Raw genomic sequence first — 72,089 nt, forward strand, 5'->3', positions numbered from 1 at the left:
GAGCTCTCTGTTTTCTGCTGTGGGCATGGGCTCCAGGTAGGTGCACCCTGTGGCTGTTGACACACAGGGAGCCGTTGATACATAGGAGCTTCCCTGTGTTGCCCGTTTCACCACATGCATAAATGTATACATCGTGAAGGTTCATCTCTCTGTATTTTTCTGGATTCATCATCCCTCTCTTCGCATGAAAATGTTCACATCGTGAAGGTGGGAAGGCATATTTCAATCTGATGCATCCAGCCAGGTCTCTCTCTCTTCCAGAAACCAGTTCAGGGTTTAATCATGGCCAGTTGCTTGCATATAATTTAACCAGTTCAGGGTTTGATCATGGCCAATTTCTTGCATGTAATTTGTAGGCTTCGCAGGTGATTTGCAAGCTTCAATCGAGGGTTTTCTCATATCTCTGGCTCGGAGGCAGAGGTCTTTATCAGATCGGTACTTCACAACATTCATAGGTATGCTCTCTCTCTCTCTCTCTCTCTCTCTCTCTCTCTCTTTGATTGCCCTGGTAATTATTAGTTATGATAAGAGCATTAGTTATAAGGAAGGTATGATATATAAAAAATAAAACAAGGCACAAGGAATTTGTAGATTGTGTAAGTCGAATGTTGAAAATGCCTTTGACATATCCATTTTGTATAGCACTTAGGGCTTTTAAGAAAATATGAACTATCTTAAAGGTTGAGGACATATTTACACACATAATGTTTTGTAACACTCGAGAAGTAGAACTTAAGATTTGATGAATACATGCCTTCTCATTGGCCGGATTTAGTATTCGTGGGCGGCCGCAGACCGGTGTGTAACGGGCCTAAGATTTGATGAATACATACCTTCAGCACTCAACCCATACTCAAACCACTAGGCTATAACCCCATTGGCTCTCTTGTCCTTGAGAACCACTAGGTTACAACCCCATTTACAATCTTAAGTGTAAAAGGGTATGGGCTTGAATGGGGTACACACTAGTTAACCATATATAAAAGGGTATACTTTAAGTGCATGTGGCTCTCGGGTTAAGAGTATCTATATGAAGTCTCGAGTGATTGTCACTCGAGTCAAGAGCCATCCTAGTATTTTGGTGGACTTGAGTTGAGCACTTTAGAGATGTTCACTTGAGCACATGGCTTGATTGTGTTGTGGCTCCTCTTATCTATGGTAGTACTCATACCCTACAAGAAAAATGTGCTCTCTTCTTGCCTTTTGCTTGATTGGTCTATGTGTGCGAAGAGGAAGAAACATTAATTTCTTTTGGATTCTATGCCATTGCACGTAATGGGTGTAATTAAACTTTAAGTTAAATTACTCGAGCAGCAAATCTGATGGTGATTGTGCAAAGGTTGTGGTTATACGGACAAGTAGTGGTTGTATGGCCTTAATTATTCTTTATTGGAAGTAGTGACTGTTATTGGGTTGAAACATGATTCACTAGGTACTTGGGCTAAATTACTTGGCCTTAATTACGTTACGATGAATCCTTTCTTAGTTCCGCTATATATGTTTGGCATCTATTACAGGTTGACAATGGCTAAAACATCTTGTCTATTTGTACATCCCATCATTTTGTTTGAATCAATGTATATGTATAATGTTTCCTTTTCTTTATTGTTCTTTAACCATATTGTTTGATATATGTTCATCGTTGCAACGAATCCTTTTTTAGTTCCGCTATATATGTTTGGCATCTATTACAGGTTGACAATGGCTGAAACATCTTGTCTATACATACATCCCATCATTTTGTTTGAATCAATGTATGTGTATAACATTTCATTTTCTTTATTGTTCTTTAACCATATTGTTTGATATATGTTCATCATTGCAATAAATCCTTTCTTAGTTCCGCTATATATGTTTGGCATCTGTTACAAGTTGACAATGGCTAAAACTTCTTGTCTATACATACATCCCATCATTTTGTTTGAGTCAGTGTATATGTATAACATTTCATTTTCTTTATTGTTCTTTAACCATATTGTTTGATATATGTTCATCATTGCAATAAATCCTTTCTTAGTTCCGCTATATATGTTTGGCATCTGTTATAGGTTGACAATGGCTAAAACTTATTGTCTATACATACATCCCATCATTTTGTTTGAGTCAGTGTATATGTATAACATTTCATTTTCTTTATTGAAATCAATTATTGAAATGTAAATTAAAAAAAATGGAGTGCATTATGTGAAGAACAATAAACTTGTCTATACCTCACAATCAATTATTGAAATGTAAATTTAAAAAATGGAGTGCATTATGTAAAGAACAATAAACTTGTTTGTCCATTCACATAGTGTAAATGATGAATCAATTTTCATGCGTAAGGTGGACGATTGGAATGGATTCTCAAGAGAGCACTCCCATGGAAGAGTATCACCAGTTTGTGTCTCAGATGAGCCAAGATGCAATATCCAATAATGACTTCATGTACTTTTCGAGCCAAAGTGTGGGTGTTCCAAACCACATGCAAAGTCACACCGCCATTGGCAATATCCCTATAAATGTGTTTCCAAACCGCCCTCCTTTGATCAATCCTCGTCCTCCTCAATTCGTACCTTTCCAACGACCAAGACAATTAGGTATAGAGAGACCCACAACAATACACAATAATGTATTTCTTCGTCCAGTTGCACATAGTCCTCAACATGGTCTCTCAGCACCATGACAACAAGAACCACAAGCAATAAGTTCTTGTGATGCCAACCAAGACTCATGTGAAGAGGTTGACTTGGTTCAGGCTCAAGAACCAATGGTTCCACCTTCCGAGAATGCCACCAAACAACGTCCACGACGAACATCATCGGAGTCTGATGCTCCTAAACCTCCTAAACCAAAGAGGGCGCGGAAAGGAAAGAATCAGAACGACGGTCTTGAGACACAAGATTATACAATAGCCACAAAAAAACCATTTGCGCAATGGAAGGATGCATGGACAGTACAACTCATTCACATCCGAGGATCCATGAGTGTGGAGTTCTCAAAGCCACCGAAGCAAGGAGTGGATATATGGTCCAAGGTTGCCACCCAGCTAGCATCGCTATTTCTAGAGTTTGACAAAGATGGTGAGGCATGCAGAAAACGTTGGGGACGCATTTATGAGTCATACAGAAAGGATAAGGCCCACAATGCCATATTAGGCAATGATCGCATAATCATTTGTCAGTGGTATGATATTGTGGATGAATATATGTGGAATCGTGCCAATGTTGTTAGCGATGCACATGCCTCATCTGTTGGTGGGTTGTCTTCGTCAGAAGACAACAATACATCAGTCTCCAATGATCAAGGTGACCACACCCAAGAAGACATTGGCTCTAATGAGCCTTCGAAGATCGTGCATGATCAAACAACCAACCAAGGAGCACGCAATAAAAAGGGTAGAAAGATAGTGGAGTCTCTCAGTGACATGGCTACCACCGCCCGATCAATATTAGCCAACCAAAAATCAAACCTTGAGGAAAAAAAAACATTTGAAGAGCGCAAGCTCGTTATCATGGACACACTTGCCTCCTCAGTATCTGGTCTATTAGATGTAATCAAAAGTCTTAAAAAGGAATGATGAATTCAACTGTAGATGAATTTTCAACTTTTAAAAAAACAAGTTTTTTATTCTGCCTTCATATCTCTCTTCAAGTGTCTCATAAGGTTTCGTCTAATCTTTTGACAGGTGAATGGACGACAAAAGTCTTTTGATAATGTGTGTCATCGGTGTTGTAGTCGCTATCATAGCAATGTTTCAACTTTTGTTGAGTAATTTGGATGACGGGGACAATGATAGCATGCTATTGCATACTTTGATGGAGTGCATGGCTCGAGGTTACGTTGCACGTCGAGCCAGGATAGGTCAGCGAAGGCACGATCGATGATCATGTTGGGCTTATCAAAGACCACAAACTTTTATGGAGCAGGGGCTTATGGGGAGTTATACAAACCGAATGTTTAAAAGCAGGTTACGAGTTAGCATGAGTACATTTGAATATCTCGTCGCGAAATTAGCACCACAAATGCGACGCAAGAATACGAACTATAGAAGGGCAGTACCTGTGGAGAAGCGGGTCTGTGTCGCTCTGCATCGCTTGGCAAGCGGCTCAAGTTTGGGACTAATAGCCAATTTATACGAAGTCTCAACTTCGTTTACACAACTGGCTGTTTTGGACTTTTGCGATGCACTGTGTGCTTCTGGGTTGCATAGTGTATATGTAAAGTGGCCTTCCCCACAACAAATGCAAAAATATGCTAGTGCATTTCAAGCCCTTCGAGGCATACCATATGTTATTGGTGCAGTAGATGGTAGTCATATACCCATAATTGCCCCAAGGGAGAACCACGAAGATTATTTTAATAGGAAGGGCTTCCACTCTATTATTCTACAGATAAGTGTGGCTGCCAATTGTGTTGTTTGGGACTATGACGTTGGCTGGGCAGGTTCTATGCACGATTGGAATGTTTTTCAACGTTCAGACCTAGGAAAACGATGCACAAACAAAGCTATGGGACAATACTGTCTACTAGGCGATTGTGCTTATCTTGCACGCTTTTGGATGCTTCGTCCTTTCAAGGGTAGTAAGGATGGGCTATCTCCGGAACGTTATTATTGGAATTACATACAATCAAGTACTCGTATGCCAGTTGAAAGGGCATTTGGCATCCTTAAGGCGCGATTTCGTATATTGTTAAAGAGATGTGACATGCTTTTACAAAATGTCCCAAAGATGGTGGCAACATGCATTCTTCTACATAATATATGCATTGTGCATGGAGATGGTTTTGATGATGCATGGATACATGAAGCGACAGCAGAACTTGATAGAGAAAGTAATGCGGCTCATCAAGACATGGACCAGCAAAATAGTTTGAGGAATGGATTAGTGGAGATTGCTATGCTAACTAACACAGGTACCACACAAGCAATACAAAGAGCTCAAGCAGCGGAGCCAACACAAGAGGCAATCCATCTTGGGGGGGCATCTCGAAGAGATAACATTGTTCGAGCCATGTATCAAGAGAGGGAGAGCGCAAATGTGAGAACAATATTTGGTGATTCTGACTCTGCGGAGGAGATGGTCGACGAAGACAATGGTGAGTAAACACAATCACATCCAAGTAAGTAATTTTCAGCCATCCTTGCATGTTTTTTTTAAGTTTTCTGTCATCCTTGCATCTGTAGTGCAGGTGGAAAGGTGGAAAGAGGGGTGGTGTGCTAAAAAAATTTCCCTCTTTCCACCTTTCCGCAGAGAGCTCAGTAGAGCCATGCCTCAACAACATGGCGAAGGGGTTCAACTCCCCTGCTCACTTGGAAGCGAGTGAGCTTCCAAAAACATGAATAGTAGTTACCATAGAAACAAATATATTGGCGCAGAAAGCAATGACGCAATAAGGTCATAATCTTGGAGTTCTTTGGTAGGAAAAACCTCAGATTCATGTTTTCAGTTTTTTTGGTGCCTTTTTTTAAAGGTTTATTAGTCGATTTAAAGTGTTTAATCAAGCATTCTAAAAATAATTATTATGAGAATGATGATCAACATTCGTAGCGTCCCTTCATTCTCACATACAATTCAGGAAGTGTCCGCTGGTAGGTGGTGGCCGGTGTGTAAACTATTGTGGACGGAAGATGGATGGACACTTATTGATAACGAAAAATGTCCACTGCCCAGTGTGTAAGCAGGTGGCGGACAGGTGACCGCCCAAGTCAAATTTTCTTGTGCCCACAACCTGGGCACAGATTGGGCGGGCAATGGCGGTGTGTAACCACCCTAAGGGCTACAACGATATCACGAATTGGGCCTTCGTCTGCAGGAACCGAAGCCTTCGGTTCAGGTGACTTGAGGCACGTCCGCTAAGAGTCTTAGAGCAGCGACGGGAAAATCCTTACAGTCCCCCCCCTCTAACAGGCACTCTATCTTGGAAGGCCGACTGCTTCACAGGCTGCGGGGTCAAAATACCTACGCAAGAAAAAGAAGAAGAAGACGACGACCCAGAGAATGGTGCGAGGAGGAGGAGGCAGGAAGAAGATGAAGCAAGAGGCGCTCAAAGCGGAGCTCTTGGAGCAGCTTGAGGCCGGCCAATCCATCGTCAGGGTCGTGTCATTGCGTGGCTCCAACCTCATCGAGGTGTGCATTCTCTCATTTCACATCTCTGCTCCTCCTCCTCGCCGTTCCGTTCCTTTCCAATCTCAGATAATCGTCTTCCATTTTGCACTTCAGGTCGAAGACGCATATGCGGTAAGAACATTATGCCTCCTTCCGGCCAAATTCAATAAGAGCCTCTGGATCAAAAGAGGTATGCACTTTTAACCGTCTTCAACTGTACTTGCTGACTGATAAACAGAGAATAAGAGAAAGTTGCATAGTTGCACATTGGAATTAGGTTTTACAATTGTAAAGGAACCACAAAACTTACTTATATTTATGGGAGATGGTCACTCCCCTCTAGCTTGAGTTTGCTTTGCAAGTGCAAAAACATTGCAAGTGCATTGTGAGTTTGAATGGCATAGCCAAGCACCCAAATATCCATGGGAGCTTGCTTCAGGCCATAGAGCCTTTCACAACCTATGGACATGATCATCCTTCTGCTTCACATGAAAACAAGGAGGCTGAACAACATAGATCTCCTCCTTGAAAATGCTGTTCAAGAAGATAGTCTTCACATCCATTTGGTAAACTGGCCATTGGCGATGGGCCGCAAGAGCCAAAGTAACCAAAATAGTAGACATACATAATGTATGTGCAAAAGTTTGAGTATTGCAAGCCTGCCCTTTGTGTAAGTCCCAGGGCAACAAGCCCAGCCTTGTGCTTGTCCAAGGTGTCATCAGCCAAGTATTTGGTCTTATAGACCTACTTCACACTTTCGCTTCCCTAGTGCAAAACCAACTCCCAAGTTTGATTTTGGTTAATATGTCAAGCCCCTCCTGCATGGCATGATGTCAAACATCTTGTGCAAGAACCTCATCAATAGTGGTAGGTTTATGATCTTGCAAGATCCGTGACATAAGAGCATAGTTCACACATAGTAAACTACCTTGCCTAGCATGTATCTTGGCTGATCTCCAGGGGCGTGATAGTGTAAGAGGAAAATGATGTTAGAGATTTATTCATTCCCTAGATAGGCATTCTTAGTTTATTGTTGTACGGTTAGCACTCTTGGGCATTGTTATACATTTCTTGGATATATGTTGGACAGTTTTCTGCAGTTGTTTGGTGATTTCCAGCATTGTTGGGCAGTTAGGCTGGCCATGCAGGTTGTGTAGATGTGCCCGGCATAGGCATTTCAGTGCAGCATTATTTTATTATTAATTGTGGCTGCAATTGTTTACTTGCAGCAGTCAGCCAGTTTAAACTGGCTGAGCTGATTATTTTTTTATTTTCTTCATGCCTATTTATGGGCTGGCCAGCCTTTGGTCTTCTCCACTTTGGCTTTTCAGGTGGGGGAGAGATCATCTCGTGGAGATACATTCGATAGCTCGTACGCTTGTGTAATTATCTGCTCTCTTCATTTAACATTCGTTCACTATAGATGTGTTCTATTGTCTCTTTTCTCTCTTGTTCATTTCCGTTCAGCCAGGCCGTATGCTTCTGAAGCATGCGCTACACTTTGACATGGTATTAGGGCAATGTCCAAGGGCTTATTTATCGTGGGCAAACCTGAACGGGAGATTTCAGCACAACAAAAGTTTGTGTTTTCAGCGTGCAAGGGTGAGTAGAAGAGCTGTGCATTGACACAAGGCTGAGACGAACAAGTGAAGCATGGGAAAGGAGCAAACTTGTTGTTGCTCTAATGGGCTGTGTTTTTGGAGTTTGAGGGGGACTTTGAGAGAGCTCGTGAGGCTCTAGACCGTTCTACAACACGTGATGCCTTTAAGTTTTGTACTAATGAGAAAGCTAAGTTGGTGAAGGTATAGGCACATTGGGACAAACTGAATGCCCACATCTACTCCTTCCTATTTTTCTCTTGCACTCCGATTGTGATAGCTCACATCGAGTATAGTTGTTGCTCAGGAGATATGGTTGGAATTAGACCAATTGTACAATCACATGACTGTGATAAAGCGGTGTCTTTGGAGTTACAAATGCGGACGTTAAACCCATGCAAGTCCACTTCTATGCGGGAGCATGTCTATAAGCTTTGGCAATTGCAGATGTAGGTTCAAAATGCAGGGATGGTATTTACCATAGAGGACATCATGATTTCTAGCATTGCCGGGCAATCAAAGGCTAGCCACATAGCCTGTGTGCCACCATGTGACATAGGTATCTCGGTGCAACATTATTTTATTATCATTTGTGGATGTGGTTGTTTATTTGTAGTAGTTTGCCGATTTAAACAGATTGACCTGATTATTTTATTATTTTTTTCATGTCTATTTACAGGTGGGCCAGCTTTGGGTCATCTCCACTTTGCTTTCACAAGTGGTAGAGAGATTGCCTCGTGGAGAAACATTTGACACCGCGTGTATATATTTGCCTTCATTTCAGCATTGATTCACTGTAGATTTTTGTGTTTTGTTGTCTCTTTTCTCTCTCCCTCTTCTCTTGTGTTCATTTTCTTTCAGTTCGATCATATGCTTCCGCATTTGTTGCACTTTGACAAATGAGTCACGCCCGCATATTGCATAAGTAGTTAACACTACTGTGGAATGGCAACGGGGCTGATCCCTTTGTGATAAGAGTTTTAGAGGCCTCTGGTACTAGTAATGCATGTGTTGTTGAGAAACCAAGTCATTGAGTATATTTTCCCTACTTCATTCCTATTTTTCCATTTACAACCAAAAAAGGCTTTATTTGGATCATTATTTAGTGTCGGGTAGCCACTTGAGAGAGTTGAGATGACACTCAAGAGACTTCAATGGGGCCACTTGAGAGAGTTGGGGCACCACTCAAGATGGTTTGTTTTTATAAATATGGCACCGACTTCCCTCGTTCTACATCCCACACATTCATTTCTTCCGATACTATCTGTCAGAAGTGGAGCAGCGGTTGTGGGGTTGGTGGCCTTGTGGTGACTAGGACATTGAACACTTTTGTACATAGACCTGTGTTATTCTACATTCACTTGGCAACTCGTGAGAGTACATGCAAGTCATATCCTTCAACCATAATGAGCAGGTGCAGCTCAAAGAGGCATCACTTATTTAAATCCCGTGGTGTTGACTTCAATGCATATCACCTACGATTGATTGTCATTGCTTGTGTGTGTTATGGCTTTGCTTTTTTGGTATTATCTATACACAATCACAAAACACATTGTTTATTTATATATATGTTTATAAATCCATGTCACTTCGTGAGGATAAAACTTTGCTGGTTGGGGCGAGCAATTTCCTTTACAGCAACCACAGTCGAGATCCTTGACTCTCGGATTGATTTAGTGATTACTCATGATAAGGCATAGCCTAATGGTCTATACCACACGACCCGTTTTCTTACCAAGCCGACAACCGAGGGCTCCGTGTTCCATAGCTTCCAGGCATTAGTCACATCTCGAGAGCCTATTAACAATGAGTGTCTTTGCATTTCATCTCCCACGAGTTTTCTGAGTTTCTACAACAACATGGCATCTCTCGCCAGCTCACCTCTACCAACTCCCCACCTTTAAAATGAAGCCGTAGAGCATAGGAACTGGACAGTCATGGAGATGGCATGCTCTATGGTGTTCACAGTAGAGTTCCCTAAGAAACTTTCGGTTGAGGCTACTAATACTGCAATGTACATCCTCAATCAGTGCCCGACTGCGGCTCTTCCTCAAAAGACCATGTAAGAGGCATTCTTTGGCTCTTAGCCTGTCATATCCCACTTCAAAGTCTTCAAGTGTCGTGCATATACACGCACGCTTGAAGATAAAATAGGAAAGCTCATTCCCCGGGTTGACCTCCTTATCTTTGTCAAATATTCCTCCGAAGTGAAAGCCTACCATTTGTTTGGTCCTCAGACAAACAAGGTGATCGTTATGAGAGACATCACCTTTGACAAGAGGGATATTGTACAGTCCTTTGCATCAGATTCCAATCCCATTCCTCCTTGCACACCATTGGAGATCGTGTCTACTGAGCCTAGTCTACTACCCATTGTAAGCGGCTGCACATAGCAACTGCACTGCTAGGCAGCCCTTCGAAAGTGAAGATAGCACAAAAACGCAAGTATCTGATGTAGGGCTGATAAAGAGGGTGTAACCTACTTTAAACAACCTGAATCTACTGCAAACGAAGCCTAATGATGACGCCAGGTGAGGAGAGCTAACACCAAATGATGTAGGCTACAAAATGCCAAGTGAAGATGGATGCAAAAGCCATAAACCGTAATGTCCTCGCAAGGTGCGAATGCTAGTGGAGAGGATGGAAAAAGGAAACAAGAATATGAAAGAGAGTGATAGTGTTAGCAGAGTATTTGTCAGCTCATGTGTGAGTCTGAGCTTGATCTGGGCTGGGCATTTTTATTAGGTATTTTAGGTATTTTCTAGTGTGGCATTTTATGCCAGTGAAGCATTTTTATGCACCAGTCGGCCAGCATTAATGCTGTCCGACCAGCATTAATGCTGTCCGACCAGCATTATTGCTCCCCACTTTTTCAGCCTATTTATACTCAGTGGCTCCTCCTGAGTCAGTCACATCATCTTCACCATCTGCAGACTCTGTGGAGAGAGGAGCCAGTGCCAGTGCCCACACAGCCAGTGACTCACTGTTGTATGCGATTGTCTCGTGTTCAGATATATGGATTCCATTTCCCGTGCATACATCTGAGTTCTCATCTGTATCGTGTTCTTTTCTTTTCTCTTTTTGTCTTGTGTTTCAGCAGTTTATTTCAGCACAGATTATGCTTCCACCGCTGCTCCACTTCTGACATGGTATCAGTTTTCAGGATTTGTGTTTCTGCTGTGTTTTCTTGCTGATTTCAGGACTGTTTTGTACCCCTGCTGATCAGACGACTGCTGTCGCAACCAGGCGACCTGTTTTGGGGCTGTTTTCAGCCTACGTTTTTTGCAGTTTTGCCATCGCCTGCTGCCTACGCACCCTCTGCTGCCTGCGTTTTTCATCAGCAGCTGCTGGCGACAGTTTTCTACCTGCTTTTCTCCAGTTTACAGCCTGCGTTTTGCTGATTCAGCGTCTCTCGTGGCTGGGTGACTGTTACTTCAGGCCGTTTTCTCTGTTTTTGGCAGTTTTTGACTGATTTTTTGACTTTCTGCAGCAGATTTTGTCTTCTATTGATCAGATTTTGGGTTATATTGCATGTGAACTCTCATTTTCTGCAGTCTGTGCTTGTGTTTTGGCTGTGTTTCCTCTCTCAATTCCATCTCTTCTCTACTTCTCTTCTTATCCTCTCCATATGGCTCCTCTGTGCACTTCCACTGATGATAAGTTACATGGACCTGATTATCTCACATGGAGTGCTGTCATGAAAGCTTGGTTTGTGCAGAAGCGGCTATGGTACATCGTCTGTGGAGCTATTGCTCGACCTCTCCGTCCTTCTCCTCTTCCTGAAGATTTTGATGAGGACAACCATGAGGAAGCGGTGCTCACATGGGACTCGGACGATGCCCGTGCTTACTCGGCGTTGTTTCGATGTATTTCTAAAGCGGTCTTACCGGCGGTTACCTCCTGTAGGACATCTCCTGAAGTATGGCAGAAGTTGCAGCAGATGTACGAGGTACCTTTCACCATGCGGGCCGTCACACTTTATGGCCAGCTCCAGCAGATGAGGTTTGAGCCGAAAGATACTATTCGGTCTTTTCTTCTTCGTGTTACGCAGGTACAGGACCAGCTTCGGCACATGCAATCTGCTCTTCCCGAGGTGCATCTTGTCAAGACGGTCCTCCACAAGCTCCCCCCGGAGTTTGATGGAGTGGCCAATGCTTTGCGGGCGCAGACATCATCGACTCCTGTCAGTTTTACACATATGACCTCGATGCTTCTTGAGCATGAGGCATTCTTGAGATTACAGGGGCGGCTTCCGGCACATTATGGAGGTGAGGCTTATGTAGCTTCAGAGAGGGGTAGCAGGCGGAAGAAGTCGAAGGCCCAGTGTTACCACTGTGGCAAGAAGGGACATTTGCGGAAGGACTGCAAGAAGTTAGCGGCTTCCAGGAAGAAGGAGCAGAAGACGAAGCGGGATGCTGACTCTACCGATGAGTCCTCTCCTTCATCAGACTCCGACTCCGATCCTCCGACCAAGGTGAAGTCCAGGGCGCGGAAGGGATCCTCTTCTTTGGATCGCGGGAAGGGCTTGGTGGCCCCTTCCTCGGCTACTTTCTAGTGGTGGTGATGAGGTCATCCCTCACGACTCTCTTGTGCCAGAGAGGGAGTGTGAGCGGGTGTTCAAATGGGGCAGCCGCGCCTCATCTATACTTTTATACAGGTGCACAGGTTCCAGAGAGGGACGTCCCTGACGCATCGACTTCAGTCTGGCGGAATCAAATCCTGGAGCTGGGATTGACATCCAGGTTCATGCTGAGTTGGTTATCTGACAGAGAGCGGGAGGCTTTCGTCTGGAGCTCACATGAGGGGACACTTTGGCGGTCTGGCCAAAGGCAGGGACTCCATGGTCACCTATGTTCAGAGGCATTTTTTACAGGCTGGTCTTGTATGCTACTGCGAGACATTGATGATGGACACAGAGACATGCTATGATCTTCTCTATTTTCAGGTGTTTGGTATGATTGACATCGACATCAGGTTCTCTCTGAGGCACCTTGGTGGTGGCTTGATCACCCACTGCTTGGGTATCCATGGTTCTACTTGGTGGTTCTATGTTGTATAGTTTCTGATCCCTTTTCATTGTACTATTGTATTGTATCAGATCACTCATGATCTAAGAGAGGGTGTTAGCAGAGTATTTGTCAGCTCATGTGTGAGTCTAAGCTTGATCTGGGCTGGGCATTTTTATTAGGTATTTTAGGTATTTTCTAGTGTGGCATTTTATGCCAGTGGAGCATTTTTATGCACCAGTCGGCCAGCATTAATGCTGTCCGACCAGCATTATTGCTCCCCACTTTTTCTGCCTATTTATACTCAGTGGCTCCTCCTGAGTCAGTCACATCATCTTCACCATCTGTAGACTCTGTGGAGAGAGGAGCCAGTGCCACTGCCCACACAGCCAGTGACTCACTGTTGTATGCGATTGTCTCGTGTTCAGATATATGGATTCCACTTTCCGTGCATACATCCGAGTTCTCATCTGTATCGTGTTCTTTTCTTCTCTTTTTGTCTTGTGTTTCAACAGTTTATTTCAGCACCGATGCTGAACAAATAACAAGTTCACCCCAAGCTGAGGGACATAGTATACATTGTCCAGTGAAGCTAGATCCAGACCCGTGTCAGTGGCAAAACTGACGCAACCTTGAGCTTGGATCTTGACCAAGGAGTTGTTTTCTACACGGACCTGCCCAACTGTAGGGGCTCGGGTACGGAAGATGTCCTCTATAGGAGATGTCTGAAAAACGTATGATATCAGGGGTATGAAATGCTATTTCAGATGTGACCAACTTTTGGGGGGGAAAAACAGGCAGGTAAAAGCAAAAAATGTGATGATTTCAGCCAAAAGGCTGTTGCCTGGCAGGGAGCACAAAAAAACATTGCGATTTCAGCCAGAAAGGTATTGCCTCACTGTCGCCTACCTTCTCTTTGCCCCAAATCGTGGAGAAACAGTTTCTTGGACTGCGCACATGGTCTGCTCAGCCTTCAGTCTTGACAGGAGTGCTTCAAAGTTAAACACTGAACAGTATGCTTTTTCCTCTTGTTTTGTCCCTCTCTCTTACTTTCACATGTGCTGTAGCCTGTAACTGCTTTTGTTTGTCTGAAATTTCAGATTGAATCTCTCTCTCTCTCTCTCTCTCTGTCTCTCTCTGAAGTCTGAGACTCGAGTGGCTGATTACTGCAGCCTGCAAATTTCTTGAGTAAAAGTCTGAAATTTCTGAAATTTCAGTCATTAAATTATTCAGGAATACTCTTTTGCCCTTTAGTATTGGTCTTTCAATCTCTGAAATGTCTTGTTCAAAGTCTGAAATATTTGAAATTTTCAGAAATTTCAGTCGTTAATAGGCTGAGACAGCTGTTGAATGCTTTTGCCCTTTAAATTGGGTTGAGAATCTTTGAAATTTCTTGTTAGAAGTCCAAAATATCAGAAATTTTAGACATTAACAAGTTGAGATAGCCATTGAACTTGTTTGCCCTTTGGTATTGGCTTAAAAATCACTGAAATTTCAGATTTTATAACTGAAATTGACATTTCAGCAAGATTTATTAGTTATTATGTTGTCATCTAATGAAGCCTCATCCCCATTCTTATGCATCAAACTGACACAAATGGGAAGAAAGAAAAAAGCGGAGTGGGAATTTGTAATAACTGTCAAGCAATGTGGAAGGAGACAATTACTTGCAAATGCAAGTGGTGTCAGCATACTTGGGATGGAGGCCTATCTTGCATAAGAGCCCACTTTCTTGGGCTTAAAGGTTTTGGTGTAGATAAATGCTCACAGCCACCTTCACATGTGAAGGAGACATGTCGACGATTGCATTTAGAAGCAGGATTTGTTGATCCTTTTGCAGCTATTGATGAGTTTGTGGCTAATTTGGGAGAGGGTTCACACTGGGAGGCAAGCATCGCATGTGCAAATGCCCCTAATGTTTCAGCTATAGGTGCAAGTGGTTCCGCTTTTTTTAGTGTTCAGCCATCAAGCTCCAAGAAGAAAAAAGTGGAAAAATCACAGGGAGCTTGGGAGAAGTCTTGGAATATGCAAGCAAGACACAATGCTGATGTTGCCCTTCACATGCTTTTTTATACTAAAGGCATTCCTCATTGGAAAGTGAGGAGTCCATATTTTTTAGACATGGTGAAAGCAGTAGGGGAAGTTTGGCCAAGCTACAAGCGTTCCTCTCACCACATGCTTCGCACAAAGGAACTTAATGATGACGTCAAATGCATTGATAGAGAGTTACTTGACATTCAAAATAAGTGGAAGAAATATGGATGCAATGTTTTATGTAATGGATGGCCTGACACTCATCGTAGACCCATTATTAATGTCATGGTATCTTTCATACTCATGGTTTTGTGTTCATGAAGGCAGTAGACACAAGTGGACAATATAAGTGAGGAGAGTACATCTATGAGATTTTAAAAGATGTAATCTTAGATGTTGGGCCGAAAAATGTAATGCAAGTGTGTATGGATAATGCAGCAAATTGTGTGGGAGCTAGACAATTGATAGAGGCACAATGGCCTAACATACTAGGTGTGCTTGTCATTGCTTGGATCTCCTTTTTGAGGATATCAGTCAATTATCTTGGGTTGCTCTTGTATTGGCTGATGCCACAAAGATTATCACTTTCATAACACGGAAACATATAGTCTTGGCTTTATATCGCAAATTCAGCACAAAGGAGCTCGTAAAGCCAGCTCAAACAAGGTTTGTTTACATGTTTATCATGTTAGTAAACTTACTAGATAAAAGATGCTACAATGACCTGCGACTTATGGTTTTGAGTGAAGATTGGACTGGGAAGAAAGCTTGCTGCATTGATAAAGCAATGCAAGTGGCTAATATCATTTTAGGGTTCACTTTTTGGCAGGATGTAAGGATTATTTTAAAGATATGTGCACCTATATTAAAGGTTCTTCGCCTTGCAGATAGGGAAGGTGCAACAATGGAGCTTGTGTATGAGTTGATAGATTGTATGATTGAGAAGATATAGGTCATTGAGGGTGTGGATGCTGGTAAATTGCAACAGGTTAAGGATCTTTGTGTTGATAGATGGGATATGTTGCACTCACATTTACATGCAACTGCTTATGTTTTGCATCCAATATGGAGATTAAAGAATCTAGGTGGTGATAGTGAAGTCCATGAAGGTTGGATGAATGTGATTGAGAGGTACACTCATGATGTAGCAAAGTAAGCCCTGCATTAGCTTGACAATAGCGAAGGCAAGGAGATGTTGATACTAGTATACTTGACTTTCAAGTCATCCTAGTTAGAGATTTTGAATTTTTGAAGCTCATGGTCAAGATTTATTTGACGGGTTCTATCCCGAGCCGCATAGCGGTTAGTCAAGTGTGCCCAATGCTTTGACGCTAAGTCAAAATGTTGAAGTTGAGACTGAAACTCAGGCAATAAGCTCTGCATCAACTCGACAATAGTGAAGGCATTCCTAGCCTTCCATTAGTAGACGACCTTGTATGGAACAAGTGCGGGATCAAGTTGGAGTTCCAACCCCTGCACAAGATCCCCTAGGTTTTGTGAGTTAACGACATGTCTCATTAAGTTCGATCAAGTTGTAAAGTTTGACCTGTTAAAATGAGTCTTGTCATTGAATGTATGCTTGGCGGAAGATGAGGTAGAATCATGGGGTATTGGGAATGTGGGGTAAGATGGTGGTGGTAGTGGTGGAGGTGTGTGATAAGGAGGGGAAAAAGGTGAGTAGGTAGAAATAAACTGAGTGTCCAATGAGTGCCGATTGATGCAGAGGCACTTGAACATGAATGTTTCGATAAGGTGCCAGTGGAGGTGGATGCACTGGGACATGTAAGCCCTGTCTAAGTGTTGGCTGGGACACAACATAATGTCTAGAGGGTCCATTTAGTAATGTCATGGAGGCAAACTGTGGCACCAACTAATCTACACTCCGGAGAGATTGGGGGGAATATCTAGGCTGCAATGATGTCAAAAGTGTGTGAGGAAAAGGTGGAACACCACTTGGCTGAGGAAGAGATGAGGTCGTAATGACTGTGCCTAAGTTTGAAGAATCCCCTGGTGTGGTGAATGAAAACACATGTGATCCTGTATGAGATGCAACATGCAGTGCACTTAATAGAGACTAAAAGGATGTGGCAGTGGAATCAGAGGGTGGGATGGAATGTAGATTAAATGGATTTGTGATATGTGTAGATTTGGAAAATAATGTTTGTTCCTTTTGTCCATTAAATGCATTAAATTGAAATGATGACGATGAGGATACACCTACTTCATTTAGACCTTTGAAAACAAAATTGTTGAAGGAAAAGAAGGGGAAGGAGTACTCACAGTTTCTTGTTTCAAGTGCTTACCTAGTCTTGAGTTCATAAAGAAATATCTATCTTCCTCATTACTCATAAACCAAAAATTGGAAGGGGAATCATCATTAATAGAATCTGAAATGGTAGACATACTTGGCACTAGAGAGAATAAGTATGAAGGCAATGGAGTGTACTCTGTGCTAGTTTCCACTTGCGGATGGCCAGTTGTAAGTGGAGATTCTGCTCTTCTTGCATGGTCAATAGATCGGTGTATAAAATCTAAAGGGTGAAATTCAGACTTACCTTCTATCTGTTGCGGGGCCCTATGCATCAAAATGAGATCCTACTCAGCTACAGTGATCTTGTAAGGTCGTGGAACTCCATGGTAGTCCAATGTCTATCCAGCCATGTTGGGGGCTTGTGAAGCAAGTTGTGATGCCCACTTTGACTCGTTCCTTGATGGATTTAGCTCGGATGTGAGAAGTAGTAAGGAAGTAGCTTCTATTGTTCCTGCTTTTTGTGTAGAACTTTCATATCAAGGCCTAGGTTCCTCTCAGAGAACTCGGCTCTAATACCGTATGAAGAAATGCCCTAATACAAACACAAATAATAGCATACGACAAAGCACATATTGATAGAAGAACACTGTTAGGATTAGGGTAACTTAGAGACAATGAACACAGAGAATGAATGGAGTGATATGACTACTGAATATATAATGTTCATGTAGCAAACATACTATGCAGTGAGTGAATACTGAACCTCGAAGTCCTGTATCTTAAGGATCAAGGCAGGGGTAATGAGCTAGAGAGTGTGTTGTATTCCGAACGGATCTTGAATTGTAGTAAAGCAACCTCCGAGTGTCGAACAACAGTAAACACAGCCTATGTGCGGTTGGACTTGATGTAGACAGTAGTCTAGAGAAAGTGTTGTAAATGTAGGCTGAAGAGAGAGAAACTGCAAATGCAGGCTACAGAGAGAGAAAGTGCAAACACAGACTAAGATGATGATGGCGGCAGCTGGAGGAGAGAAAAACAGTAGCGACAGCTGAAAGGAGAGAGAAAAATCGGCAAAGCGGTAGCTGGGGCTTGCAAGCGCAGCAGTATGTTGACATGGTAGGTTGTACGACAACTGGATGGGTGGACAATAGTAGTCGCCTAGTTGGAAACAACAACAAAATGATGATGGAGGGTTGGAAACAGGCGCCAGATGAGTGACGACTGCAATGGACAGCTTGGATTGCAATGTCCTTCGCGAATGGGGTGCGGGCAGCAAGCTGAAAACACGTGGAACTTGCAAAAACGAGATTAAGGATGAATGGAGGGCAACATACCTATTTATAGAAAGTTTGGTTCCTACCAAGTGGGTTTGTGCTTATGGGACACAAACACTCTCTAGGAATTCATTTCTTTTAAATAAAAAAGGTTGCTTCCTTAATTAAGCATGTTTTGGGGTTGTTTACGTGAAGCTAGTGCATTTTTAGCTCAACATATTGATCTTCACTACATGTTACCTTACAGGTGGAACATCGGGCTTCCTAGGTTGATCTTCTTCTCTCGCACTCCTTTTTGGGCTTGAGAAACCAAGTCATTGAGTACATGTCCCCATTTCATTCTTATTTTGGTTTTCATTTACAGCCTTGGGAGAGTCGTGGCACCACTCTAGGCAATTTGTGCCTAGAAATACGGCATTGACTTCCCTCATTCTACATCCTACACATTCATTTTTTCCGACACTGTCACTCTCCTCCATACTTTTCTCTCCTTTCTCCATTATCTCCATTGCCGGTTCACATTCTATGAGGAGGACATTATAGTTCGTGGCTTTTGCATCCATCTCCACGTGGCATTTTGCAGCCTACATCATGTGGCATCAACCCTCCCAACCTGGTGTCATCATTAGGCTTCATTTGTAGCAGATTCAGGCTTGTTTATAGCAGGTTACATCCTCCTTATCAGCCCTACAATCTGATACTTGTATTTTTGTGTTTTCTTCACTCATGAAGGGCTGCCTAGCTGTAGCCACTTATATGGAGAGAGATCATTAGTTATTCTTGTGTTTTCTTCTCTAGTTGGTTGCCCAGCAGTCGCCTCAATAGTAGCCATAGTGTTGAAGAGATTTCAGCATATCCTTCATCTTTGATAGTTCTCGAGGATTGTGTTTCATTCCCTCTTCTATAGCTACTTGTCCTTTCTTTGGCTCACATTAAATCTCGGTTTGCCTGGTGACGTGGCACCCGGTCACAGCCAGTGATAGTGCAAAGCCCTCCCTTTGGACCAAAAGGATATGATGTTGCTGCTGCCAAGAGTTGAACTTGTGCCTCTCAGCTGATAGACAAGCAACTTACCATCTCACTTGTGCGCGCGCAATTGAAACATATTGGAATTTCTAAATTTATATATAATAAAAATGAATGTGACCCCTAAAAAGTGCCGGGTCATCGACACGTGGCCTGACTGTCTATGGGCGATAGCCCATAGCAGGCCGATATATAATGTCAGCCCCTTTCTTTCATCCTTAAGCATTTACCTTCGATATCAAATTGTGAGAGGATTGCGTTTCGCTCCCTTCATTGTGTAGATTCCCTGTTGCTGCCTAATTCAAGTAGGACAGTGTAGTTATTTTCAGAGCATCTCCTTTGTTGTATTAGCTTGATTTACGTAGCATGATTCAATGATTTATCATTTTTTAATTTGCTTTTTCTTCTTCTTTTTTGTTTTTTGAGTTTATCTTCTCTCTTATGTTTGCCGTACATACTCTATGTGTCTCCCTGCAAATCCTACTCTCTCTTTGGTTGCTTTCACAGTAGTCATATTTTGACATGTGTTTGGCATAGAGACCCCCCCTCATTAGGCAAAGGTACATCCTCATCAGAACAAGAGGGCTCGTCCGGCTCAGTACCCCCTGAAGACACTTAAGGGGATGAAGGAGTAGAAATACTCAATGAAGGAGTCGTCGTCGTCAAACGTGAAAGGGGAGGAGTTGCAGACAAAGATGGGATGCCAATGGGTAACTTGGAAGGAAGGGGAGGGGGATTGATGGTTGTTGGGGAGGGGTTGTTAGTTAAAGAACTACATCCAAAAGAGTCATTATCAATAGGAATATTCGAGATTGTAGTCTCGGTACATATTACATTCTTGCTCGCTCGTATTTTTTTAAACTTAATTAATGAATAAACCTTATTGTTCAAAAAAGAAAGGCTATCCTAGAGAGAGTTAGAAACTAGGTGGGGGTCCTTATACCTGCCCTTTTTGGTAGGTCACCCATCCTACTATTGTTTACGCCAGTGCACACTTAATTGGAAGTTTTCCATAATTGGGCTAGCCATCTAGCCCCCAAAAGCCTTAGGGTGATGGATGACCTCCGGTCTATTCAATTATGGAAATCTTTCTCCATTTGGCCTAGGATTCAAACCTAGTCCCAACTCATTGCCGCTGCACTCATAGTGAGCTAGTTTTCTCTAGCAATTGTGGATTGTATTTCCAACACTCCTCCTCAAGCCACACCTTGGTTGACTACTGTGCCATCTGCTCCATCTATTAGGGCTACTAGATATGTGGCACATGGATAGCCTCTGTAGCCTTTCTCCTTCACTACTCTTGAAGGATTGGTTGATTGGTCTGCTAGTTACTCACCTATTGCACTTTAGGCATCCATTCCTAGGACATCCATTGCATCTTCTAGGATCACTTCTCCACCTTGCTATACACAATGGTGGCCACACATACAGCCTTTCTCTTTTTAGACTAACACTGCATACTTATATACTCATTGCATTGTACTTAGCTTTGCTTTATTTTACTTTATTTTTAGTTTTGTCTTTTAGAGTAGGGCTAACATGCAGGCTTGTACTAGTCCTCCTGAGATGGAGAAAGGAGATACGTGTCTTCCCTTTTGTGGTTCCATCTGCTTGGAGTTTTGCTCTTCTACGAGCATGGAGGTTTCTCCTCCTGTGGTGGATTGTGCAATATCTCTCTTGATGCTATCATGGTGGTGACTTCTATCCTTGCTCCTCTAGTAAGGATGCTTCATCATTTTCATCCACATGGTTCTCGGTATCACATGAAGATCGACATCCTCAAGCTTCTCTTCCTTCTTCGGCATCAATATACAAGTTGAGAGGGGGTTTCTACCCTTCTCGGTATTCTATAGTTTTCGGCACTTGTCTTCGATGTTGGCCTCCCCTTCCCTCTCCATCGTACCTTCACCTATGCATTGCATGATTTCATCATCGTTGTACTAGGGCGCTTGGACAAGTGAACAATTTTCTCACTGTCCAAGTGGCACTTGTTGTATGAGCATTCTTCAACATGTAGCATACTATGCATCCCATTGTGTAGAGTACCACTAGACGGATTCTAAGTTGTTTCCACCAATAGATTACACCACCATTCTTCTTCACATGATATTTCATCACCTTTTCCTTGTCATCGATATCCTCGAGTGGTTGGGTAAGCTTGTACTATCTTGTGATGTGTTGGTGGGTGTACCATCCCTACTCTCATCTTTTGGGTCATTGTTACTTAATCGATTGCTACAAAAAAAAATCTTTTAACGAAAAAAAGAAAATTCAATGTAGTTTCATTTGCCTTTGTAGGGCTTGGTAGGCCATTGGTGGCTGACGAGCATCCTTTGTGCAATGCTCTATTCTCTCTGGGGTGACTACTTGGACTTCCTTGGTAAGATAACCATTGCCTTTGTAGTCTTGATAGGCCATTGGGTAGTCGATGTGCACCCTTTGTGTGGTGCCTTGGTTGCTTTGGGATGGGACACCTTGGGATAAACATTGCAGGTCTTCCCTTTTAGGCTCAGTTTTGGGCTTGAGAGGGGGTGCTAAGCTAAAAGATGCTTTATAGTTGATTATCATTTTTAAATAGCCCGAAAACATGCTTAATTAATGAAAAATACAAATTTGGTGCATGGTTGGAGAGAGTTTAGTGGTCCCCCAAAACCCTAATTTATGGGGCACCCTTCAACATCTATTAATAGATAGGCTGTCCACCATTCAGCCTTATTCTTTTGTGCAGGTTTCTCACTCTACTGTGCAGTTTTCAGCCATCAGCCACCTACCATCTATTGTCCAACCATCATCGGCTGTAGCCCATCATTATCCAACCCTAGGTGTCTTGTTTTCAGCCATGGCCTTGTTGTTTGGAGATCTCCACCTGATGCGTCATCATGGCGCTTGATTAGCGTGCGTTTTCAACATCTGGTGCCAAGCAATAGGTTGTTGCCATCTCTCCAACTAGGCGATTGCTGCAGTAGCTGCGTTTTTGCTGTCCAGTAGACAATCTACATCTGCAAACACCTCTTTTGTTGTTGCCTCAGTTCCTTGACACTCTGGTGATCAACGTTTGGTGTTTCCCGCACTCTGACACGCTAATTGGTTGTCACAACACTTGGGATTTGTCTCATGTGGACGTCACTCTTTGACATTGCATTGCTTTGCCCTTGGGCATTCTGTACACTCTTATATTCATTTACAACATTCATTCACTTCAGAGTTTCTTCTCTTTGTGTTTGTGTTTGAGTTTTGAGATTCGGCATTTTGCGTTTTGCATTTAGGGTTTGAGTTTTGCTTGTCTCTGTTTGAGTCTTTTTGTTTCAGTCTTGGTCGTACACGCTGTGTTTCCTGAGTGCAAACCCTAGCATATCTTCACACATTGTCCAATCTGATACCGTGCTAGAAGTGTGCAACAATGGAAGCATAGACAAGTGTTGAAATAATCTGTTGAACACAAGATAGACAACAAAGAAATCAAAAGAACACAAAAGAACAGTGCAAAGGAAGAGAACTCAGAGATGTGCTCGAGAAGTGGAATGCATATACCGAACATGAGAATGACGTGTACAACAGTGAGTCATTGGCTGTGTGGGCATCGATATTTGCTCCTCTCTCCAACAGGAAGTCCACTCAGTGAATGATGATGATTGAATGGGAGGAGGAGCCACAGACTAAATAGGCATAAAATAGGTTGCGTGGGCACGGGTGCTGGCTCCTCTGTCCTACAAGAAGTCTATGTGGTGAATGATGGTGACTGAATGGGAGGAGGAGCCACATATTACTTTTGCTATGCCAGATATGGGCTGTTTACACTACTATTTGGTCATTGAATTCATGCAAAATCAGGATGGCATCATCATGTTGCAATTGTAGTATGTGGGTAAGATTTTGCATAGGTTTATTATGCAAGATTGCAAGCCTATGTGCACTCTTATGGAGCCAACGCTCAAGCTGTCCAGGCATGATGGTGAAGAGATGTCTGATGTTGCAATTTACAGCCAAGGCTGTCTTATTTATCTTTGCAACACATGTCCTGATATACAATATGTAATATCTCAAGTGAACAAGTTTATGCACAACCGCAAATAGTACATTGGCAAGTTGTCACGTGGATCTTCAGATATTTGCAAAGTACTTAGTCATATGCTTTATTATTTCCCGAGGGGAAGACTTGCACTTATAGGCTTACAGTGATTCAGATTGGGCTGGTGATTCAGACACTAGGTACTCTACTAGTGGACACGTAAATTGAAGTGCAATCTATCGTTTTCAGCTCACACACACACACACACTCTCTCTCTCTCTCTCTCTCTCTCTCTCTCTCTGTGTTGCAGTTATATATGCTTAAAGATTTTGGTGCTGAAGTTACACTTATGCTTGAAGGTAAAGTTGAGGTCTTGAGAAATACATGGTTCACTTTGAGACTTCTGAAATGTATGCCAACTCCCTAGTTATTGTTAGCACATGTCTTGCATCTTGTTTCAGCTATCTCTTGGGATGCCAAGTTGGGGAAAAATGTCCTTGGAAGTTTGAGTTAATTCACTGTGGCAAGTTGTTGTGGACAACTTAAAAGGATGCCAATGACAAGATCTTGATACACTCTTAGTGTCAAGAAGGGAAACTTGTTAGTAGTATTTCTATGGGACGCCATAGATCATTTGGTTTGTTAGTCCTCCGGTTGTGATGTCTTTTAGTTGGCGCACTTAGATATATACAAAGAGGTGCTACCACCTTATCGTGTTGGCTACAATGCCAATGTGTGACATGCTCTATGAGAAGTCTAGCTTTTGTGATTGGGTGGTCTGTTTGCTTAGATTTCATGTCAGTAACTTAATTTCAGTATCAGCAAGTATAATGTGTGACCCATATGTTGTCTTGTTGTTCACTGTAATTTCTTTTACAGCTCAATGTCTGATTTAAATTTTACATTTTGCTCAAACTCATGTGCATGCCACCTTGTTTTAGTTGTGCGGTTCTTACTCAACATTTTAACTTTTAAGAATATTTGGCAGGCAGCTTTGTGGTGGTAAATGAGGGGGAGCGTGAAAAAGCTTTAGAAGCAGGGAGTAAAGTGACTGGAATTATCAGCCAAGTTCTATATGAGGAGCAAATACGTGCATTGAAGAGAACATCTGCTTGGTCTCTCCTCACCCTTACGCCTCCTTTCTTTGCAAGGTTTTCATGTGAAATCAATGCTCTGAATGAGTTGATGCTTTCTATATTTTTTGTGGAGAGAGAGAGAGAGAGAGAGAGAGAGAGAGAGAGAGAGAGAGAGAGAGAGGTGTGTGGTGGGTAACCCTGTTCGCGACCTAGGGTTTCTGCAGCGGTCATCTTCCCTGCGTTTCCTGGGCAAGGCTTTGGCTGCCCTGTTCACCAGCCTGCCTGGCGTCCTGCTTACTGCAGCATGCAGTCTCAGTTTTCCTGTGACAGAGACAGAGAGAGAGTGTGTGTTGACCTGCGTGCTGCAGCCTGTGTAGACCTGCTTCACCCTGCAGGCAGCTCAATGAAACAGATTCTGATCCTGCCCATTTACCAGTGTACCCTGTACACTCTGTGTGACTCTGCAGGCAGCCGCGTTGCTGCAGCCCTGTTGTGACCTGGATCTGCAGTCGTGCAGAATCTGCACAGAGAGAGAGGAGAGTGGCTAATATGCAGGCGTCAAGTGGTATTGATGTGGCTTTTCTTGACCAGCATATTGGGCGTGGGGATGAGAAAGAATCGGTTGAGCTGGATGGTGGCTCTTTGGCTGAGGATTTTGGTCAGTTGTTGATGGAAGGGGATGAGATGTGAAAACGGCATAAGATGATGGTTGATGAACTGGTTTTGTGTGCTTTGGATTTCCCTCAGCAAGGTGTTTGTATTTCTTTCTCACAGGCTGATGAGTCTTTCTAGTTCATGCTTGCCACTGCCAACAATCTTATGTTTGATTATGTTCATGCTAATAAGGGTAAAGCGAGCTCTTTATTAGAAGGGATCATGTGGTTGTTGTCATGGGAACTGATGTAGTTTTACAGCAGATTGCTGCCTTTCATGAGAGGGCAGCCATCCTTTATTTTACGGGCAAGACTCCTTTGATTGCTTGGATTTGCGCTTGGCTGCAGTCCATGTTGATGCATGTCATGATGATGTTCTTGGGCAAGTGTAGACTCCTCTCGTGGAAGAGATTTATGATGGACTGAAGGGGTTTTTTGAGGTCCTTTTTCGTACTCCAGATGTGCGTGCTTGCATTATGCAACATATTCCTTTGTTTTTGGATGGTTAGGCAGTCCATGTTGATGCGTGTCATGATGATGTTCTCGGGCAAGTGCAGGCTCCTCTCATGGAAGAGATTTATGATGGACCGAAGGGGTTTTTTGAGGTCCTTTTTTGTACTCTAGATGTGCGTGCTTGCATTATGCAGCATATTCCTTTGTTTTTGGATGGTCAGCTGGTCCATATAGTCCCATGGAGGCTTATGGCTGAGTTTCAAGAGGTTCTTAGGTAGGCATGTCCAATCTAGGTGGAGGTAGTTAATTTTCTTGCAGATCTTTGGAGACTTTTTCCTTTGGTTTTGAGACCCCTTGGCGAGGTGTTGTTGGAGTTCCATTTGGCCTTCGGTAATAGGAACATGGCTTGTATGCTTTGCGACACTGGGAAATTTTGGCCTACTAAAATTCGTTTTGAGGTCCTTGGGTTGCAGACGTTGGCTTTTGAGCTCAAATGGGGGACATTTGCTGGACACTGCTTTTGATGTGGCCAATTGGGCCATTTTATATTTACATGTGATAGTAGGCTTGAGGTTTTGCAGCGTTCTTTAGACCCTGACATGGATATGCAAGAGCGTGATCTCGAAACTTTGACTTAGTAGCAAGATGTTGCTCCTGCCTCTTGCCTTGCATGGACATGATCAAATTCGTTTTGAGGTCCTTGGGTTGCAGACGTTGGCTTTTGAGCTCAAATGGGGGACATTTGCTGGACACTGCTTTTGATGTGGCCAATTGGGCCATTTTATTTTTGCATGTGATAGTAGGCTTGAGGTTTTGCAGCGTTCTTTAGACCCTGACATGGATATGCAAGAGCGTGATCCCGAAACTTTGACCTAGTAGCAAGATGTTGCTCCTGCCTCTTGCCTTGCATGGACATGATAATGGAAATAAGGATGTTTCCTAGGTTGGTATCGAGTGTGAGTAGCATTCTACTGGTCGAGATCTATCTTCTCAAGATGATTCTTGGATCACTGTGGTTAGATGCAATGCTTGACATGAATCTCGTTCGACTCTTAATCATCCATCTCCTCATCGTGTTTCTTAGACTTTTCAATGCAGAGATAGGGGTTTTTACATAAAACCTCAATCTTCGCGTGTACTGGTGTGGTTGATAAAAGTGCTTTTGATTTTATGCTTTGATGCTCGTGGGAGGCTTTTACCCCCTCGGGATGTTTACCGTTCTTAACAAAAGCAGTTCCCTTCTCATGCTTTGATTGCTAGTTTGCAGAGGACGGATAGTGAGATGGAGAGATTTCAGGCTGCTAAAGTTATGGATGTTAAAGGGAAAGCTGGGATTCAGTAGTTCTCTCTCTTTTTGTTTATCATGAGGCTTGCTTTATGAAATGTTAAAGGCATTTCTTTTGGCAGTAAGTAGTATCAGTTGTGGAGAATTGTTTTTAGTGGTAATTGGGATGTTTTTTGTGCCGTGGAGCACAAACAACATGCTTTGGCAAGTTCTTCTAATGTATATAAGGATTATACAGTGTTTTTTAGTGGATAGGTTTCACATAAATTTGGAGTTATGTTGGTTGTTCAATCGTAGCATATTTTTGATCTTGGAAATCATATGTGAGAGTGAGGTTCTGTGGTTGGTGGGTGTGTATGCTCCTTCTATTACTCAGGAATGTTGTCAGCTTTGGGATGACTTGCATTGACTTTCCATGTCTCGTCAAGGTTTTGTCTCACTCGGTCATGGATGGTCTTGAGCGTCAAGCTTGGGATGCATTGGTAGCTGTGTCTTTGAAACAAGACATGTGGTCTTGGATGCATTCTTCATAGTTTGGATGTACTTGTCGCTCTCTTTAGCATTCAGATATGTGGGCTAGACTTGACAGGATATACATTTGTTAGACCGATTCTCTTTTTCCAGTAGTGATTGATATGTGGGTGGAGCGACAACATGTCTTGTTAGATCACCACTCTTGGTCTCATAGGCCTGTTCAAGCCTTTAAGACTCTACTTGGTTGTTTGCCTCTGCTTTTCAATAAATCTTTTTTACTGCAAAATCAATTTTTGGAGTGTATCTAGCAATTGATTGCTTCTTTTAGCTCGAGGGTTTTATTTGAGGGTATGGAAGCATGGTTATTTTAAGGGATAATGCATGTGTATTGTTCCGACAATATGGGATTCAGCATGTTTTTTCTTTTCGAGCTGAATTGCAGCATTCATAAACTTTGTTGGCTCACTTGTGGTCTCTGTATCAGTCAGGGATACTACTAATGACTTGGTTACATGCATTGAATGGTTGAAATGTAGAGTTTAATCTCTTCAAGAGGAGGAATATGCTAAATACAAATTGTTGGTCTGAGCGGAAGCTTTGCATGATAATAACTGTCAATCTCATCAGTTTTTTGCTTGCTTACGTCAGAAATATGCTCGGGAAAATATAGTGCATTTGTTGGATGAGCAAGGCGATATGGTTAGTGAACGTGTCTCCATCATTCAAATGTGTATCGACTATTATAAATCTTTGCTAGGTCCATAGGAGATTCTTTCTGAGGCTGTTTTCTCTGCTCGTTGATACATTTGTGACTTGGTTTGTAATTAGGTTAAGCCTGAATGGGTTGATTTGATGGAGGCTGATATCTTAGAGGCTGAAGTGGAGGATGTGCTGTCCCATTTACCTCGTAGGAAAAGCCTTGGTTGGAATGGACTTTCTAGTGAGCTGTTTCCAGCCCATGTTGAGCAACTTAAGGACCCATTAACTCGCCTGTGTCAACAAATCTAGAATTTTGGTTTGATGCCTTTTGATTGGAAGATTGGAGTGATTTGGTTGTTACCCAAGGTTCCTTCTTCGATTTAATTAAAACAACAGAGATCCATTTTTGTTATGGATTCTTTGTATAAAATCTTTTCTAAAATCATTGCGAATAGATTGTAGAAAGCATTTTTGCACTTGGTTCATCCACGTCAATATGGTTTTATTAAGGGATGAAATATTATGCATAACATTTTGAGAATGCTCAATTGGGGATTGATTATGCCAAAGCCTTTGGCTAACATGTTTTAAAAAGGCATTTGTTCATGTCAGCTAGTGTTTCTTGCAGCAGCTGATGTCTACCATGGGCTTTGGTCCTTACATGACTTCTCTTGTTGATACCATTAGTCAAGGTGTTGTGGCACGCACTGTACTTAACGGGGTGGATTATTGATGATATTGCTTTGTCTCGCTCTCTTTGGCAAGGTTGCCCTCTCAATCCTTTGCTATTTGACTTAGTCACTCACCCAATGCTCTCATTTTTGGATAAGTTGGGTGATCAAGGCCCAACTCTTCTTGTTGTCCAAAATGACCAGCAAGTCTTCAAATTGATTTGCCCCTTGATTCACATTGTCAATTGGCCTCCACCTACTTTGATGGAGATGGAAAATGCCCAAAATTCATTGATTTGTTGGTCCCTCCACTGAATTTGACTAAAAATAACTTTAGCCTTGTTGAATCCAAGTCTTCAAGCTTCCAATTTTTGGCACGCTTCTCGAAGTTGTTGCTAAAACCTAATTTCTGCTTTGCAGATGATTTACAACAAATAAATCTGAAATTTCTCAGCGTTTTTGTGATCTCAATGCTGTAATCTTTGGAGCAAGGTTGTAGAAAGACTAGGAGATGAGAGAGAATGTTGAGGAGAGAGAAAATTGAGACTTTCTTTGTGAAGAACTGAAGAAAATCAATTATTTATTGTTGTTGTCTTGTCTTAACAGCTCGTAGATGCAAAGAACTGAAGAAAATCAGTCATTTACTGCTTTTGCTCTGTCTCAATAGCATGTAGATGTTATTTGCTGTTGATTAGTCTTCTCTTGCCCTTGACTACCTTAGAAGGTTTTCCAATGGTTACAAATCAGGTCGGCAGTATCTCCTCCCTCTCTCTTGTAGGCTGAATACACTAAAATGATACTCTCTAGCCTCTAAAGACGTTTCTCAGTCTTGCATGGGCATTTTTGACAAGTGGCAGCCTTTCCAAATGGTTTTTCAAGCATTATCCATAATTAAATATAAATTTTCAGTCTTTAAATATTAAAAATTAATCTAATAATTATTTCAATGCATTGATGATAATTTGACTGGCCAATAATTAAATTAGCTAGGTAACTTTCATTTCCGAGTGTCTCTGTGCCATCTTTGATCATTAGATTGGTATTAGATACCATTAAACGTCACTTCTCTAGTGTCACCAACCGACACTTATGGAAAAATGAATGAACTAGGCCAACAATTGACACTAGATATCACCAAGTATGTAACTTATAGGAACTTTTGCATTTGACATTCTACGATTTCCTCGGGTCTCAGGCTCGTAAATTTACTCTAACTCGAGTTACACATGATATGTGCAATATTTACTTAACCATGTGATTAAAAATTAATCTACATGTTAAGTGAGGTTTCAAAAATACATGTTCTTACGACAGTCTACTTGATCAAGCTTAACAAGGTTGATTAAGAGAAAGAAGTGGGATGAGAACATTCTTGGATAAAGGAATATACCGGTGTCTTCCCAATTGAATTGACAGAGCTTCCTCCCAAAAGGGAAGTTTAAGCTTGTCCCAAGATATGGACTTATGACAAAGCAATCTTCTCGAATGTCCATTTCCGAAGCCATCAAATTTAAGAAACTACTCAAGCAGTTGTTAGACCAAGGATACATTAGACCAAGTAATTCACTGTGCAGAGCTCCGGTCTATTTCAAAAGAAAAAGAATGGTATTTTTCTTCTTTACATAGACTATTGTGCTCTAAACGAAGTGACGTTAAAAAACAAATACATGATCCCGAGGATCGATGAGCTTCTTGACAGGCTTCAAGGAGCGAAATCCTTACCAAATTAAGATCAAGGAGAAAGACATCCTAGAGACTGCCTGTTGCACAAATTATGGACATTATGAATTTACTGTAATGTCTTTTGGGTTGTCTAATGTCCTAGCCAGTATCCACTGGGGTAGATGGGACAGCTGCACAAGGCTATCCCGACTATGTAAGAGGAGTGGAGGCAGTTGCAATGGTCTATTGTGGTTTTTTAAGATGAAGACCCTAAGCCTTGGTACGACACTCCTTGTCCATATGGATTGATCTTTGGCAATGTGTGCAAAACCTATTTTTCTTAAGGAGTTGTTGCCATATGGATTTTGTTTCTTTGGTTCCATCGGAGCAAGGAATGTCACCCTTGTTTGGCTTGCCTTTGCATCTTGTGAATTCTTGCCACCTTCAGTTTTCCCTTGTGAAGAAGAGACAACCAAACCCCTCTCTAAATAAGAATATGTGGAGGATTTCTTGTAGACTTCATCGTCAGCAAACTTGGTAAGGCAAGAACTGACACTCCAACTCATACAAGGTTGGCAATCGAGGCAACAAGATAATGTGCTAAATGAAATGGAAGAATTTTTCAGGTAGCTTATTTGAATAGAATGTACCTTGATCGCTGTTTAACTTCGGGGAACTAGTAGTGGCAAACTCAATGAGTAACTGCGGAAATTCGGCCAACTTGAGTTTTAGATGATTCCCTTCCTTAATGGAAAACTCATGAAGCTCAAAATTGAGATTGATATATCAAGTGTGATCTCTTGCCACATAGTAGTCAATGAGGAATCCAACACTCAGATGCAAGTAAAAATGTTATAACTAAGAGTGGAACTCAGGAAGCAACCCGTACATTAACTCAACTTCAGCTCCGGCATTGTTGCCTTTCCATTGACGGATGTGATCATGGTGAGCTAATGGAGTCCCACCATAGGCTCTAGACCAACGATGAGGTCCCAATGACCCTGAGATTCAAGCGCTTGTTGTATGAAGTTCGACCAAGTAATCTTATTCAACCCATTAAAACAAGTTTTTTCCCTGCGTAGGAGTGACCCAAGGAACGTGTGACAATGTACCATAGCAAAGGATGGAAATTCCTGTTTCTGGAAGGTCGATGAGTGTGGATGTGTTTGTCCAAGGGTAGTGAGGGGGATGCCATCATGGTTGTATCAGGCTGAAAAGAAGTGCTCACTTGTGGGTATGTGGAAAGCACAATGTTAAAGGGCAATGTAGCGGGGTGCAAAGGGGTGAGGGTAGGTAGAAGATGGTGTGGAGAAAGAGAAAGTGCCAGGAATGGAGATGGAGAATCCAACTCCTAGGGTGCTAGATGCAAAGTGGAGTGCAATTTGAGGTTTTGAAATAGAGACGAGAGGAAATCGAGATGTTGATTAAAAATGGGTGGGATGGAAGGGATTTGAGAAGAGTAGTTTGCATGCTCAAATGAAATAGAAGATATAGATATACCTAATGAAGCATGTCTACTTCAAGAGCGCCCTCTATTGAAGTTTACATACAAAAAATCATCCAGATTCTACATATCAAAAGGGGAAACAAGAGAGGGTTTTGAGTCATACGATTTAGAGGAGTTGTACGAACTTGATATTGGGCCTAGCTGAGATGAAGAAGATGGATCACCAGTCATCCCAAATGTCCTATGTTCTCTACAATCAAAGAGGTGGCTAGCCTCACCAATTGGTCTGGATAGTGTAGCAAAGCTGGTAGAAGGGTTGTAAGTTGGACTATACTTGATACACAAGTACTCCTCAAACTCCTCCTCTATCATAAGACTAAAATCTAGAATAGGAGGAAACAAAGAAGGTGAAGGTGAAGGTGAAAGTGGGGTGTCATCTTCCTCACGGAGTTCATAATGCCTCCTTGGGGCCTCCAATGATGGAGAAGCTTGATCAGACATCGTAGGGTCCCAAGAAGAAAGTGTTTGAGAAACTGTGATTCAGTTACGAGTTGTTCATATGCCTTGCACAAAACCAAGCCTTCACAATATTTGCATGATACTCTTTAGAAGAGCGTGATTATGATACTATGTGAAGAAACTGCTAGGGTTTGCACTAAGGAAACATAGAGTGTACGACCACAACAAAAACACAGAAAAAAATAGTGCCATGAGAAACTCAAACCCTAAATGTAAAACTTAAAACTCAAACCTCAAAACACAATAATACAATGCATAAAAAACTTTGGCCAAAGAATGTTGCTGATCGGGTAATAGAGGTATGGTCCCTACTCCACAAACAGAGTACGGATATACAACTCACACCTCTACTTATCGGATGAAAGTTTCAATGTTGCTCTATAATCTTTAGCAAGCTTCTAGGATAAAAGTATTGGACTTTGTAGCCACTCTTTTTATCTCCACCATTTTCTTAAATCTCTAGGACTCCTCTTGAGAATATAACATGTTTGACAAGATGACTTTGTAGCCACTTTTTATCTCCACCATTTTCTTAGATCTCTAGGACTCCTCTTGAGAGTATAACATGTTTGACAAGATGACATTTTGTGTGTTGAATGGTGTGCATGTATGCACAACTTTCAAAGACTTTGAAATGGGAAATAACATGCCTCTTGCCAAAGAATGCCTCATAGGGAGTCCCCTGAGGGATTGCCGCAGCCGAGCATTGATTGAGGATGTACACTACAATGCTAACAACCTCAACTTAAAGACGATGAGGAAGCTCTATTGCGAACAACATAGAGCATGCCATCTTCAAAAATCTCTTTTCTATGCTCTACAACTCTATTCTAGGAAGGGGAGTTGGTAGAGGTGAGCTGGCGAGAAATGTCATACTCGTGTAGAAACTTAAAAAACTCGTGGGAGATAAACTCACCACCGCTATCACTTCTCATGGTACCTACACAATGTCCAATTTGGTTATGAACCAGTAGCACCCAAGCACTGAAATAGATGAAAGCATCGTTCTTGTGCTTGAGAAAGTATACCCACATGTATTGAGAGAAATCATTCACTATCAAAAAGAAGTAAAGCACGCCATTTAAGGTGGCAATGGGCATTGGGCCACAAAGATCAACATGAATCGATCTCAATGGAGCCTCAACTCTATGAGTGGACTACTATGGGAATGGGGTACGGTGCTGCTTATCGAGCTGACATACTTTTTAGACCTCTCGAGATAGCTTCAAGCTGGAAATGCCATCAACTATCTGGTGATGCGACAACTCATAAAGAGAGCCATATCCAAGATATCCTAAGCGGTAATGCCAAAGATGCTCAAAGCCTGAAGGCTCCCGTAGCAGTCGCTAAAGTCTAGAAGCAATGGAACTCCAAGTCTCGGCTGTCACCACGATAAGCAAGTGTATCATGTGATAGAGGCCATTAGATTGTGCCTTGGTGCGAGCAACAACTAAACTAGTCTTGTCATCAATGACTTCGACTGCAGTCAGTGTAAAGAAGACAGCTCACCCCAATTCACAAAGCTCCTAAACATATAATAAGTTCACCCCAAGCTAGGGGACATGATAAACATCATCCAGCATAGTGAGATCCTAGCCTTCATTTGTGGCAAAACCGATGCGACCACAAGCCTAGATCTTGATCAAGGTGTTATTCCCTACTTTGACTCTCCTAGCTGCAAGATGTCTGGTGGAAAAAAAGTCATCTATAGGGGGTCATGTGATGAGTAGCTCCACTGTCCACAATCCAAGTAGAAGCAGAAGTGCTTGGGTGTGACAAGTGGGCCTTTGCGATCGTCTTTTCGGAAAATAGCTCACAAATACGGACGAGACTCGTATCTGATGCCTCTAAAGAAACAATATGGGCCTCTACAAACCAATCAGACAAGCCCTTTGGCGTTAAGAACATTGTTAACTCTGATGGCTCAGCGGTGGCAGCATGAGATTGAGCTTTCCACGGCTGCTGAGATTGGTTGCCACCACCTTGCTTCCCTTGTTGGGGGTTACCCTGCTGGGGTGCGGGGGTTTGAGACTTGGATTTTGGTTGTGTACCTCTTGCCTTTGATCGACACTCCTCATCAAAATGGCCAACCTTTTCATAATGCTGACAATACCTATTCTTCTTAGGTACATTCTGTTACGCTAGTTTAAGAGATGATTGACTATTCACTTGGGCCTCACTAGATGAGATCTGAGTGGAATTTTGAGATTTCTTACCCTTCTGTTGCTGTCCCTATTGAGAAGTGGCAACAAGGGCTCCGCTATAGGAGATACCCCATGAAACTAATCGAGTAGCTTAGTATATCGCAAGAGCTGGCACTCAAATTTATAGAATGTGGACATAGTGGGCTGTGAGATAACCTGCTGCACAAAGTTAAAGTATTTCCTTGGCAGCTTCTTTAGAAACAACGTGACTTGGTTATCAAGGGACTTAGGAGCCTGCGTCATAGAGAACTTAGTGAGGAGTCATCAATACTCACACAACTTGACCTTAGGATCATCCTTATCAGTAATGGTGAAAATTTGAAGCTCATGGTCAAGATTAATGTGATGAGTCCTATCCCAAGCTACATAGTGATCAATCAAGTGTGCTGATTGCTGCATAGGCACTAGAACAAAAGTGTTTCCATAAGGTGCCAAAGGTGGGGATGATGGCACAAGGACACGATAGCCCTATCTAAGAGTCAACTAGGGCACAACAGAATGACCAAGTGGTCCACTAGGTAAAGCCATAGAGGCAAACTGTAGTACAAAATGATCCACACTTTAAGAATGCCCTGAAGAGGGGAAACTCAAAAGTGTGTGTCTGGGAGGATGAGCTCCCATCACAGATATACAATCCGAAAAGCAGAAAGGAGTCCTAAAGTTGTGCCTAATGGAGAACCTCCTAGTGTGGTGTGTGATGGGTGCACTTAATGGAGATCTGAAAGGAATATGCAACGGAAGATAAGAGAGGGATAGGTGGGAGCCCAAATGGATTTGTGATGGGTGAAGATGCAAGAAACATCAATGGGTTCTTTTGTCCATTAAATGTAACAAAATGAGATGAACCTGCTACTAAGAGACACAAGCTTATCTTCAATCTACTACTAAGCCCTATGCATAAGGATGAGATTGTACTTAGCCGCTGAAATCTCGTACAATCAATGCACTCCATGGTAGTCCGAAGTTTCTCCACCCATACCAAATCTAGCAAGGGCAAGTTGGGAAGACCCACTCTTGCTCATTTCTTGACATGCTTGGTTGTTGAGTCCAGAGTAGTGCGTCGGTGTTCAAAGTTGTCTAAACCTTTTATTGTTCATGCTTCTGCGAATGAGCTCTCCAATCAAGTCCAAGCTTTCTCAAAGAGAACTTGGCTTTGACACCATGTGACAAGATGCTCTAAACACAAAAATACAATACCAATCGTACGACAAAGCTCATCTCCCCTTAGGGCCTTTGACTCCTCATTCTTATCAAATACGACAAAGCTCATCTCCCCTTAAGGAAGGAGTGCCCCGAGTTCTCAATCCTTACGATTCGAGGCTCGGCACTAACATACCACTCCCCTAGAGGGAAAGGGAAATCAGACATTGACTACTTCATAGTCAATCAACAAGCAGCATCTTTGCTAGCGCATGCGAAGGTTGAACGCAATGTGGATATGTCAGATCACTGGCCTATCTCATGCTCAGTGAGGGCCATGGCGGATACGAGGGTGCAAGAGGAACGTCGACAACCTCCGCGCATTGATGCTTCTAGAGTGGAGCTGGCGGCTCACTCATTCTTATCAAATAACAGGTGGAATATCTTGAGAGATCTCCCAGGGGAGGGAGACGACAACGTGCGTGTTCTGTGCGAGGAGTATGAGCGCACGGTGAAGTCGATCGCGCAAGAATCCGGCATGATGACCGTCAAACCCCCACCTCGACCGAGGTGTGGCTTCCGCCTCTCCCCAAAGGCGAGGAGGGCGATCAACCAAAGACGTAAGGCCTGGCGAGTGGCCAGGAAGTTGATACCCAACTCGCAAGAAGGACGAAAGGCTTGGTCCCGATATCGGAACCTAAAGATGATAGCCATCAGAGAGTGTCGGAAAAGCTCCAAAGACTCATTTGACAAATTCATAGAGAAGGGCGCGGAGCTTCTACGAGAAAGAAACCTCAAGAAATTCTGGACTCACCATAAGAAGTTGACGGGCAAGTGCAGGAGTAGCGGCATTGAGTCGCAACCCATCAAGGACCCATCGGGGAACTTGCAAACTGATCCGGAGGTCCTGAGGAACCTCTGGTTTAGGCATTACTAGAAGATTTTTTAGGGAGGAGAAGGACACAGTAAGGACGCGGACTTCTGGAAGAATAGGGGCGACGACCTAAGACTATGGCCTTGAATGCGGGAGGTGGAGAGCCCCATCGAGTGGCAGGAAGTCCTCTTCGTGTGTCGAAAACTCAAGCGACACAAGGCTCCCAGAATTGACGGGATTCCTCCCGAAGTCTTCAAGCTATTGGCGAGAGACAAGGGACGTAAAGATAATCCTGGGATACCGCGCACTAAGATGGGGGAAGCAACTCTCCACTTGTTGAAAGCTATCTTCGACTCGGGAGAGATCCCCGAACACATTGATACCTCAACAGTTGTCCCCATACCCAAGAAGGGGGACCCGACGTCAATGGACAACTATCGGGGTATCTCCCTCATCGCAGTGGTACTCAAGGTCCTCTCCTCCATTGTGGTGCAGCGCTTGTCAGACAACCTCAAGAAGAGAAAGTTCTTCCTCCGAGGACAAGCAGGATTTAGGCCAATGGAGGAATGCATTGCCCAAGTCGTGACGCTAGATGAAGGGATCCGACGCCGTCATAACGTGGGTAAGCCAACCTACGCGGCGTACATCGATTTTCAGAAAGCATACGACACAGTACCTCATGAAGCACTATTCATGAAACTGCAAGCGGCAGGTGTGGAGGGCAAAACTTTGAGATTTATCAAAGCACTATATCACCGGTCCACAGTTCGGGTTAGGGTGGGAGATTCGTTATCCGACCCCATCCTCGTAGAGAGGGGCGTGAGACAAGGGTGCCCCATGTCACCCACCCTATTCAACATCTTCATTAACGACATCATACGGGAGGGTGACAACCTAGGTTGTAGTATCCCTGGGTTGAAGGAGAAACTACAAGCTCTACTATTTGCAGATGACGTGATTCTCCTAGCGAACAACCCAGAAGACTTGCAGAGGAGTTTAGATAGGATTGCTGAATGGGCGAAGAAATGGGAAATGAGATTCGGAATTAGCAAGTGCAAAGTTACCATGTTCTTTGGTAGCGATGCAGAGAGGACAGCCTTCAAGGCGAGACAATTCCATATTGGCGAAGAGGATGTTGAGCACTGTGCTGAGTACAAGTATCTCGGCGTGACTCTGGATGAACATCTCTCCATTGAAAAGATCACGAAAGAGAGGTTGGGGTCGGGAAGGAAGGCACTGTATGCTCACCAACACTTCCTCATCTCACGATTGGTGCCAATTTGGACCCGTCTGTCCTTCAAATCTTGCGTATATACCGTATTAACTTACGGGGCGGAGCTTATGGGGGCCCAAAATCAGGGGAAGTTGCGCTCGCTGGAGAGGATGGTGGCAACTGGAATGCGATGGATTGTGGGAAAGAGTAGCAACTCAACTACGGTGGGGGGCGCCACTTTGCACCATGAACTACACATTCCCCCTGTGGCCGCATACTGCGGAGGCCAAAGAACCCGAGCTCTTGCCAAGTACCCACACCTCAAGACTTGGGCGCGAGAGATGACTCGGAATCCAGCCCCCAAAGGCGCGAGAGGTAAGTGGACGTGGGAAATGCGAACACGACATTGGAAGAAACGATACGTGCCTGACGCCCTGCTGAACGCGGTGCGCCCACACGTGCGGGCCAAATGGGACAAACAACACGACTGCTCGTCCCTCAAGCCGTATCTACAACACAAGTTCGTAGACTCCACAGGGTACTTATTCCGAAGTAATCTCAGGAGAGGGGTGAAACATGGAGCATAACGCTATCTACTCTTGGCACGCGTTGGAGGATTGGTCCTTCGGGACAAGATTCACCCGAGAAGATCACAATAGTGCCCCTGCTGCAATCAGCCAGAGGCCGGGTCTTCACTTTGTCACATAATGCTCCAGTGTGACGCATTTACGGACCTTCGGGACCGTACTCTTGGCAACCTCATTCGAGAGAGTTGAGAGATTCTAGGCCTCGACGGCACCGATGAGGAAGCTCGCATGATCCTCCTTGGAGGGGAGGCTTGTGGGAAGAGGTTGCCCAACTGGGTGGCCCCGAAACCGCACTCGAGGGGTGTAGTGGCTGGACACGTTTCAGTCGTTGCATTCCTTGGTAAAGCCATACCGCGATACCTGCGAGAACTACATAGCTCATAAATTCCGATCCCGTGGGAAATGACGATGATACCCCGAAGACATGAAATACATGTGTCACTGAGCTGTACTCTTGCGATATCACCAAACGGTTGGTTTCACCAGAACTGGTTATCTGTAGCAATGGGGTCTTAAGGTAACTTGCGGGAACGGACTCCTCCTACGAGCCGACGTCCAAGCTGGGCATGGCACTCCCTCTGCGGAAACCTGTCGGGATGGGGCGTTTTACTGGGTGAGAGTTAGGGCAATCCTTTCTCAAGTCCCGGACTACCTGGGCTCCCATATGGGGGTCTTGGTGCCTATCCTCACTAGCCAAGGGGCTAGTCTCCCCGAAGCTATCAACCGAAGGGAGCGGAGGAGAGCGGATGCGTCCGCCGAAGCCGGAGGCGAAAGGGTTTGGCCCTGTGATAGCGCGTGTACCAACGTACTATACTCACTTGGTGAGCATGGCATGAAGGTGCACACCCGACTCACAAAACAAAACAAACTCAAAGTGATAACTCAGAACACATTTAGGGTTAGGATAACTTAGAGACAATAAACACAGATAATAATGAAATGAATGTACAATGCTCATGTAGTAAACACACTATACAGAGAGTGAATATTGTACTGCAAACTCTTGCATCTCGAGGATTAAGGCAAGGGTAATGAGCTGGAGAGTGTGTCGTACTTTGAATGGGTCTTGAAACGCAACAAGGCAGCCTTTGGCTGTCAAACACCAGCAAACGCTGCCAAGGAAGACTTGATTTGATGTAGACGCTAGCGCAAGAGGGAGAAAGACTAAAAACATAGGTGAGGAGAGAGAAAGACAAAAAAACACAAGTGAGGAGAGAGAAAACACACGGCCTGTTTAGGCGAGGCAACAACTACAAGAGAGAGAGACAATTGGCAACAATAGTCACCTGGTTAAGATTAGCTCCGAACAATAGATGGAAGGCTAGAAATAGGTGCCACTATTGTAGATAGCAATGGCCATCTTGGATCCCGATGTCCTTTGCGTCCGTGGTATGGGCAACAAGTTGAAAGACCTAAAATCTGCAAAAACGAGATTAAGAAGAGTGGTGGGTTACATGCCTATTTATAGAAAATTTGGAGCACCCAAATTAGGGTTTTGCATGTAGGACACAATAACTCTCCAGGATCGCGTTTCTTTTTAAAATAAAAGATTTGCTTCATTAATTAAGCATGTTTTGGGGTTGTTTAAGTCAAGCTAATGCATTTTTAGCTCAACATCTTGTAGTTAATTCTACAAGCTTGTTTTCCTTGCCATAGAACAACGCATGGTTAATGTAGAAACAATTGGTTGCCCCTCTCACCAACGCTCTTTGGCTTTACTTTGATGACATTGTCAGGCCAAAAGCACTAGTAGCAAGATTCTTGATCTTAAGGCCTTTGATAACTAGATCACTAACTTAGAACTACAATTCATATATCACAGCACCACACTAAAGTAATTGTTCTCATAAGAAAACCTTGAGGTTGCTTTATGTAAATCCAAGATCTCATACGGAGATTTATCAAGGCTAGACTCAAATGAGGCTTTGTAGCCCTAGCTACCAAGGAGAGACCGTGTGACTAGATCCATTGTCAAGGACCAAGATGAAACTGTGGTTGTTTGAAACCTGAGTTACTCTAGCCTTGATGTACAATATCTTTTTTTGAGATCCCAATTTTCATGATGAATGGAGGAGGACGGAGAGATGACATGTTTTGTCTATCGCGAAGATGATATGCAGAATGGAGCAGGAGATGTGTGTGTGTGCGCGCGTGCGTGCGTGCGTGAAAACTATATTAGCATTTTCAACAAGGCCAACTACATTAACATGTTCAACAAGGCCAAAGTTACGTATGAGACCTAAAACACTATATACATTATGTCTATGAAAATAATTGTCTTAAAATGAAAATTGAAGTGATTGTCTATGGCTATCCAAAAGGACAACAAGAACAAGGAGATGCTACTTCAGTATCAAATGGATGTCATACTATAATATCGCTCATGGAGGCCTCTATAATAGCGACCAACGGCTCTTGAGATCAACCCCGAAGATGCAGTTGGTGTCTGGGGCAGAAGTTGTGATAAGTTATGCCAATTGGGCTTTGGGGGTTAGTTGTTGTCAATTTTGACCCTAGGACGGTTGTTTAGCCAATAAGTGTCAAAACATAAAGTCTTTTGAGTAAAAATATTAAGCCTGATTTATTAGATTTTAGAAGGATCGTTTATTTTGACAAAGCCTATCTTTTGTTTGATCCTCAAGCAAACAAGGTGATCGTTAGGTAGGATGTTGTCTTTGATGAGTGGGACATAGTGCAATTTTATGCACCAAACTTTGAGTCCTTACCTCAGCCCGCATCTTCAAACATTGTATTATGCCTTTTGAGCCAAGTCTATTGCCCACTTCTAATTCTTGTAGATTCTTCGATTTCAAGGCCCTCCATGAGACCCGTTACCTTGCTGGTACCAGCAAACTAGCAAGATTTAGGGATTCTTCCACGGGATTGCTCTTCGGAGGGCTCTAAAAAATGTGCTCAGCTTGCCCCTCAAGCTTCACATGCTTTAATCTTTATGGCTGATTACATTGTACATTTTGAGTCAGACAATTGGTAGGAGGCTCTCTAGGACCCAACCCCCATTGTCGCCTTAAATGGCACGCTTTACTTCTTTTTGATAGTGGATGATTTCTTTCGATACATGTGGGTGTACTTTTAGCGGTGGCGAGTTTATCTCCCACGCATTTTCTAAGCTTCTATAGGAGCATGGCATTTCTTGCTAGCTTACCTCTACCAACTCCCCTTCCCAGAATAAAGTTGTAGAGTGTAGGAAATGAACAGACTTGAACATGGCATGCTCTATGTCGTTCGCAATAGAGCTTTCTAATCGTCTATGGGTTGAGGTTGTTAGTAGTGCAGTGTACATCCTTAACCAATACCCGACTGCAGCAATCCCTTAACGGACTCCCTACAAGGCATTCTTTGGCAAGAGGCATGTGGTTTTCCACTTTAGAGTCATTGGAAGTTGTGCATACATGCATGTACCTAATGACAAGATAAGAAAGCTCACTACCCAAGCTGTTTTGTTGATCTTTTTGAGTTATTCTTTTGAAGCAAAAGCCTATCGTTTGTTTTATCCTCAAGCATACAAGGTGATCGTTAGGTAGGATGTTGTCTTTGACGAGCGGGACGACATAGTGCAGTTTTATGCACCAGATTTTGAGTCGTTACCTCAGCCCACATCTTCAAACATTGTATTGTGCCTTTTGAGCTAGGACTATTGCCCGTTGCTGATTCTTGCAGATTCTTCCATTCCCAAGCCCCCTTGGTGAGACCCGTCACCTTGCTAGTACCACCAGACTATGCAAGATTCGGGGATTTTTCCATGGGATTGCTCTCTGGAGGGCTATTGAAGATTTGCTCAGCTTGCTCCTCAGGATTTATATGCTTCAATCTTTACAACCGATCACATTGCACATTCCGAGTCAGATTGTTGGCAGGAGGCTCTTGAGGATCCTTTGTGGCATGATGCCATGGAGAAGGAAGTTGATAGTATTAACTGGAACGAGACTTGGACATTCGTGGATTGTTCTAGTCACAAGAAGGTCATCGAGATGAAGTGGATTTTTAGGACTAAGCTAAAAGTTGATGGAACTCTAGACGAGTATGAGGCTCGCCTTGTAGTGTAAGGTTTTCGCCAAAAGCAAGATATTGATTATGAGGAGACCTTTGCACCCATTGCTTAGATGTCATCTTTCTATTTGCTAGTTGTGGTTGCCGCTCACCACGGTTGGCCGCTATATTAGATGGAACGCTTTTCTACATGGTTATTTGGAGGAGGAAGTCTATGTGGAGCAGTCACTCGGGTTTCCTTTGTTGATCGTTTGGATAAGGCGTTCCGTTTGTGAAAAGCTCTTTATGGGCTAATCCAAGCTCCAAGGTCTTGGTTCTAGAGGATGGACAAGTTCTTACAGACTCATGGATATCATTCTACCCCCTATGATCCAAATCTCTATGTGCACACTACATGTGTGGGGGTCAGCTAACATCCTGCTGTACATCGATGGCTTACTTATCACTGGCTTCGATTCTGCTACCATAGTGAAAATTAAGGCCAAGCTTTGTTTTACCTTTAAGATGATTGACCTCGGTCTGTTATCTTATCTTAGGGATAGAGGTAGTTTGTTCTGGTGGAAGTATTTGTGTCTCACAACAGAAGTACGTCCTTGAGCTGGTGGGATAGTATTGCACGGATCAGACACGATATGTGGCCACATGTCTTGATCCCATTGTCCATCAATTGATGGATACCCTATGTCAGCCCTTCAATGCACATAGCTATTTGTAGGGAAGGTTCTTTGGTTGATTAATACTAGGCGAGATTTAGCATACTGAGTTAGTGTACTTAGTCAGTATTTTTCAGCACCTAGACTATCACATTGGATTGCTTATCTTCATGTGGTGACATATTTGTGGTGTATTTTTCATTATGAACTGACTTATGGATGTAGTGACCAGGAGGCACAAAGATCGAGACTGTCGGTGTTCGTTATGTGCGCGGAAAGACAAAGAGAGCAAGAGAGAGCAAAGTAGAGAGTGTGATGATTTGTGGGTACAATGACGAGTGTACCTCTTTAGGTTTTTTAGATAGATATATATTTGTAAGTACAAGTGCTAAGGGTGTGTTTACACCTGAGCACATTAAAAGACGAGGGCCTTTATTTCCAACAATCTTCCACCTAAAGGCAATGTGCCTTAAGAGGAGAAAAGAATAAGCTAAGTCTAGGTATACCGTATGTACAAAGTTGAAATATATATATCTATCCAACTTCCATCATCTGTTGGCAATGAGCAAACCGCTTTGTTGGAAGACCCTTTGTGAGAAGGTTTGCATGATTATTATCTGTATGCACTTTGATAAGCTCAATGCTCTTGTTGTCAAGTATATCTCTAATGAAGTGGTACTTCACTTGTATGTGCTTTATCTTTGCATAAAAGACAAGATTCTGTTCTAACATGATAGCACTCTGACTATCACAATGGAGAATAGGTAGCTCTGTGATGCCAAGCTCTCCCACCAGACATGAAAGCCATAAAGCTTCCTTGCATGCCTCAGTAGTGGCAGCCACATACTCTGCCTCTGTAGTAGACAATGCAACACACTTTTGTATCCTGGAGATCCAAGAGACTGCTCCTCCTGTGAAGTAAACACATACCCAAAAGTTGACTTTCTGCAATCCGCATGACCAGCATAGTCTGCATTCGTAAAGCCAACAACAGATGCCTGCTTTCCAAAGGAGATGCACAACTCCTTTGTGCCTTTGAGGTATCTCATAATACCTTTCACTGCTTCCTGATGCTTTTAGCCAGGGTTTGCCATGTTTCTGCTAACCACTCCCATTGCAAAGGCAATGTCAAGATGTATAGTAACCATGGCATATATCAAGCTGCCAACAGCTGAAGCATATGGTATCTTGGCCATTTCAGTCTTCTCGTCATCAGATGTAGGGCTGTCTTCTACACCGAGTTTCACATATGGAGGCAATGGAACCCCAATTGTTTTCCCCCCCTCCATATTGAAACGTTGCAAAACTTTGGAGATATACTCTTGCTGAGATAGATAGAGCAATTCTTTTGACATATGGAGGCAATGGAACCCCAATTGTTTTTTTCCCCTCCATATTGAAACATTGTAAAACTTTGGAGATATACTCGTATTGAGATAGATAGAGCAACCCTTTTGACCTACCTCTAAGTATTCGCATGCCAAGAATGTGATTTTCATCACCAAGATCCTTCATGTCAAAGCTGCCATGAAGACTTTGCTTCAGTGAGTCCAAGGCATGAGTATCCTTGCCAGCAATCAACATGTCATCAACATACAGAACCAAGATAATTAGACTGGCTTCTTAGTGTACAAGCAGTGATCCACTTGACTTCTATGGAAACCTTGAGACTGCACGAATGTATCAAACTTATGATACCATTCTCTTGGTGCTTGTTTCGGCCCATACAAACTCCTTTTGAGTTTACATACCATCTTCTCTTTTCCTTTTTCCACAAACCCTTCAAGGTGTTGCATATATATGTTTTCATGCAGATCACCATGTAAGAATGCAATCTTTACATCCATCTGTATAAGCTCCATATCTTCAGCTGCAACCAAGCCTAAAATGGTTCTCAAGGTGGTTATCTTGATTACAGGAGAGAAGATCTCATCAAAGTCAATTCCATGTTTATGTTTGTACCCCTTCGCAACCAATCTTGCTTTGTACTTTGGTGAGGAACCAGAAGTGACCTTCATTTTGTAAATCCATTTGCCTGGAAGGGTTTTCTGCCCTTTTAGGCAACTGCACCAAGTCCCAAGTGCCATTTTTCTCAAGAGATTCCATTTCTGACAACATGGCTTTATACCATCTCTTGCTGTCTTGTCTGTCCATTGCTTCCTTGAAGCAAGATGGTTCACCATAGTATGTCAACATGACGTAATCAGCCACATTGTTTGCACCAGGAACAAATCTATCAGGTTGCCTAATAGCCCTAGACGATCTCCTAACCTAATGACCATTGTTTGTTGGATGTTCTCGCAAATTTCCATTTTCAGCATGCTGTCCTAGCATTTCAGCTTGCAAATCAGCATTGACAGCTTGTTGTCCTGGCTGTTCTTGCACATGTAGTGGTTCATTATCACCGGCAATAACTGGCTGATCATTTCCAGCATCATTTTTTGCATTTATAGGTTTGTTTACAGCAGGTATTTACTGTTATACAATGGACACATTTTGTTGTCCAAAAGGTTTTTCTTTTCGGAATTGAACCCTATGGATCTCCTTAATCTTTTCGGGCTGTTTATGTATGCGATTTGCTCGGAAGATAACATCATTGCTGTGTACTACTTTCTTTCCTTTTCTCGGGATCCCATAGTCTATATCCCATTTCGCCCTCGTCACCATATCTTAGGAAAATGCATTTACAAGACTTTGGCTTAAGTTTGTTGTGTTTTTCTTTACAAATGTGCACAAAAGCCTCGCAGCCAAACACTTTCAGGTGAGCATATGAAGGTGGCTTGCCCGACCACGCTTCCTCTTCCCCCCCGCCCCCTCCCCCAAGATCTATTTGGTGACTGATTTACAAAGTGTATTGCTGTCATTACAGCCTTTGCCTAAAAACCATGGGGTAATGCAGCACGAGACAACATCATACGGACCTTATCTTGTATGGTCCGATTCAGACGCTCTGCAACTCCATTTTGGGGTGTGGATTATGAGGGGTAGTGAGCTCCCTTTTTATCTTTTTGCTGTCACAAAATGCTTGAAAGGCCTTGGATACATATTCCCTACCATTATCAGAGCAAAGACACTTGAGTGTCTTATCGGTTCGATATTCAATCAATGTCAATAATTTTTTAAACTTGTCAAGCACTTCATCCTTGCTATGAATATGATAAACCCATACTTTCCGTGTAGCATCATCGACAAAGGTGACAAAATATTTTTTTTCTCCTAAAGATAATTTTAGTATCTGACATACATCTGAATGTACTAACTCTAGAGGAGAAGATTTCAACAAAAGAGATTTTTTATGAGACGTTTGTGCATGTGTGCCATAAATATAATGATCACAATGCTCAAAATTAGCATAATGAAGACAAGGCAAGTAACCCAAACGAGAAAGCACTTTCATTCCTATTTGACTCATGTGTCTCAATCGGCCATGCCACAAAGAAACGCTTGGTTGCTCGGTCACGGCAACAACATGATCACTCACACTAGATAAATAGAGATGATACAAAGTATCACTTTTACAACCTCTGGCAATCACTCTAGATCCCTTACAGATCTTCCATTTTCCATTACCAAAGGTGGTATGAAAACCATCATCATCTAGCTGCCCTGTGCTAATCAAGCTCTTCTTGAGTTGAGGTACATGCCGTACATGCTGAAGTGTGAAGACAAAGCCATGTTGAAATTGCAACTGCACATTGCCAATACTTGCAATGTCACATGCATAGTTGTCCCCAAGATGGATAACACCATGTCGACCCCCTATATAGGCAGAGAATCACTCACGATGAGGGGTGACATGAAAGGAAGTACGTGAATCGAGAATCCAAGTATGCATGTCATCATCTGTATCTGCAAGTAAAGCATGTGCACCAAAGTGTGAAGAGACCAAAAGGACGTCATTCCCACTATCATTGTCGTGAGTGACTACATTCACCTCTTCAATTTTGACATTGCTCATCTTGGGTTGATTCTCTTTCTTCTCTTCCTTGCTATCATTTGTCTTCTTTTCCTTTCCTTTCTCTCTTTTTCATTTGTAGCAATCATGTTTAAAGTGACCCTTCTTACCACAATGGTGGCATTCAACATCTTTGCCACGTGATTTACTACGTCCCTTGTTATCAAATTTGCCTTTTTGTTGTGATCCGCCTCTACTATGCAAAGCACTAGAAGACTTACTGGATGCATTGCTATGCCAATTCATTTCTTCCATAAGTAGAGCACTCTCTACTTTAGCATACAAAAGAATCGCATTGGAATTGCTCATAGTAGTCTTGAATGTATCCCAACTCTCTGGCAGAGTGTAAAGCATGAACATAGCCTTAAATTCTTCATCAATCAAGAACTTCAAGGCAACCAGTTGGCTGAAAATGGAGTTAAACTCACAAAAGTGAGTAGACATTGCTATACCCTCTTTCATATGCAAATCCATAAGCTTTTTCAGTCAATACACTTTGCTTGCAGCACTTTTCTGTGTATACAGTTCTTCTAGTCGAGTCCATATAGCATATGTAGAATCGAAACCTTCAATATTTATCAGCAAGGCATCAGAAATCGATAGCTCGATGGTTGAGCGTGCAAGCTCATTTAACTCATCCCAATCTTCCTGTTCCATGCTTGCGGGGGCTTTGTCCCTTTGGTTTTAATCGGCTTTGCTTGCTTCTTTTGCAACGGGATATTGTAGCATTGTTTCTACCAAAATGCAAAGTTATGTGCTCCTTCAAGCTTCTTTATGTGCACGAGATTACTGCTGTCATTGCTGCCAGTCATGATTTTCAGCCCAAATGTGACAAAAAAATTTGCAAATGTAGGCCTAAATTGTCACACAAGTGACCAAGGCAAACAAGTATTGACCAGTAATAAATGACCACGTAGAAGCAGAGATTTCAGATGTGTAATTAAATTTTCAGAAGCACCAAACCATGTGCTATATCATTCCACAACTGGTTAAAGCTGTTTCAAGGGCATATACATCACATTACATGAGAAATCCCAACTTTTGGCTGCAATTTCTGTTGTACATGTACCCATGGGCATAAAATTTGACCTGAATGGTCAAAAGTCCCAAAATATTTGTGCTCAAAGCATCAACCAAACATTTGTATTTTCTCTGTCATGCATAGAACATGCCAATTTTGCCAAAATAGAGTAATTTCAGCAAACCCCCCAATTTTTCCAAGTGTTGGATGTCCAAATTGCATGGAATTGAGCTTGCATGTACATAAAATGACCAGATGGTGCACAAATTTTGCCCAAACTGCAAAAGCTCCAAATTGCACGAGGTCCAATGTGCTTTAATGTCGAGAAATTGGGTAAATTTCAGCCCAATTTGTGCATGTATATGAAAAAGCCTAAATGTCGGAGGCAAGATGTCACAAAATTCTTGCAATTTCTGAGACAAATTGTCTTGTCGTGCATCACAATTCCCAAATTTGGGAAAAGCCCCAAATTGACACAGATTTTTATGTGCTTGTAAGTGTGAACATCCGGCAAAAAGGGTAAAAAAAAGAAGTAAATTAGGAAAAAAAGAGGTCGTTGACCTTTGCTAGACGCCCACCATGCGGAAGATCTGCAATCATATCGCGTGTGTAGCTTGCTTCCAGTTGCGTCGCGTGTGCAGCTCACCAATAGTCGCGTTGCATGTGCAGCATAGCCCTGTTGTCGACCATAGAGTCCTCTTGCACATCGTATTTTGTTTGATTGGCAGTATATGAGCTGCCCTGTTGCACACTCTTGTCAACTGTCGACGATACTGCAGCTTGACTCACGCCGCCTAGTCAACTACCTTGTCGCATACTCCTGCTCGCACTTGGCTGCCTGTTGACTAAACTCCGAAAAGCGTGTAGGACCTGCAAGCTCGTGACAACTCTTGCTCGCTTGTGATGAGTAGGCTTGCTTGTGGAGTCCTCTTGGGACTCCTGAACACCTAAGCTATCTCTTGCCCGCTTTGATTTCAATTTGTAGTGATGGGGAGGCACGAGGATCGAGACAGTCGGTGTTTGTTATGTGCGGAGAGACAGAGAGAGTGAGAGAGAGCATAGTAGAGAGTGTGCATGGATAGATATATATGTGTAAGTACAAGTGGTAAGGGTGTGTTCACACCTGAGCACATTAAAAGGCATGAGGGCCTTTATTCCCAACAATGGACATGGCGTATGCTTGCAGGGTTACACTGATTCTAACTGGGCAAGAGATCCTGACACCCGGTGTTTCCATGGAGGTTACCTCTTTTCCTTGGATATGGCTCTTATTTCTTAGTCAAGCCGTAAGTAGGAGACGGTGGTGGCTTCCATGGTGGAGGCCGAGTATAGGGCTCTCTTTGATGGCACCATTGAGGCTATCTATTTGAGGAGCTTGTTGGCTACGCTTCAATTTCTCTGTGATTCTTCTATAGTTATCTACGGCAACAACCAGAGTACCATTGCCCTTGCGGGCAATCCGATCATCATATCTTGGATGTAGTATGTGGGAGTTCACTTTCACTTCATTAGAGAGTAGGTTGAGCTAGGTACCATTCGCCTAGAGTTTATGCCTTCAAGTGAGAATTTTGCAAAAAATTTGACCAAATTAGTCAATCAGTCAATCTTATAGTACATCCTGCCTCGGATTTGGCTTGGGTTCACCTTGCTCTACTTCTTTAGATTGACGGGGAGAGAGTGCTTTCCTCTTCCTTCTCCCTGCACTTTTATTCTTTGTATTATACTTATGGATATGTGTAACTTAATCCATAGTGTCAGGACAACATGATTGTAAAAGGACACTGGGACAAGTGAACAATTTCCTTGCGAGAGTACTATCTAGTGGTACTGTTGCATCCATTTAGCATAAGCATGAAATCTTGCATATCCCTTTGCATTACCCCATACATTGGCATTCTGTTCATGTAATAATGCATTTGTGTGCATTTATGCCTTTTCGGTCTTTCATGAGTGGTCGACTCTGGATTCACCTTATTTATGGCCTTGCACATGGCAATTTCCCCATGCTTGCTTGCTTTGCTTGTCTTGCTAGGCTTACTATCATCTTTTTTTGCCTCTTTACATATTCTCCATAAGACTGATCGATACACACACTTCACTATCTCTAGACACTTATCCTAGCAGCGCGTGGGATTGTTTTGCTTGTTATATGAAGGTAGTAGGGTTATCCATCCTAATTTTCCCTTACTTCAGGGTTGAGTGACTCAATAGGACGAAAACTGGTTTTAAACTCTCACTTATTGTTGAATCTTTTGAGAAATCATACTAACAGTCCTTTAAAAAAAAAAACAAGTCTATTGTTGATTCCATCCACCTTTGCAAGACATAGTAGGCCCATGGGCAACCGATGCTCACCCTTGGTTCGATGCCCTGACCTCTTTGGGGTGATCACCCGGGCTTACTTGGTTAGATATTCATCGCCTTTGTAGTCTTGCTAGGTCACTGGGCAGTGGATGTACACTCTTAGCCCGATGCCCTGGCTGCTTTGGGGTGGGATGCCTTGGGGTAAAAGACTATAAATATTAAGGTCTTATTTCTTATGGCTCTTTTTGGGCCTGAGAGGGGGTGTTGAGCTAAAAATTCTTTAGCTTGACTTAGAGTCTCGAAACATGCTTAATTAATGAAGCAAACCTTTTATTTTAAAAAGAAAGGCGATCCTAGAGAATTGTTGTATTTCACATGCATAACCCTAATTTGGGTGCCATAAACTTTTTATAAATAGGCATGCAGCCCACCACTCTCCCTAATCTTGTTTTTGCAAATTTCAAGTCTTTCAGCTTGGTGCCTACACCGCGGACGTGGAGGACATCGCAGTCCAAGCTAGCCATTACTATCTACAACAATTTGGCTCATGTTTTCAGCCATCACCCACTGTTTGGGGTTGATCTTAAGTAAGCCACTAGTGTTGCTAGTTTTCTCTCTCTTGCAACTGTCGCCCAGCCTAAATATGTTGCGTTTTGTTGTTTTCTCTCTCCTCACCTAGTTTTTTTAAGTCTTTCTCTGTCCTCATCTACCTTTTTAGTCTTTCTCTCTCTTGCATTGCCGTCTGCATCAGATCCAACCTTCCTTGCCTGTGTTTGTTGGTGTTTGACATCTAGAGGTTGCCTTACTGTGTTTCGAGATCTGTTCAGAGTACGACACACTCTCCATCTCATTACCCTTGCCCTAATCCTCAAGATACAAGAGTTTGTGGTAGAGTATTCACTCTTTGCATAGTGTGTTTGCTGCACGAGCATTATATATTCAGCAGTCATTCATTTCATTATTATCTGTGTTCATTGTTTTTTAGTTACCCTAACCCTAGCTATGTTTTGTGTTATCAGTTTGTGCTTTGTTGTATGATTGGTATTGTATTTTTTGTGTTTAGAGCATCTCGTCACATAGAAGAGCCAACATTAGTTTAGCATACTCATGTGAATGCATCAGCAAATCAACAAAAGAACTCACAGCCACGGGGAAGGTAGAATGCTTGCGCTTGGGAACCAAGACAGATTGGCCCCAAAGGTTGGTGCCCCTTTTCGTTATCTTTTTAAGAGTGGTATAGTTTAGTGTTTATTGGCTATGAGATCATCACTTTAATGCATGATTGGCAACCTTACGAAGCTCAGGCAGTTTGTAGAGAGGGTCAGATAGTTTTGTATGGCTTTTTTCACTTGCAATGTGTTGTTGTTATAACATGCATTTGTTTGTTGTGAAGTGTTCCTTAGTGTCCGTGCTTTTATGCTTTGACTTGCAGGCCAGCTGCGTTTAGCGAGAGTGTAGTCCAACCCTCGGAAAATGCTCATGGTCATACAGAAATGAAAGGAAGTGTTGAAGATGGTAACGATAACAACTCCTCTGATGATGATCTTCCTCCGTTGGAAGCTAACCGAAACAGGTGTCCCATGGAGACATATGTGGCAGAGTCTAGTGAAGAGGATGAAGATTAGAAGAACCCCAATTTTCGGGGTGCAGCATCAATGAAGTATGGCGCCTTGAATATCTTAATTTGGTGGCAAGCCTTGTCGCTTGAGAGTTGCGAGAATGTGAAGCTCCGTTTTTTGGGTTATGTGTATTTGAGCTGAAAGTTGTAGAGATTCTTTGGGCCGATTAACTGCAGGCCAGATTGTAAGGCCTTTCAATGGACCCCTTAGATATTTAAAGCGCTTTCAAGGCATGCCTATTTCTATCATTGATAGTAACGTACAATGTTCGAGGGTGATAGTTCTCATTGAGCATCATCCCTATTTCTATCATGAAATGTTTTTTCTTTGTATGCTCGTTAAGTTCTTTCGTCCAACATGATTGAAAATTTATCATCTTTGTTTTGTAAGATAGGTCCCAATTATTAGTTTTTGATAACTCTCGGTTACAAGTTCTATCACAAAGCAAACATTTCTAGATTTCGGCAAACCTGATATCAACCAAAATAATTTGCAAATTTGCAGCTTTTCTAACTTTACCCCCAATTTCAGAAAATTCAATAATGCAATGGGCACTATGCTTATGTAGAAAGAAGTCGCTTATTTTGATGATTGTATGATGGATATATGCGAAGTCTTCATTCTTTTGATAAGGAGACGTTCAAGGCAATGATGCACTATCTTAATGTTTTAACAGGGAGTCTACCTCTTCAAATAAGGAAAAAATAGTATGATGGCTTTGTTGCTTCAATAAGCTATCCATTTGCCCTATTGAAGATTTACTTCTTTTCTATTAGTTTTGCCGTGTCTTGCTTGTAAGCTGGGTCTAGTCTGTAGGGGCCATTTTGAGCTCCATCCATTTTTAGCATTATTTAGGGAACTTGTTTTCTTGTATCTTGTATGTATGTATCTTGAGTACATGGGTAACTATAGTTTCTTGGCCACATGGGCGTTTGTTCTACAAAGGAAAGCTCTCCACTCTTCTCACATCATATCTCAATAGCTTTTGCCATATGTTTACTTGAGCTTCTTTCTATCAAGGGTTGTCCATTGTTTCTTGTTTGCTTTCACCGTCTATTTAATTCATTGTCTTTGAAGTCCTAACATGTTGACACATGATTTTGGCTCATTGCCTCTTATGCCTCGTTTCGTTAGAGATGTCTCACAATGCTTACATTTTTTGACATGGGATCAGGGTGCATTCTAATATGGTCTTAGTGTTATGCTTCATATGTTTTTGACATGGTATATGAGCATTAAGTGCCTTTGAACAACGTGTAGAAGATTGCTTTTTTATTATCCGTAGTTGGATAATAATTGGCTTGAGGTTCTTGGAGGCCATCTACTTGTGGGGCAATTTTGTTTTAGCACCTATCATCTACACCAAGTCTAGACAATTTAATAATGTTGTTTTCCATTGATGGGCCAATAAGACATGCTCAACCTTTATTAGAAAGTTGCATTGCTTGTTTCTCTCCACCCCCCACATGCTTGGTTACATGCACACTTGCAAGTGAAGGTTTGTAGGCTTCTATTTGTAGGGTTATGGGGGTGTAAATTGCAGGAGTGATTGGCATGAGTAGTGGAGGACCTAATTCGTGAAAATTGTAGATATTGGTAGTATTTCTCATAGGGCTAGAGGAGATTATAGCTTTAGATGGGGTCAGAAGGATGGTACATCAAGTTGAATAGGATATCATGTCTAGACATGCTTGAGAGAAAACCAAATCAATATGATAGTGTGTTTAAACATCTGTGAGAGAACCAAATCAATATGATAGTGTGTTTAAACATCTGTGAGAGAACCAAATCAATATGGTGGATGAATATTTTTCATTGATCTTGTGGTGAGCTACGAGGTGAAATTTGTATGGTTTTTCTCATGTGTAGGGCTTAATTTCACTCATTATTAAGCTTGAGAAGATGCTATTTACCATATATGAGGCATGGAGACACATGTCAAAATGAAAAAAAACTTTTGTAATAGTACTCATACATAGTAAATTCTTAAAACTTATAATAGAGGACAGCACACAACCGTGTCAGATCTCTCCCACGCCATGGTGGTACAAGAGAACATGTCAAAAAAACTAGCGTAGAAGATAACCATATAATACACAAAAGTAAGATGATGTAGAAATTATACTATGGAAGGGTATGAACATATATTCATGCTAATGGAGACTCATGACATGCAAGAGGATATGTTTTTGAGGAAGATATCATTTTTCTCCTCAATATAATTCTAAAAATCAAGTGTGTGTGGTTGGGATAGTGGGCTACTACTCAAGTAACTTAATGAATAACTTATAATTCATGGTGACTTCAAAAAAGTATTATGCTAGATTTCTAATGCCTATATCGTAGATTTTATCGTGTTCGAAATATATGGACTATGATGTTAAAATATTCTATCTTATATTACTAATGAGACATTGAGAAGTTAGAACTTGAGAGTTTCGAAAACTTTGAATAATGAACACCAAACAAGAAACACTTGTAATGTTCTAGGCTATGCCACTATCTAGCTCTTGTTAAATAATATAGCTTATGCCACTATCCATCTTTCCTGGTCATTGATCCACATGTTCGATGTTATTGATCTCCAACTCTCTACTTAGTTTATTAATGATAAAAATGTTTATTAAGACACCATGTAATTGTGAATGTGCATTTTACTATGAATGTGCTTTTTGTGCCAAAAAAATGGATTATTAAAGTTAAACTTGATTTTCCATAATTCCTAGTGAAGATATTGGCCATGTAATTGTGAATGTGCATTTTGCTATGGATGCACTTTTTGTGCGTAAAGCTTTCCAAAAACTTCTCATGAAGTAATGCCTTTGTAAAAATATCTACATTGGCGCATAAGCCTAGCTGATTCCCCCTATAGGGAGTCTCTTTCTAATATAAGATATGCACCTTAATGTAATTTTTGTATGCATGAAACATTAGGTTTCTCTTAATTGCTAATGAGCTTTGATTATTAATGAAGATGATAGTGGGGTTATTTTGCAAGTCAATCATAAGGTGTATGAGCTCAACTATGCCATGATATAAATGAATATGCAAGACATCAAATTATGAGCAACAATACATAGTTCTCACTAAGACTAGCCGAATTGGAATCTAAAAAAGCATTTCAAGTCTAGGTACTAATGGTCCTCCCTTGGGGATAGAATAGTTGCATATGCCTTTCCGAAGTAGCAAAATATATGCTTAATGACTTGCGAATGCTTCTCATCAAGACTACACATAAATTTCTTCGACTATAAGACCCGATATAGAAATATTTAGGCTCTTAACATATACACAAGTGGAGCCTTCTATAGCTTGTTCATAGACAACAACATCAAATTTATCTCCGATATCATAAATACTAAGATGTAAACTTGTCTCAATAATAGTAGGAGTTTTGTGGTTCTCAATTCTAAATCTACACACTCATACCACAAGTTTCCAGTTGAGCAATACCTTGATCCTCACAAGTCTAATCCCGTCTAAATCTAGAATATATCTCTCATTTGGCTCAATAGGTAGCATCTCATCGATATAGAAGCCAATGATACCCACCATATCTCTTCACATAGAGGGTACTCTGAATTGGACTATGCAAACACCATGTGCCATCAAGTATGTGTATAAATTCTCATATCAAGCACAAAGATCTTAGTTGAAGCCATGTAAACATATTTAAAACTGCTCTTGTTTTCTTACCCTTTTGGAAAAAGTTCATGAGACTATAATACATACACCTTCTCATGTAGATCACCAATCTAAAATGTGATCCGTATGTCTATTGGGCTTATGTGTGATAGATTCTACTTTGACAAACTCTTTGTCTTTTAAGAGATTTGTTCTCAAAATGTTTTGAGGCTTCCTCTCACATAGCTAGCTCATACTCTACCTCCAAACCATCCATGCCTCTCCACACAATTCAATGAATGTAAAAAAGCACAAAAGATTTAAAGTTTGTAGTAGACTCACCAAACTCACCTCTCTCATTGTAGCCTTGTTATGGAAAGAGAGCTTAATGGCAGTCTTGTTACCTCTCTCATTGTAGTCTCATTGTAGTCTTGTCATTGAAAGAGTGTCGTGATTTGAATGTGGCTTCTCTTGAGCTCTATGGCAACTAATTCACATTTTGTTCCCATTCAGTCAATTACCTTCAATAAAGACAAAGAGCAATACAAGAGAAGAAGCCTATCTTTTTTGGTTTGTCTTTCTCTTCACACACACACACACACACACACACACACACACACACACACACACACCACACTCGCTCGCTCGCGCGCAAGCAAGCAAGGAAAGGAGCCAAGAAACACCATGTGGTATACAAATGGGAGGACGAAAAAGAAGAGGAAGAAAAGAGAGGCAACAAGAGGCTTCATCCTCTTGGTTGCTCGCACACTCTCTCATTCACTCACTCACACTAGCTCACTCTCACAAGCTAAGTGATGGTGGAAGCAAAAGGTAGAGAAGGAAGGAAGAGCTCAAAATTTGCACACACAAGAATAAGAGTTTCTATTTATTTTACACATTATATGCATAGGGTTTCTTAAGCATATAAACTTAATCCTTGGACTTTTTCAAGTCGAGTCATCTATCTTTTACATGCCCATGGCTTTCTAGATTTGATATAACATAGGGACTTGCTTGCAAATCCACGTCTTAGGGGCCTCGTCTGCCACATAGATAGAAATTCAAAGTACACGAATTGTGACTCTTGGAGATAGTACAATTTGCACATAATCGAGATATGCTTTTACTTTTCAATAAAAATACATTGTAGCTGGATGAAATAAACGTCATGTTTGGGAACTTTTACTATTATTGAATTTTCTAACATTTAAAAAATAATATTTTCATTTTAGTAGACTTATATACATCAACTAGATTTAGTATGCTTTTCAATAGCTTTGACCAACCCTTTGATTTTGAAAAATTTTCATCCTTCTACAAGAACCTTCTCTATTTTGGATTAACATTACCCCCCTCTTTGATAGGGATTGTGGAAGAAAGGATGACAGCAATAGGTGAAATTATATCCTTCAAAAATTCTAGGTAGTATGATGGCAAAAATGTTGCATAGAGAATAAAAATGGCCATGTTGGTTTAATAAAATCCAATATTCACATTGAAGAAGAATGTAGGTAGTTGTTGTTTCTTACACACATTAGACTTTTGTTTTTTAAAAATGATGAGTAGTCACAAGTAGTACCTATGACTTAGAAGACAAGAACTCAACAACTAATAAATGTCTTGTCAATAGTTGTGAATGATTGTACTAAGTTCCTTGCTTGGAAGAGGTTCATGAATTACAAGTCCATGTGTTAAAACTGCAAAAAGAACGGACCCATAATCTTTTAGAAGAGGATAGTTTTATAAATCAATTGGATGTTTATTGAGATCCAAGCTTCCTCCCATGCAAATTGTATCAAATTAAGTAGCATCATGATATGCATTAGCCAATTTGTTTATTAAGGCTAAGGTTTAAGTGCATACAATAGGAGAGAAGATTTGCCATGAAGTCACAGAAATAGGATGGTTCCATGTGATCGTACATGTGTAGACTATAGGTGGCAGATACCCATCACTATCACTTTATTCTTTTAGTGACTATTGAATAAGAGAAGGCCGGCGATCACACATTGCAATTGTTGGAGTTCCCATAGATTGTCTCTCTTTCTTGCTCTCTTACTCCATCCACCATAGCTCTTGCTTTGCTCTTACTTGCACTTGTGTGCTTCCAATTGGGCTCTACCTTTCAATAATCTTATTGATATCCTCAAAGAGTATTGTGATGTGTTTGCCTAGAAATACTTTGAACTTAAGGATATTCTATCCAAAGTGTTGAAACATACAATCCTTATGAAATGTGATGCAAATCTCCCATCAAACAACGATCCTACCCCATGAATCCTTTCTATCATAGTTGCAAAGAGCTAGAAAGGTTGTAGAAAGTAGGATTTATTTACAAGATTAAGGATACATATTAGGTATTACCCATCATTGTGGTACTGAAGAAAAATGGTAAGATTCGAGTATGCATTAACTATAGAAAGCTCGATGCTGCAACAAAAGGAGACAACTTTATCAATTGCCATACAAAAATCACATTATCGAGTGGAGCAGCATCAAGGAAGCTTATAACTTCTTGGATAGATTTTTTGGCTATAATCGAGTGCAAGTTCACCTAAATGATCAATCTAAAATTGCATTTGCCACAAAATGGGATGTATTTGCTTAGACCCCTATGTTGTTTAGCTTGACCAATGCATTGGCCACATTTCAATGTCTCAAATACACTATTTTCAAGGATATGTTGAGACAATGGCTTGAGATGTTTGTTGATGACCTTTGCGTCCACTCTAATTGTTGCGGGGAGTACCTTGAGAAACTTTGATCTGTCTTTGAACATGTTGACAATGAGAACTATCCTTGAAATCCTTCAAATGCCAATTTTGAATGATACATAATATCATTTTATGTCGTATAATATCTAGGACTAGAATTGCAACAAATACTACTAGAATCAAGGTAACAATGAATCTCCCACTACCCATTAACCATAAATGCATTCTTTGTTTCCTTGGTCATAATTGATATTATCATTGCTTTGTGTTGAATTACATGTCAATAGTGCGATCATTCTACAAGTTGTTGGTATCTGAAAATGGATGTATACATTGGGAAAAATGTAGGATAGATCTTGACATCCACGGAGAGTGAATCTTCTTTCTCTAAATCTTGATGTTTTTATTGAAACAAGAGGTAGTGGGGGTTTTTTTAAAGCGAAAATAAATCGTGCACAAATTTTGAATATCTCTATCCTTCTACTTCCCCCTCTCCTCCTTTTAACTAAAATTTTATTTTTTTCTCCCATGAAATCAATTTGACATAAAAAATTGATCAACTGATCACTTTCCCTCTCTTCTCCATTTTAGTGAATTTTAGTGAGAGTAATCAAGGTTTTAATCATTCCAAACTCATCTTTGCTTTTTTTTTCTCTCCTTACAGCTCTATAATTTAGGTAAAATATATGTGTTATTTTTTCCAAGAGCATTTTTTCTCTCCTTGCATTTTTTCCAGTAGTATTTGATATCATTTATAACTCTTGCTATTGTTTTATAGAGTTTGTTTTGGGAAAGAGGTCACATGTACACACACACACACACACACACAAACACACATCCCTTTGTTGTTTCTCTTTGCTATTTTCAATCGATCTTGATGTTGGTTCTAACTATTATTGTCTTCTTATAGAGTTCATTTTGGACAAGATGCACATGTGCTCTATGTGTGTGTGTGTGTGTGTGTGTGTGTGTGTGTGTGTGTGTGTGTGTGTGTGTGTGTGTTCGTGTGCGTGCATGCGCTTTCTATTTTCTACTATCCTTTCAATACAACTTAATATTGGTTCTAACTCTTCTTGTTGTTTTAGTATAGAGATCATTTTAGGTAAGATTGTATATGTGATTATAAGTGTATCTGTGTGTGCTTTCTCTATTCTACTATTTTTTTGATACACCTTCATGTCAATTCTAACTCTTGTTATTGTCTTTTTATAGAGATTAATTGAGGCAAGATTACATTCTCTCTCTCTCTCTCTCTCTCTACAATAGAATTTGATGTTAGTTCTAGCTTAAGATCAATTGTTGTTGTAGAAATCAACACAAGGCATAACAAAGATTCCATTTTCTATTTTGTAGCTCAATGAATAAGTAAATTTACCATAGTTTGTGGTGCCAAAATTATGCATTTGATTAGTTATTTTTTATTAATTGGGATTGATGTTTTGCTTTATCTATTGTTTTTAATGGATTTTGATGATGATGATATTTCCATCTAATATTTTTGAAGCAATCAACACAAGGTAGACTAGAGATTTCAACTTGTGTTCAACAAATCATCTTAGAGATAAATATGCACTCTTTTGTGTTGCTTAAATTCATATGACTAATTATTATTCTTTTGGTTAATTGGGATTCATCATTAAACAAATCAATCATTATTTTCTCATATCTATCATTTTCAATATGCTTTGATGATTATAACTTTAGAATCAATTGTTGTTGTAGCAATCAACACAAAGTAGTGCAAATACTCTTATCTTATAAGTTTTTTCGCTTTTGTGTTGCAATAATTCATATGAATGATTAGTTTTTTATTTTTATTTTTGAAGTGCTATGCTTTTGTAACATGCATATATTGTGTAAGGTTTATGTGAAGTGTGTAACTCTTGATCCACTAATTTGCTATGGTGAGTAATTCATTTATGCTAGATGACATGGATCTAGCGGAAGTTGAGGTTCAGAAATCCTTTGAAGTGTTGGTACATGTGTCCATTCGGATCTTCATGCTACTTAGTTTTGATCCATGTAATTTATATATCATATCATCCATATAACATGCAGTGTTGTGAGTCATATAATATCTAAGGTGTCATTCTAAAGTGTCAATTTGGATTTGCATACCACATATTCGTATAATATATTGTGTCAAATCAGTCTTTATTTATTATAATGAAGTTTCTTTTAGCAAAATTCCTCAAGTATTCTTATAGTCCTTTTTTAATTTTCTTTCATGTAAATGTTAAAATTGAATCAACCCTTTGTGTCGATGTACATATGTATATGTGTTTTGATATCAATGCTTGTGTCTGGTAATAAAAGTATTAATATCTATTAATGTCATAGTTGATTTGTATGACATATTAGTGATTGCTGGTTGTTGCACTTGAAATGCTTATTATTTAGGATTTAACATAGACCTCTTTACATCTATTTCTTGAAAGAAAAATAAGCATTCTCTTGATAGAAGTATGTAAAAGAAGGGAATTGAATCATTGATTCATTGATATGTATCATTGCTCATTTTGGATGGTATATATCCGAGTATGAAGTGAGCTTTCATGTGAAAGCATATGTAATTGTAGATATATCAAAATATTGGAAGAATAAAATTTTAGCTCTCAAACAAAGGAAGGTTGATTTTCACCTTGTAACAAAGGTGTTGGTATAACATATATCTATCTACAAACAAATACATCTTGCACCCACTATAATCATTCAATGAAACATTGCAAATAATAAGTATTTGTAGCACCTTGAGAATGAGCAATTTCAAGATATATGTGTGATTAATTGTCTTCTATTACAAAAGTGTCCAAGAGAGGGTTGAGGAGTCTATACTACATGTATCAAATTTCAATAGCATAGAATGGTCATTTTATAGTATGGACATTTTGCACATGTAGTATATAAATTTCAACATATATATTGAACTCTATGAAGCTAAGTAGCATTGGCTCAAAGAATGTACACTTAAACTAGTTTATACCAATTGCAATTTTTGCGTGTATATTCATGAAATAGAGGGTTTAAGGCGTACTAAAGAGACTACGTCATAAAAATTGCATGAGAGGACTATATAATAAGAATTCTAAGAGAAACTTGGATATAAAAAATCACTCACAATCTTGAAACTATAGTGTCTCAAGTCACAACAAAGGGACATGGTTTTTGGGTAAAATTCACTCTCTTAACTAATTATATACTTACTTTGGGATTACTCAACTAACTTTCCTTTCCAATTACAAATACTTTGTTGCACAACAAACTTTATGTCTAGTATTCAAGTATTGCAGATGGAGAATGTTAAAGGGGAAATGGTTGTGCCTTGATCAAGATACATATGATAATATAGTTGTGGATATTATTATCATCTATGAGAGTTGTGAGCCCCAAATGTTGTAAATGGAGGATGATTGATCCTTGAATATAATGCATTAGGAAATCACAATGTTAGTGGATAATCTAGCTATTAGATTCTATTTCAAATTAGATGGTAAAAAGGTTTGAAGACAAGTTGATGGTATTGTTACCAATGGCAAGTGTATGATTCTACTCATTTTAGAAATTATAGAGTTTGCATAAATATTTCAACTTCACAAGTTGCAATATCCAACACATATAAACTTTGAATTTTTTTACTTGTAATACTTTCATTTTTATTATTTTATAACTTTTCATATATTTATGCAATTAAATTTATAACTATGTGAACATTCATTCATGTAGTTTAAAATTTGAGATAAGATGCATGTCTCTAACTAGACACCAAGTGAGAGAAACGTCTCCTCTAATCTTGATTAGTTTAAACATGTATACACATTTTTTTAAATCAATATAAGATACATACACCATCCAAATATACACTTGGGAATGGGGAGGAAGACGCCTCCTCTACAATGTCAATTGATAGAGTATGTGTATATTCTTACAATTTACAATGAATTTTCTAAACATATATAGACATTCTTTTTTTGAAATATGACACAAAGATATGCATACTTATATGTCAGGAAGAGAGAGATATATATTTATATTTATATTTATATTTATATTTATATTTGCAAGTACAACATGTAAGTGTCATACTAATACATTTATACACACGTTGGCTGTACAAAGATATTACTTTAAAATATAACTAATATCATACATGACCGGTCTATAATGGTTTAAAACTTAGGGTTTTTAAGATAAAACTAGTTTTTTATTTTTTCATTATTTCATTTCACACATTCTCTCTTGATCTCTTTACATTCTCCACATCTCTTCTACCTGTTGTGATGGATGCTCACATACATATTGATGAGTGGATCCATTGCACTTGCTTTAATAGCCAAGGTGATGAGGTCTTTGATATTTTCTCAAAGATCTTTAATCTAGAATACATATCTCGCCTCTTGATTCTCCAATTTAGATCCTAAAAGACTTTGTGAACATTGTCGACACTTGTACATACTCCATCGAGGGATCCAACATGACTTGGATATCTTTGGAATAGCTCATGGTCCTTCAAGATGGGAAAAACTAGCAAAAGTGGTAAACAAGTCTTTGACCCATGTGGATCCTTCACACAAGGCATGCATTGTTCCCATTGGAAGTGCACTAAGTACAACTTCTTTGGAACTATAGAGTATGACTGTGCATTAACAATCTATCTCCTTTCATTGGATACACCCATAGAGGAGAAGAAGGATGAAGGTACAATTCCAAAGGTTGATACTATGACATGTAGGAGAGAAGAGTCAATAAATATTCTATTAAATGGTAATGGGATAAAGGTTGGCTCTCATAGTGCAATCCTCTTTAGAAGAGCCACATCTTTACAAAGCCAAACTTGCCTCCTTGACACACATTAAAATAGATGGCTCACAATACATACTCTTATCCTATATAATTCAATATTTGGAAATGAAGGAAGAAGAGTCGTTCTCTGTCATTGTCTCACAGATTCAATGGATAACTTGATTGATTATGATTACATGGATGTGCATCCAACAATGGCAGAGGTAGAAGCTATGATAGCACAAGCTTAGACACAATGAGTGCTATCATCACAGTAATAGAACATATTGTCAAAATTTGTGGATCTCTCTCCTCAAAAGGATGCCTTATTGACACATGAGGAGATAAAGATAGAGGATGAGTTGCAAAAGGTAAGATCCCTAACTACCATACATTTCCATGTATTGAAACTTGAGAGTAGGATAGATCGGGTCCTTATGAATCCACAATAAAATATTGGATTAAGACGAGGCTTGTATCACCCATATCTAAGTCTAGCATTCAACGTCTATTCAAAAGTGGCACCAAATGACACACTTTGAATAAGGGTGTAGTAGGCCTCATCTTGACCCAAGATTTCACTAGTGGACTCATGGGGACCTGATGCACCCTATGCATGAGCTTTGTTACATTTTGATAACTCTAGGCTTGTTACTAATCTTGTTGTTGATTTGGCCATGTGATTCAAGATGTACTATATAAAGATGAGTTTGCATCGAGGCAAGGAGGATCTTGACATGTGGACTAACAGAAGGATTTAGCTCTGAAGGAGTACATCGATAACCTCGTTATATTATTGATATAGTGGACTTTCACAAGAAATGCTCACTAGGAAGGGAGGAGACAATCATGAAAATTTGGGCATTGTTGACTAAGTTTGGACCTTTTTTGAATAATAGCTGTAACATCGAACTTGGAGAAGATAATGCAAGTTAAGCAGTTAAAGCTTCTTTTTAATTTGACCAACTGTGTGGTGGAGCAATGTATGTGTTATCTATGTTAGATGAGCATGCCAAAGTGTCACACTCTTCTCCTTAAGGAAGAGTTGAAAGGGAGCCATATCATTTTTGAAGAAAGGAAGAAACTCATTTTTGCATTTGAAGACCCCTCCTTTCCACTATTAAAAAAGCCAAGGAATGAATGCTACTTTTTATTTGCATGTTTGTTATATGTGCCCTTCCTATTAGTCATTGCTATCAACTATTGCATGTATTTTTCTTGATACAAGATATTTTGCTTTGTTCCAATACATATGAAATCCTTAAATAAATGTGTGGTATATGAATGCCCAATGACATATTGTGTATTTACATATGATAACATATGATACATTTGTATATGTTAGTGTAATCGAATTTAATCATGCAAATTACACATGTTATCTATACATACAATTGCATATATACAATAATGTAACTCATATTTGTGTACAATATAGGTGTAATACATCATACATGATATGGGTATGTACTACTACTTGTAATGTGTGCATACATTAAACACAAGTTAATAATCGTGCACTTCAAGAAACGAATCAAATAGCTATACTCGAAATTATTGGAATTGAGTATACTTTGCACGAGACTATATATATAGACACACACACACACACACATTCCAATGTCACAAACTATATAAAATGTTTTGGCTTTCCAAGTTGTTATGCAAGCGTACATGGCAAGACCTTGCGTCAAAGTGGTAATTCCATGGGGAATGTCCCTTGCCATATCGAAGCCGAATGATTAAGTTTATATCTTTGTTAGTGATTATGATGTGCTTTGCACATGGATGGTGTCCAACTATGTATCATCGAATAGGTTGACGATTAGAAACCCATCTATGCAGCTATTTGTAGGGTCTTCATGGTTGCACTAGTCCACTTGCATAGCAGTTAGCCAGCCACTCGCATATCTTCACAACCCAATCAACCACATGTCCTACAAATTTTCCCAACTACCTTTTGGAAGGAAGATTTTGGGATAAGGAGCTTGTAGCCCTACTAAATGCACCTTATCTTGCATAGGATAACAATGCTTGATCTACATCTTCTCTTCTTCTATGGTGGTCTTATTGCTCTAGGGGGAGCATTTGCTACTAACCTAGAGGAGGCTTTGCTCTAGGTAGTTGCACATGGTCTTTGTCGAACAATGGTGAGTGGCTTGCTTGGTGCATACCATGCAAGCTCAAGGAGAGTGGGATGGAGAAGAGACAAAAGTTAAAAAATTAAAAATATAAGCAAGATGTGAAAATGAGATGAATAATGAACTTTTAACCCATTTTAACCCTAAACTAGGTAAATGCAACTTCATACACGAAATTCATTGTGTGATCATAAATCCATAACCTTTTATTTGAATGTGACAAAACTTCACGTGTGCACCCATTAAGTTGCCAAGAGCCCATTAATTTTTTTTAAATAAAAGAAATCGTAGTAGGGCCTTAGTTCGAAGTTTGGCATCTAGAGCAACTTTTCTACTTGGTGAATAGCTTAATGATTGTGTTACAATTGAAGATCTAAAGTCCTTTATATAGGTTAGAAGCCCAAAAGAGTGCCTCTAGATGCTAGACTTCAGACCATGCCCTTCTAGCATTTCTTTTTACCAAAAGAAAATTAATGAGTTATTTGCCACCTAATGAGTACACATATGAAGTTTCATCATATTCTAATGAAGAAATTGACATTTTTAAGATGATCATACTTAAAATTATGGATGGATTAACAATCAAGGAATTAATGTTATAATTATTGATCCTTAGAAATTTCACACCACATAGACAGCATGAAGGCATTGAGAATAAAGTGCCCAACAAGAAATGTGCATGTTTTTCTTATTGAATTCAAGACAAGGATAGTAAAAATGTTAGTAAGTGGTAAAAAATACAATAAAGATGCACATTATAGTTGAGAGCAAAAGGGCAAGAGCAATAACTTTATTCATCCTTTTAAGTTAGTACAACGGTTTTGTAGTGAGACATAGTCATGTGTCCTATGCATTTAGAGAACACTATTCAAAAAAGATAACATTAAAAATAACATTCATTTGATTGAAATGAATATATCCTTCATTGCTTGAATGTTTTTTACAAGCTTAAAGTCATTGGGGTTACAATAATGCTCTTTACATGTATTGCACAATGCTAAGCATCAATCATTAAGTCTACCAAAAAATTATTTATAACCTCTTTTATAGAGCATGAAGACATTTGTTTGTGAAACAATTGGGTCTAACATGACCCTGTACCAAAAACCACCTCCTATTTTCTATTCGACAAAAGTCTTGTAGAAACTTGTGAATAAGTCTCGAGAAGCTATCTTTTGGAATTATGAGATCAAAATAGTATTAGTACTTCCTCATTTCTCTTAGGGTCAATGTACATAGCCTCTGCTTGCATTTCTTATGAGGATGTTGAGGGGGGCCCCTCTTAGGTGTTTTGAGAAAGATGGGTTAGGTTAAGATGGAGGTGGTATATTGATAGGCTATGAGGTATCATTGTCACATACTACATCTGAGCCAATAGATGCTCCATTGAGCTAAACACAATATGGAGCTCTGAGAAAAAGCTTATTTGCAGCACTAGCCATCTTTTTTGTGCAACAATATATTTAGAAACTCACTGAATAAGATAGAGAGTAAAACCCTAATATACACTATTTAAACTTGAAGTCTTATTCACATAGATGCACACACTCTCCCTCTTTTAAACAATAAATTAGGTTCATATTGAATGCATTATTCATCTTACTATCTTAGCTCTTTTTAAACCCATTTGCTACCTTCTTGAAGCCTTGTATCTAGCCAGTCCGCATGGTTTTCTTTGGCACTTTGATGCATTATAGTATGCTATTTTAGTGATATGATGTGATTTGATCGTGTCTGCAATTGATTCATTAGCATTCTTATTTGCTTTCTTATGCAAGTGTTGAGCTTCATCTACCACTAGGATAGCAATTTGATCATTTGATTGTTAAAATTCAGTCCTTCACCATGCTCATTTTTCCTTGTATGCAATGTGTGCTATCCAATGTGAATTTCTTATGTTGACCAAAATCAAATGCTTCTGTTTTTTGCAAAGCATCATCCATAAACCTCGAGGATATGCTACAAAGGAAACATTATACATAAAATAATTTAGACTACCTTGCACAATTCATGTACTTCTAAGATATTGACTTTGTACATAGCATGTAACTGTACTAGAACTTTTATCCCTCACTTGCACCATGTTTTTGTAGAAGCTATATATAATATCAATAAAGTCTTATTTATCTCTATTGTTAAACAACATTTCAAAGTAAGGGAGCTAATTGATTAAGACTAATCCAAACCTTGGCTTTTGCCAACCTTATTTTCCTCCATTACTTCGATCAGGAACCACAATATGCAGTTTTTTCCATCCATTGAAATCTTGTCGTGTGCAAATTGTGACATTCCTTTCCTCATTGATAACTTCCTAGCCTTGGCTCCTCCAAAGCAAGGCTTCTTTTGTAAGTTTATAGATTTTCCTAATCTCTTCTTATCCTTTTTAATCATTACTTGATGCTTGTGAGCCCAATCTCCTATAACACTTTCTTCACTTTCTTATATGTTCCAATGGTTTATTTTTCTAGTTGCATTCTATAAGCAAAGAAAACATATGCATACACAATTTTCTTAATAATCCTATCAAAATCATGCAACAAACAAATGTGAATACAATCCAATGGAATGTTTAAAATGGGATTCCATGTGGAATCTTGTTTATTATATGTTTGTGTAGCACTTGTATTGTCACTCTTTACGAATTATTATTCCTATCATTTCCTTCCACCCTCTCCATTAAGAAATATATACATGGATAGTTTGCATTTCATAATTGGAGATTCCACACATACATTTTAAAGTTCCAAGTCTCTTGCAAGGTTCCGCTTCCATTTAACCAAGTATTCACCATACCCTTTGACTGAGAGTATCTAGCCATGCTGTGATCAATAATGTTTGGAATGCTTCTGCACACGAAGAAGAGATGTAGCGCCTTAAATGTTTTCTTAGAAACTTCACATATAGCAAGCCACCCCACATGGCACTTTGACATTAAAGTCCCTTAAGTTGTTCTTATCGAAAGCTCAAGCAAGCAAGAACAAGAAGAAGGAGAAGAATATGAGAGCTACTTTTGGCCACACACAAGAATGAGCTCCTTATTCACTTTTCAACTTTATATACAAAACCCTAAATCCCTTTTGGGCAATCATCCCCTTATCCCCTTTTTTACATGGCCTAAGCTCTTTTTCCCATTGTCCTCCTATCTTCCTAGCTTCCTTCCTACCATCCATCTATCTTTACAATTTGCACAAGTGAGAGTCTCCAATGCTCTTTTACAAAATAAATCATGGTGCACCTTGCACTCTTTTACAAAAGCATTTACTTGCGTTTTTTCTTGTGTGTTTCTCTCCTTGATTCAAGACTTTTTTGTACTTCTTGTGTTTCCAGATTTTTCTTGGCACGCCTTCATCTTCTGTTTCACTTTTGCCTTGGTCTTGTCTTCTACTTTAGATTTTTCGGATTTTCCACCTTGTTCGTTTGAGAGTTAACATTACCTCCCTCATAGATGAGTACCAATCCCATGGCACTCTCCGTAGGTAGTAGGCTTTGTCATGCATCAAAGACGTGGTTGGAAGGGACTACTGTGGTTTGCAATGGAGGAGTTTTGGTGGTGGTGTGTATGAAGGTCATTGGTGGCACTTTGTGGGCCTGATTGGCTAGTGATAGGGTTGTTGTAGTTGGTGATAGGGCTATTCTTTGTTGGGAGTTGCACTCATGGCTATCACAGGTATTGGTGTTCTGGGGGTTCTGTGCGTGATGATTCTTTGGTGGGCTTGCATGATGATAAAGGAAAAGAGTTCAAAGTTGAGTATTGATGAAGAGTTGATGGTACTTTCATTGGAGTCTTCAACACTTGCAATTGAAATCCTCTCATATGGTCACTCCCTAGGAGTTAGTGCTAGTCTTCTTATTGTGCACAAGACATATTGATTAGTTTGGGAGATAGGTCTCTAAGCAAGCTGAGAGTATTGTCCTGCACTTGGGGACCCAAATTGTGTATAGATTGTGGCGCACATATTATACAAGTGCATGTGCATACTTAGATATTACGTAGTTGGAAGAGTGCTAGTCTGCTTCCTATGGCAATGTGTGGATGAAGCGAGGGTTTAATGGGGTGGAAACAATTATCGATGTTGAGAATAAGTACACTTGAAGGTGTCTTGAGACATCATTTGTGATTTTGACAACATGATGTAGCATAGTTGAGCACATTGACGTTGAGATTAGATTGCGGAGGCGGAGATTATATTTAATCGGGTAGTGGGATCCTTCAATGTTGGTGGTTGATTGCCATTGTTGAGTATACTTGGAAAAAGAAAAAGGAAGTGCACTAGCTAGGGGTGTGTCTATCTCACAGTGCAGTGTTGCATGGTGTCCGTGCTAGTGAAACTGGGAGTTGGGTCAAACCTCAGGGGAGCCTATGGTGTTGTCTCGCACTTGAGGACCTAATTTGTGTACTAGGAAGGTGATGTGGGTGTCACTTAGGGAGACAGATCTAACCATAGGCGAATACAAACTCCTTAGGTATGTCCTGCCCTTCATATGCCCTAAGTGTGAAGTGGGGGGACAAGAAGGGCTAGGGGGTTAGGCATAGAGCTGACAAAGGCCACCGGACATACCTAACCTGAGGACCCCTAGGTGCAATGTTTGTGGCACTCTGATATATATGGAAAAGCTCATTGCTCCTTTTCTTTTTCTTTGTGTGGGTCTTTTTTTTTGTTTCTCTTTTCTTTTTCTTTCTCTTTTTTTTTTTGTTGGAGATGCATTGGGAGGGGGCACGCTAGACATCATCTTGATGCTCTAGAGTAGTTACATTTCAAGGGGGCCTAAGAGATTTACCAAGGAATGCATGGCTTGGCATGGAGCCCTTTTCTCTTTTGACTGTACTTGTCATGCCCACGGAGGGGGCTTGGTTCCTGCACTCATTCTTTCTTTCATTGATCTAATTTGGAGTCATGCCTTTTTTCGTGGACCGGCTCCAGTGGTTCTTGTTGAGGCGGCTACATTTGCTGTTTTTGCTCCCTAAGCCCTAGCAAGGAGAGTTCCTATGAAGTTTAAAGCTAGTTGAGATTAGGATTGCACGTTGCTCCTCTACTCCCAAGCTAGTGTTAGGCTTAGGTGTCATGGCATGGAGTCCATGTTGTAGCAATGTGCCAGCTTGTAGGCTAAATTTTTTATTCCATTTTCGTTAGAGTAATCTCCTCCTCCCTTTTGCCTTAGTCGTTCTTCCTCCTCTTCTGGCTTTTGCTTGCACTCTTCTTCTAGTCTCTTCGATTCCTCCTCTACCCTTTATAGCTCTTTGTTTTCTTTGGAGGTGGATCAAGTTCTTCTTTTGGGGATTTTGAGAGTGTGATCTTTCCTCTCCCCTTGACTTGACAATTTTTTAGCCTTGCTTCTCACAAACTGCCCTCTCGATTTCTTGCTGTTGAGATGGTTGGTCATTCTTCTTTTTATTAGTAACTCTTTCCATGTTGTCCTACTATTCCTTGTGGACTTCGTCTCCCTCTTGTTCTTGGATTGGTGACGGCTCACCCCCAACATGTTATGCACATCCCTCCTTGGGCATTTCTCAGTCCTACTACTAGCTAAACCCAGGGCCTTCTCCGCCATTGCAAGGCTCAACTCCACCTCTACTTGGCGAGCTTCTTCTCCTCTTCTTATCATCACCATGCCATAGTTTCTTTCGACATCAAAGCTCCTCAAAAATTATGCACACCTGTTGTAATCGATAGTATGCCCGACCTTCTCTACATACTTATGTGTAGACTGCACTGGTCCAGGAGTTGTTTTACGATTGGCTCCTCCATGATGGCATCTTCTAGGTTTAGGGTAAGCTTGAATGTAAACTGGCTGAAACTCCTTGTTTCTACCATCAAGCCCTACTTTTCTTGCTCTTACGCCGTGAATAGCAGCTTGCCAACTTAATCTTCCCCGGATGTAGAGTTTGACCAAGAAAGAGAGACTAACCAATGACTATGCTTTGGGCCATGCTCAAATGCAATGTGTGCTTTCTGCAAGGGTGATTTTCTCTTCCAACAAGCGAGGCTTCCATCATGGCTTTTTTTTCTTGGTATTTCTATCGCTTTCTCCATAATGGCTCTTTGTGGGGTTGGTGGTCTTGTGGTGACTTTAACATTGAATACTTTTGTACAGAGACATGTGTCATCTTGCATTTACTTGGAAACTCATGAAAGTACATGCAAGTCATATGTGTCAACCATAATGAACATGTGCAACTCAAAGAGACATCACTTATCTAAATTCTGTAGTGTTGACTTTGATGCATATCACCTGCATTTGATTATCATTGCTTTTGTGTGTGTTGGCGTTGCTTCTTTTGGTATTATTTATACACAGTCACAAAACACATTGTTTATTTATATACATGTTTATGAATCTAAAAACCAATTGTAGAACTCAAAATTGTATTGGAATGTGGCATACGTATCTTGTAATTGTGGGAGCCTACTCATTATTAACAACAGATATTTTGCAACATCGAGAAGCATGGTGCCTTGTCTGAGTCTACTGGCAACATGTAGCTCCTCTTCAATGAGAATTTTATCAATAAGATAGCTCGCTTGGCTAGTTCCATCTTAGTCCATACCCCAAACAGCAGTCAGCACTACTCAAAAGGAAGTTGGTGCCACATAAGTCAGGTCTCTTTGAGACCGCCATTGGGCCAGTCACTCCTTTGAGACTGTCATAATCTGGGCTCCAAGTTCGGCCATTGTAGCGCAGTTTTCAAACCAACATTTTTCAAATTGACTTCGACCCTCTAATTGTCACTTTAGTTGCCCTATCTCTAAGAGATTTGGTTGGCAAAGCAATTCGTTGATGAATGTCATAGTTAAGCGTAGTTCATCAGCTTCCTCATCAGAGATGAGTTGCATGCCTTTATATAGGAGCTTGTCATAGTGCTCATCAAAATATTCTTGCTCTTCCTAGGATAGCGGATATGACAAATGTTCCTCAAGCTGCTCCCTAGGGAATGTGCTCATGTTCGCAAGGATATAAATATGTGCGAATAATTTGAATTTAGTATCCAACTTAGTCAAGCACTCTGTGACACTTCTATGTTTGATGA

The 72,089-nt window shown here is 40.8% G+C and overlaps 1 protein-coding gene and 1 pseudogene across 3 annotated transcripts; both read left to right on the forward strand.

Moving 5' to 3' along the window:
• Positions 1–5,771: 5,771 nt before the first annotated feature.
• Positions 5,772–59,376, forward strand: LOC148026808 (Nucleic acid-binding, OB-fold-like protein). Of its 3 annotated transcripts, none has more exons than XM_087691340.1 (4): positions 5,772–6,110; positions 6,204–6,279; positions 24,276–24,438; positions 59,355–59,376. In XM_087691340.1, exons 1-4 carry the CDS (start codon positions 5,982–5,984, stop codon positions 59,359–59,361), a joined length of 375 nt encoding a protein of 124 aa, XP_087547466.1. In that variant the 5' UTR covers positions 5,772–5,981; the 3' UTR covers positions 59,362–59,376. The 3 variants fall into 3 exon arrangements, 2 of the variants coding, with proteins under 2 accessions (XP_087547466.1, XP_087547465.1); XM_087691339.1 differs by lacking the exon at positions 59,355–59,376 and adding an exon at positions 51,618–52,145 and having other exon boundaries at positions 5,776–6,110; positions 24,276–24,402; XR_015692905.1 differs by lacking the exons at positions 5,772–6,110; positions 6,204–6,279; positions 24,276–24,438; positions 59,355–59,376 and adding exons at positions 36,580–50,772; positions 51,249–51,385; positions 51,618–51,753.
• On the forward strand, positions 14,341–15,679 carry LOC148026809 (uncharacterized; annotated as a pseudogene).
• Positions 59,377–72,089: the final 12,713 nt, after the last annotated feature.

Source organism: Lygodium microphyllum, chromosome 13, assembly GCF_053477565.2.
Source record: "Lygodium microphyllum isolate KBCC chromosome 13, Lygodium_microphyllum_v1.1.10, whole genome shotgun sequence".
In the NCBI taxonomy this organism is placed as follows: Eukaryota; Viridiplantae; Streptophyta; class Polypodiopsida; order Schizaeales; family Lygodiaceae; genus Lygodium; species Lygodium microphyllum.

Bases quoted from the DNA above. Each gene is read 5' to 3' on its own strand.
- LOC148026808 (XM_087691339.1), top strand. From the start codon at position 5,982: ATGGTGCGAGGAGGAGGAGGCAGGAAGAAGATGAAGCAAGAGGCGCTC. The intron at 6,111-6,203 runs GTGTGCATTCTC...TTTGCACTTCAG, and splicing joins GTGGCTCCAACCTCATCGAG to GTCGAAGACGCATATGCGGT. The intron at 6,280-24,275 runs GTATGCACTTTT...AATATTTGGCAG, and splicing joins GAGCCTCTGGATCAAAAGAG to GCAGCTTTGTGGTGGTAAAT.